The following is a 72,089-nucleotide window of genomic DNA, read 5'->3' as shown; positions in this document are numbered from 1 at the left end:
ACAGAGAGCAGGCTGTGGACCGTTCTGCATCCGTCATTGGTGTCCTTATGCCCTCTCCCAATCGGTGTCACTCCTCGAAGGTGTTTCCCTCCTATCCTTTTTAGCGCCTTGTGAAGTGAGACCTCTGCCCCTAGACATGTTAAGTTCAAGAGTCTGATGTGGTTCTGGCGCCTGTGTGAACTCTGTCCAGATCTACCTGGCAGTGCCTAGCAGTTTCGCATACTGAAGAAACTAAGTGGCATATCAGCAACAACTGGCGATAATTATCGCTAAGCGCACTTAGCGCTAGGATAATTATCGCCGGCTAGCGTGGATTTTTATCGCTGAGATAGCGTGCTATTAGCAACGCGTATCTCAAAAGCGATAAAAATCCTAGCGCTAACTGCCTAACGTGAGATTATCGCTGGAAACCCAGCAATAATCTCACGTAGTGTGGCGTTAGCTTGCTGATAGGGACTCACAAACTTAGCCATGATATCCACCTTCAATAGGATATCATGGCTAAGTCAGTCCTGAAGCAGGCATAAGGAAAGTAGCGATAACAGGGGTTATCGCTACTTTTCCTGCCGCTATGCTTCATAGCGTGGGGCTTGATGATAGGAGAAATGTCGCTTAGCGACATTTCTCCTGTCATGTTAGGTCAGGAACGCCCACTTTGCATCTCATTAGAGATGCAAAGCTGGGCGTTAGGAATCCCTACGCTAATGCAAGGTTTCACACGTTAGCGTGGCCTTGCTAATTAGGTGATAAAATTATCACCGCTTTTTGGCCGAAAACGCCGCAAAAGCGACGATAATTTTTTATCGCCAGCTTGTAAATATGCCCCCAAGTAGGCCGCAGCCCAAAGCCTTCTTTGCCTCTGAGTATGATGTAAAAGTGTCCCCCAGGTAAAGATGCCCAAAAGTATTACAACCTACCCCTTTCCAGTCCCTAACCCTCATTTTCTGAGACATTCGTCTGAAAGGTTGTAGCCACCCAATAGCTAGCTTGCTAGAGAATGGTGGTCGTCATAAAACTTTCTCCAGCTCTATATCCCAAGCCCCTCCCACTTGCCTAGGTAAGGGTATGCCACAGGGATCGCCTCTCCCTTCATTGGTAACACCCATGGGGGGGGTCTATATTTACTGAACCTCGCAACAGCCTTTTCCCCCCAATTATCTCCCGAGGAGCCATTTCGCCGCATACTGGGTTTGATGGGCCATATAATATACCGTTCTGGCCCAGAAGCAACGCCTTCCGCCCATTCCAGCTTGTATCTAGTCTGACCCTGCTTCATTTTCCAGCCCATATCTAGGTCGAAATTAGTTTATCTAGTTCTTTAAAACTGTTCCTGGGAATGCACACTTACAAGAGCTAGACATCCCATGATGGAAAGAGGTAGTAAGGACCGGAATCACCGGTCCCCTCAGACAGTTCCCAGGTTTCAGCTGGTCCATATGAAGGGTCGCTCCTTCTCTTGTCTTGGCCCCAGGCTCTGGAATGCCCTTCTGATTGACCTCAGAAACTGTCAGTCCTTGGTGACCTTCCGTAAGAACTTAAAGACGTTGCTGTTTAGTGACTCTGTTTGATCTCTCTTTTCTTCGTCTGTATTTCTATCCTTTAGCTCTGATTAGCTGCGTCGGCCTCCACATGTCCAGCGCTGGGAGACCCTGTTGGGTAGCTGTGCGCTTTATAAATGTAAATACATACATACTTGCATGCAGACCCAGCATAATTTTGCCCATATTCTATGCAAACAATGGGGCATATCAACAACAACCGGCGATAATTATCGCTCAGCGCTCTTAGCGTGAGGATAATTATCGCCGGCTAGCGTGAATTTTTATCGCTGAGATAGCGTGCTATTAGCAACGCTTATCTCAATAGCGATAAAAATCTACACGCTAACAGGCTAACGTGAGATTATCGCTGGAAACCCAGCGATAATCACACGTTACCTTGTTGATAGGGACAGGCAAACTTAGCCATGATATCCTCCTTCCATAGGATATCATGGCTAAGTCTGAAAATTAGCAGACGTAAAAAAGCAGCGTTAACCGCGGTTAGCGCTGCTTTTTTTGTCTCTAACAGGGTTAGCGACATTCTTGATAATAGGAGAAATGTCGCTTAGCGACATTTCTCCTATTATTTTACTCTGGAACGCCCCCTTTGCATCTCATTAGAGATGCAAGGGGAAGCGTAGAGTAAAAGGGTGCTAACATGCAAATTTGCGTGTTAGCACCCTGTTGTTGATAGGGCGCTAGTTTTATCTCTGCTTTTTTGGCTTTTAAAGCCAAAAAAGCAGAGATAAAGCCCTTGTTGATATGCCCCAATGTCTCCTCGGTACGGGCTCCCTGTATCTCCAAGTATCGGAATGTATTCACCTCCATCTGAGGCCTAGAAGCAGGAAGCCAGCGGCCTGTCCCTCAATCCCGCCAAACGGAAGATGCTCAGGTAGTGCCCAGTCCGATTCTCCCTTACATTTGTCTAGATCTGATGTGAGCAAAGGGGCTGCTCGGCGTAGGTGTTGTATATGAAGCACTTTATGGTCTGCATACAAAGGTACTATGGGGCATATTTACAAGCCTCTTGCGCCACTTTTGCGTCACTTTTCCCATGTTAAAAGTGACGCAAAAGTGGCGCAAGGGGCTTGTAAATCTGCCCTTATAAATTCCACCACAGAGTGTGGATTTCTTGATAGCAATGTGGGGGAGGGGTTGCGTCTTCCACGCAGTATAACAGGAAGATGGTGGTATGGTGGGCAAGGTAGTGGCTGCAATCGCAGAGGGCATGCCGCAGTGTAGTTGTTATGAGACACTGAAAAGCATATTTTGGGGGATGGGTTCCCTTGAACAACATATTCACTTATAAGGTGCTTTAACAATAGGTGTGGATATTGACTAGCTCAGGCCTACCCATTTAATTGAACTCTGAAGGATGAAAGGTTGGGTTGATCTAAACAAGACTCAGATTACACAGGTTGCACCAGTTTAGGTCAGATCTGCACCTATTCTCATTTAATTTTGCACACTCATTTGCACCATTCTCAACATGTGGTCTGCGTGTTACACGCTGATCCCTGCAGCGGGTCCTCGACCCACAAGCTGGATCAAACCCAGAGCTGAATCATAAGCAACGCAACATAGATTTCTAATCTAAAGAGCTGCCCACTTGGGCTACGAGGGCGCTTCTCAGAAGACTGGCCGCCTCGCAACTTCTGGGAATCGAGAACAATTTACTTTGCTGTCCAGAGGTCTAGCAGTAGCAGAGTCTATGCTGATAATACCAGAGTAGATAGTATGAGATGGCACCATGTTGTTTGCCGCAGAATGCTGTTCTCTGATGCCATCTAGTAACACATGTAAGGTACTGCAGGACTATTCGTGTGCAAACTCCATTAACACCATCACTCGATAACGTCAAGCCGCAGTTGCACCCAAAAGCAGCCTAAAAAGTAATATTAATCAAGCATTTCCAAATCCAATAGGTCTGACCTTAACAAGCTGGAACGACCTTTAAATACTTTTTTTTTATTGCAAACATATGCCACAAAAAGAGGAGGAAACAAACACATTCTAATTTTGGCAGCCAAACAATTACAATGAAAATGTTAAATTATAAAATAGCTATCACATATGATTCTAATAAAACAGTATGGGTGTTTCCTGGAAGTCAGGAGTGCTTCGACCAGGTATAGATTAATGTACATCACAGGAGAGTATGCTTTTTATTGGTGCAAAGAAAGTTAATATTGACTCTGAAAACCCGAAGGCATAGTTTAAACGCACAATGATGAGTAAAGCAAATAAAAAAGGATAAAGAATAGGTAGGGGAAAAAGCACTAGGAAAGTAAAGGTTTGGCCTGTCAGCCCTGGTTCGGAAGTAAGTGCACTTATTTTTAGGAGATTTGCACATGTGATTAGGATGAAATGTCTCCTCTCTCAGTGCAAGAAAGCCAATAACAAAGTGAGCTGCCCCATAGTCCCATTCTGTTTGCTTTAGTAAGTGAAAACAAAATATGAATGACAGCTGAACAGTGCAAAGAATTACGATGGCTGATCATAAACCCATCTATTTATGTATGATCTATGTATTTAAATCAATATATATAAATAAGAAGTTATAGTTAGGACCTAGTGTCCACAGGAACTGCTTTTTTGACTTGCCAATATCTTTAGCGCCGTTTGACAAATCTTCACAAAATTTCCAAATTAAGTGTTAAGATGGGTCTAGTTGTCCATGGTAGGTTTCGAGGTGATCCGTATAGCGGAGGCTGGGAAAAAAGGGGAGGTAAAAGAAAGTGTGTTTTCCCATAGGGATTTTGAATAAGACTACAGCCCAAACCGCTGGATGGAATTATACCAAATTTGGCAGAAAGGTAGCTCTTGGTCCAGAAAGTGCCCTTCTTTTATTTGGCGTAAATAGGTTCAGTAGTTTTTGAATATTAACTGAACTGATGTGGCAAAGTGAGCTAAAGAATTATGATGGATTCAACCCATATCTGTGACGGGGGGTGAGTGTCTGAAAAGTTTCAGCGCTCCGTCCATCATCTCCTTGTGTTTGCTCTATTAACTGAAATCCAAATTTGTATATCTAGGGACGCGGATTCTCCGGGGGTCCGATAGTCCCAGTGCTGATATCTGATTGGCTGCCAACACTTCAACCAGGAAGTGTTGGCAGTCACCTTGGGGCCCCCCAAAAACCTTTAAAAAAAAAAAATGAGGGAGGGATCGGAATACCCTGATCCCCTAGCCCTAGGGTTCCACAGGGACCCACCAGGGCAAAAAAAGCATTAAAAAAAAATTGCCACAAAATCATGACAGAGTTGCAAATCCACTGCAAAAATAAAAAAACCAAGCATGGTCTGCCGTGCTTGTTTATAGTATAACCCCGTGAGGGCCAGGTCCCGGGAGCATATGGGAGTATATTTTGTGACCCGGGGACCGCCACTTCCCCAGGGCTTTATTTAGTATATTGGAGGAGGCTGTCCCAGGGGCTTGTAATTTAATATGGAGGGGGGCCGCACAAAACCCTTTAGAGCCCTGGGGACCACCACCTCCCCAGGGCTTACAAACTATAATTAGCAGGGGGCTACGTGGACTCCTCATCCCCGGGGACAACCACCTCCCCAGGTCCAGCAAATAAAATAGATGTGGGAGTGGGGCCGCATGGCCCCCTGCCAGGCCATATACAGCCTCGGAGACCACCACCTCCGTGGGCCAGCCCATGAAAATGAAAGGAGGGGGGCTGTGTGGCTCCCCCTCTTTGAGCCATTAATGTCCCTGGGGGATGCTACCCCCAGGGCCAGCTCCTGCTATCTCCTGAGGTGCCCACCCTCTGAGATAGCAGTTTTATTTCACTTGGAGGCAGCTCACCGCCAAGTGAGAGCAAATACTAACTACGCTGCCAGGAAGCGGAAGCTGTCAAACTGCTTCAGCTTACTGAGATCGTTGTTTTCATCTGTTTCCCTGCCCGCTGTTATGCAGGCAGGGAAACAGGTGAATGATTGCTCCTGCACAAAAGGAGCTGCATATTTAGCAGCTTCCTGCATGCAGGAGTAATGCCTGCTCCTTCATGATGCATGATGTTGGGTGGGACCACTGGGGAATTAAGGCTCCCTGCGGTCTCCATCAAAGCACATTGGGTGCCTTGGGTGGGGCCAGAGCACCTAGGTAGACGTGGCTGGGCCCCGGTTGATGGGGTACCCTGGGCCGAAATCAGCCAGCCATGCGACCCTCCTCCACATCGAGTTTTTGCCAGGCCCCGGGGGATGGGCAAAACAGAGGGTAGAAAAGGGAGCAGAAAAAGCAAAACAGAGCAGGAGAAGGCAAAAAGAAGGGCAGAAAAATTAGCAGAAAGGCAAAAAGAAGGGCAGAAAAATGAACAGAAAGGCAAAACAGAGGGCAGAAAAACTAGCAGAAAAGGCAAAACAGAGGTCAGTAAACTGACAGAAAAAGGCTAAAAAGATGGCAGAAAAATGAGCAGAAAAGGCAAAACAGGGGGTGGAAAAACGAGCAGAAATGCAAGACAGAGGGCAGAAGAGGACAAAATAGAGGGCATAAAAACTAGCAGTGAAGTCAAAATGGAGGGCAGAAAAACAAGCACACCCACTGAGACATTCACACACTCACTCGCACACTCACTCTCAAAGTTACAGATTACAGGTAGGAAATAATATTAAAAAACAGTTAGAAATTCACTTAAAAAACAAAGGTTACAGGGATGTTCTAAATAGGAAATACCATTAAAAAAATGTAGAAATAATAATAAAAAAAGTTTACACGGACGTTATACTAGCAAACAACTTTAAAAAAATCTTAGAAATTCACAGAAAAACAAAGGTTACAGGGACGGTATAGTTAGGCTCAGATTTGACTCATGCAAAACCAATCAAATTCAACAGTTATAGTTACCTGAGTTAACTATATCTTAAGCCCCCGAAATGCACTTCTTAAGACCTCACATATTACATCACTCATGAAATGGTCAGAGACATCACTGATGACACTTCAAATGACATCACTGAACATATATTGTCAACATCAAACGCTGTGCAATTTCATCAAACCCTTTTCCTGCTGAAAATTTCCATTAGTGCTGATATAATTCATCTTATGTAATATGGCCAACAACACTTTGGATTCTGGGACATGTTATTTGTTTCCTTGACCCCTGCCTATTGTAAGTATGGACTTACCTGTAGGGGTGTGTGTGTTGCATAGTCCTAAGGCTCCCAGTGTTGCAATTTTGGTTAACTAGGTCACTTCTATAGTTAAATAAAGAAATGGTTGCAGTGTCAGTAGTCCTTTATGTCAGTGACAAACTGTTTAGAGAACGGGAAGAGTAACACCTACCATCAACCACCCTGGCTCTACTTTGTGCCCAAACCCATCTACCCCAGAGAAAATGTTCCCTCAAGCCCTCAAGCTCTCTGTTACTCTCCTACTGCTACTCAACCTACAAAACCTGTTTGGCTACATCGTGCATAGTAGCTGCACCCCACATTGTCCTCAGCTACTACCTCCCAGTTGCCCACTACTGATGTGGGAGTGTGCAGTCCACTTATCCACCTTCTGTTGTTCGATTCCCCCTTCAGTTCCTTCAGCAGGATGCAGTCATGGGGTGACAAGGCTGTCTTTGCACAGTTGGGTCAGACTGGTCCTATCAGGCAATGCCCATTGGGCTGGTCTGACAGATCAGTGAGTGGGTTGGTTTTTTGGAGGTTTGTGGGCCAGTTTTATTGTTTAGTGATCTATTTTTATTCTAGTGATCTTACTTATACTACCTCAAACATTGCCTGCAGCAAACATAAACACAAAATCACCTATACAAAATAAAAAAATGCCCTATTTGCGAATGTGAGCCGCTTTTGTTTTAGCAATTTGATTTACTGATAGAGGCCACTTTTATTTTGGTGCCCGGACCTATTTTGCATCCCAGTCGGACCCTGTCACGTACTCAGGTAAAATCGGAAAATGTCTGCCTGACTAATGTAGTCAGATGATGTGGGCGAATAAAAAGTAGCACATTGCTAAATGCAAGTCGCAGAAGGTAAGTAACTATTTGCCGAAAGGCCCTCATCCTCTACTCATGTAGTTTGGTAAATTCATCGGTCTGCATAGGTGATCTGGATGCATCTGACTCATGAAGCGGACTGGTTAGTAGATTAGTGCTGTTAAACAAACTACGTAGTGGAAAACAATATTACATGGAGAACACAGATACTACACATAAATATAAAGCAACTATAAACACAAAACCCATGACACACAACACAAAACATATAATACCACACAATTACAAAATATTATACTAAATACCAACACATACTGTAGCCGCAGCACATAAAGTGATACTGCAGAGAACAGATAACAAAATATAAACCATCATTAAAACACATACCGTTACAGACAAATCCAGAGGCGGCTGGTGACATTTGAAAGTGGTGAGGCGTAAAACGATTGGCATACTGCAGCATTGAGATCGAGCGTAGCAAGCGAGCCCGAACCACCATAAGGGGGGGTTCATTGCGATTCTCTACCCGTGAAAATTTTGAAAAAAGAGAAGAAAAATGGTGCATTTTCAAGTAAATTTGAGAAAGCAGGAAGGTTAATAAAGCAACTGTGAAAGTGCCTCTGTGAACTGTCACTTTTCTCTTTACCTATCTCTCCCAAAATTCACCACCTTCACCTGTAAGTGGCTAAGAGCTGCTCTATCGGCGTCACTCTCTTCCAGTGGCACTCTTACTTTCCCATCATCTAAGTATCTCTTCCTACCTTATCTCTTTTGCTATCTCAACATCTCCCCTCCTCTGTCACTGGCTGGGTGCTGCTGACACTGCCCGGTGACTGTCTCTTGCTGCCCCTTCTATTGTCTCGCAACCCCCCATGCTCTCCTCTCCCTATCTTGCTATTTCTTCCTATCTTGTTGCTGTCACATCCATCTTGCTTGCTATCCCTCCCTACATCTCAGTATCCCTTCCTCCCTCGTCTCTTTCTCTGTCTCCGCACCTCCATTCCCCCGTCATAGCAAATGACAAATAGTTACGACAGAGCACATCTCACACAAGAATCGGATGAACTATCTCTAGACTCTTCTATAGCGCCTAATATGTACCGGTGATTGCAGGTGGTGGGCGCTTAGCGCTGCCACTCTTTTAAGGTCCGACGTCCGGTCCGGGGCGTATTTCTCATCATCGGCCTTCACCCCCAGAGCAAGAGAGAAAAGTCAGTTAACCGGGGAATAGAAAGAGAAGGAAACAGTGACATAAGGGAACGAGGGTGCAGAAAGGAACGTGTGAGAGTAACGGAGCTGACCTAATGCCCATTGCTTATATCATTACAAAACGAAAGCAGAATGGTTTCAAAAGACCACGTTTGTGAATACAGGTACGCAGTATGCATTTTGTTTTCCAATGCACGCACCCAACAAGCAGGTGTTTCAGTACCTCCAGGAATAGTGTGCTTTCCCACCCAGGGAAAACATGGTTGTTCAAAGAGCGAGGAGGCTCAAATGTTTGACATCCTTTAGTTAAGCAGGACTTGGTAGAATCAGAGACTTTTTAAAGATTCTGTAGTTCCTGCTCCAATTGGCAGCCTTGATTGCTCTCTCACTTTAATCTTCATCCATGGGGTATATATGTTCTACAGTAAGCGGTATCCATGCATGTAAAAAAAAAACAAGCACTGGCAAAGATAATAGTTCTAGCCTGCACAAGGTATTGGCTCTGTCAATGTTTTTAGCTATGTTGTACAGCAGTGTGGCTGCTGTGCAGCACTGCTGAAAGAAAAAAAGAAAAAAATGCTATGAAGTGGCTAGTGCTTGCTGCATTATTTCACTTTTTCATGGTGGATGGGAGTGAAACACAGACAATGGAGGTAGGGTTGGTGGCTAGCGACACATGGCAATGGAGGGAGGGGGAGTGAATGGCAGGGGTAACACCAGCCTTGGAGGGAGGGCTGGTGGCAGAGGCAACATGGACAATGGGGGGGTGTTAGGGGCAAAGTGGGTCAGATGGGGCAACAAGGACAATGGATAGGGGCAACACGAACAATGGAAGGAGGGTGGGTATGGTGGCAACACAGACAATGGAGGGATGATGGGCGGGAGGGCAACACAACAACGGAGGGACAGCAGGTGGCTGAAACCCACCAGACGGAAGAGTGTCAGTGGGTGCAAGGAAAATAGAGGTGGATATGCACACGAAAGAGGCAACTGAAAAAGACATACCCTCGTAAAGGGATTCAACACAAAGAAACAAGTAGCACCTAAAAAAATCTGCAGTGGAAGGACTCAAATAATGTGTTCATGCCACAGGTGAGGGGCAACCACATAAAGAGGATGGAAGCCTATTGCAGCTAACCAATAAGAAGTAAGCAAATGCGAGTGACAGTAAACAAACCCATTGTAAGCAAAGGTCAGCCTCTAAGTTCAGTTTTAGAACTCAATATGTCTTGCAAGAAACAGAGCATGTGGTGTCTTAGCCGGCACCTATACATGGTGCATAGATATTGTTGATTTCATCAGTTCTTGCCCTTTTGGCATCCTTTTACTCATTCAGCACTATCTCTTCCTGGTCCATGAACCATATACATTACTTGACCTGCTCTGATGACCCATTTTGTCAGTACACATGCACTCAGCATCCTTCTACCTCATGGCAACGCTAGTGCTGTGTAGTTGCCCACATGTTTAGTCCTTATTACAATTATAATTTGTTTTTCTATCCCTCACATACCCTCACCCATCACACCACAAGACACCACACCCTACAATAAGAGAAAAAGATTGTAAGTGGTAAAAATAAGTACAAGCCACGAGATGGTAGCCAAATGCAGGGTAAAAAAAACTAGTATATGGATGCATTTGCACATCATAACCTGTTAGCATACATGAGCAAAAGCAGAGCTACCACGTAAAGTGCCAGGGAGCTATACTGTACAAATGCACATGCTTTCTTATTCTACAGGTAGTCGGATTCTTTACACTATATGTCTAGTAGTAGCCACAACAATTAAATGCTAATTTCTTAAGAACACCCCTAATTCTCAAAATCAGATTTCCCGTTTCTATCATATAAACGATACATTGACGTGCCTGATATTGTTATTTCTCGGTTTTTAATACCAAATCTTAGCAGATTAATTTTGTAGTTTTTTTTTAAAACTAACCCCACCCCAAACAAAATCAGTTTTTCAAAACAATTATCTGGACAGAATGTTCCAGCAGGATCTGAGTGCTCCATCCGAAAGCCAGGTACTGCACATCCCTACAAACAGTCCCATTCAATGGCTTTATAGTGCAGTGGCAAAACACAAAATGATGAGAGGACCCCTCGCAGAATCTGGTGAGGGGCATCTGAAACTCAAGTTTCTCACATATATTATTGGCCTTGGGGTGAATGGGTGCCCTTAAAGGGTTGGTGCCCTCTTGCACCACAAGGAACTTTGTTACGCCACTGTCACAATCGGGGCACGCTGCATTTGAGTGGAAGTGTTGGAAATGGCTGGGTAGTGCCCAATTATAAACTATACCTGTCATTTTAAATTCTAATCAATAGGAATTAACACTGTGAGAGCACAAATATTGCACCGTTGTGAGAAATTAGGTTGTTGTTTGAGGGGGATGAACCCCTATTTAAGCAACAGCTACAATTTTTGGCAGGGTGAACCACAAAAAGTTGATAAATTAACCTGTGCTTAACTCTCTGGTAGCTCGGCACAAAAGCAGTCAGACTTAACTTAGAGGCAATGTATAGAGTATTTATCAGCACCTAAATAGTAATTAAGTGAAAATGCAATACAAGAAAAATCCCACACCAATTAAGAAAAATAGAGTAAATATTAATGAATTATGACACCAAAAACAGCAAAAATCCAATCAGTAGAACTTGAGTTATGAATTTCTATAGTATAAAGGGCACAATAGCCCCTAATACAGTCAGTCAGTCAGTCAAGATTACTTTATTCGGTTCATAATAAAAACCATAAAAGTGCAATACACCAAATACATACATGATAAATAACATTAAAAATAGACAATTACATATATATATGGGAAATGATGTAAATAAGACGTAATCGGATTTCATAAATTAATCAATTTTAACACTATATCCAGATGATTTTTTTCCTTAATCTCATCGAAATAGCCAGGAAGTTAGCTATATTAATTATTTCCCAAGTAGTACCCAACAACTGAAGATATAAAAGAGCAGGTTTGACTTGTCTGAATCCTTTATTTTTAATAAGGGGGATAATAAACGTTTTATGGATAGGGGACAAATGTTTGCAAAAAAAGATAAAATGCGCGGTGTCCTTAATGGAGAATCTGTCACAAGAACAGATCTAATCCCCATCCTTCGTCCACCCTGGGGATTCAGTGAGCAAAAGATGGTATTTATTCAGTCTGAACCTGGTTAATAAAAAGCGATGGTTCATGTTGTTAACTATGGCCAAGTATGGTTCGATACTACTAGAGGTAATAACTAACTGATGAGCCTTTACTGAAGGTTTGAGTAGCTCCTTTTCCTCCCTGGCTAACATTGTCCGCTGCTTATGTGTATCTTTCAGCCATTTAGCGTCCCCCTTTAATAGGTTACTTGGTTGGTCGAAAAAATTCTGGGCCACCTAATGCAATAGTTAAGTTCTTAACATAGTTTAACCAAGTAATGGCTTTACCGTGCTCAAGAGATAAACAATCTTTTATGATCTCACGGTTTAGCTCAAGTTCGGGGTTTAACCAAATTGATAGCCATTTTAATAGTGGGGCTAAGGCTATCCTATCTACTAGATAATCTATCCCACATTCTTGGTGCACTATATAACCGGGAGTTGTCTGAGGGAGGGATAAAATAGATTTAAGAAACTTGTCCTCTACCACCTGTAGGTCCTTAACATTTTTAGTTCCCCACAGATCAGCACCATACACAGCTATGGAAATACATTTTGCTACGTGAATATTCAACATAGCCTGCATAGGCTTCACCCACAGTTTACGGCCAAAATCCAAGACTGCTAAAGTTGACCTAGCAAAAGCATTGCGGTTGGCTGCTAGTTGGGGGGCCCATGTGGACTTATCATCAAAAATGACCCCCAGATATGGGAATCTGGTGACTCGAGATAGGACATGCCCTTCGCAGAGCATAGTCTTAGCTCTCTTGGGTTTGCAGCCTACAATCATGACATGGGATTTAGCAAGATTTACGCTTAGATCAAGTCTTACCATGACATCAGCAAATGTATCTAAAAGACTTTGCAGCCCCACTGCTGTACGTGCTAACAAGGCGGCGTCATCTGCATATAGTAATGCAGGGATAAAGTACTTGCCCGCCCTTGGAATGTCCTTACACGCCTCAGTTAAGGCAGGGCCCAAATCGTTAATATAAAGAGTAAAAAGCAGGGGGGCTAAAATACAGCCCTGTCTGACGCCATTAGTTATTCCGATCTTGCCCGTACAGTTGCCCAAGCGGTCAAATCTGACAGTTGCGGTGAGATCTCTGTGCAAATCCGCTAGGAAATACACGATATTTTCATCTACGCCACACTTGAGGAGTAGTCCCCACAATTTCGACCGGTTCACTCGGTCAAAAGCCGAGGACAAATCCATAAAGGCAAGATACAACGTCCCTTTCTTGGCTATGGTATATTTACCTATTAAAAGGTGAAGATTCAGGCATTGTTCCACGGCCCTGTCGGAACCCGTACTGTAAACATGAGAGGGTATTGGTGTCTTCCAGCCAATCTGTTAATTTACCCAAGACCACCCTCCCCACAACCTTCACTGCTGAGTCAATGAGGGAGATAGGGCGGTAACAACTGGGATCCCCCCTGCTACCTTTCTTAAAAATAGGTATGATCACAGATTCGGACCAGGTGTCCGGGATACCTGCAACACATACCCTATTAAAAACATTCATTAAAACTATAGCCCAAATCTCGGGGTCTGATTTAAAAAGGTCCGCTGGGACACCATCAGGACCTGGAGCCTTATTGCTCGTCATTTTCCCGATGGCCACAGCCACCTCGCTCTTTGTTACCGAAAAAGTATATGGATTCATAGTGGGGAGAGGGGTATTCAACTCCCCATTTTTCCCCTCTTCATAGACTGACTTAAAATGTGAACGCCAGAGCTGTTCCCCGATACCACAATCTAATTGATCATTACAAGGATCGCGAAAGAATGGTTTGTTAACCACAGACCAAAACTTAGCACTATTTCGGAGGACGTCCACGGAAGCTAATTCTATCCACGCGTCCTCCCGGATCTTCTTTTTCCTAGTTTCCAGGGTTTTAGTATATTCTTTCCTTAACTTGGCTACGGTGGTCCGGTTCACTGGTTTGCAGCTCAAGGCTGCCCTCAACTTTCTATTCGCCAATGAGCAGTTTTTATCAAACCATCCCAACTCAGCCTTATCCTTAGCTTTAACAGGACACCGAAGGTCTGCTGAGATCTGTGAACAGATTACAGAATACGCCCCTAGGACTTCCTCATTCCCTGCTTCTAAGTCCAGGCACATGTTCAACTCAGTACCAACCTTCCTTTTCAGGTTAAGGAAAAATCACCAGGAATTACTTTATCCCATTTTATCCTACGGTCTTGGTCTGTAGGGTGAATATTAGATTTGTCCATTCTATCATGGGCTATAACAGGCTTTGGGAAAAGATCTGACATAGTAATGGCCACGGGATTATGGTCACTGAAATGTGTCCAAACAGCTGTGTACCCATGAATCCTATCCCCCAATGTTGAACTGATGAAGATATAGTCGATCACTGAATGTTTACCATTCCCTTTAAATGTAGGTATTTTCTCATCCGCCATAAATGGAAGTACCAGGCCATGATCAGCCAAAGTTGTTTCAAGGAGGTCGCCCTGTACTGAATGTTCAAAATGGGCCACCCCCTGCTCTATCGGGCCTAAAGGGTCTATGGCTGAACATTTTTCTGGACATCCGTGAATGTTAAAATCACCCATGATAAAGATAAAACATTTATGTTTGTTATCCTCTTTATACTTGACCAAAAAACGATTCAATGCGGTCAGGTGTTCAGTCGCGGCGTCTCTGTGATAAGAATTATAAAAATTGACAATTAAAATATTACTTCCCCCATTTGGGGAGATTTGAACTGCCAAACAGTTCCGTGAGCCCGTATCTAATTGGGTCTGCGAACCGGCAATGCTAGCAGAAATCAATGTAACCAACCCTCCCTTTGCCCTCCCCTTATTAGACGATTCCGCAGGCACAAAGAAACTTGTGTACCCATCAATGGTCAGGGTATTCTCTGTATCCCAAGTTTCTTGAAGACCTATGACATCTCCGGAACCTATAAATTCTCTCCAGGCTGGGTCATCTATTTTATTTTTCAAGCCAGCTATGTTCCGGGTAACCAATTTTGTTGGTGGGGACAACGGTCCCTGGACAGACCTGACTAAACTAGGGTCTTTGTTTACTGTTGTCACTACTTCATGAACAGCAATCCGGGTATCTGAGACAATGAGATCTTCCTGTGTCCCTAGTCATTCGTTTTCATCTAGATTGGAAAAGGCGGGAAACCTATTGGAGACTGGGACAGCGTATTCAGGGAGGCCACTACTCTTTGGGTGATCATTAAACATCAACCTGTTATGAGATGGGGGGTAAAAAAAACCCAGAGGAAGAACATTAACATACTCCTGTTGAATTCTCACTGAACCAGCCTGCCTCAATATGTCATCGACCAACCTAGGTGATCTGAAGCTTATAACAATACAATCACCATCTAAACTCTTGTTTGTCTTGCCCACCCACGGAACCCTTCTAATCATCAAGAAGTTACTGTCAAGGTGTTGCCCCAAGACTGTTTTATTCGAGAGATAGTGGAAGGCCTTGTTTTTAAGGGAGGTCCAATGCTCCCGTTTCCCATCCATCAGCTTTGGGACGTTGGCTAAGATAATTGAATAGGGACATGCCTCTGCAGGTAAGTTTAATGACAGGTCCCTCCCAACAGACTGTGCTGGGGAACTTGCCCTCCCCCCTGTGTTCTGTGTGCATGTTTCCTTACCCCGCACTTTTTCCAAGTCTTTTAGCACTGGGGGTAATATACTAGGACCTGTACCAGAAGTAATGATAGGAAGTGCTGGTTGTTGGAGTGGGGTGATCATGGAGTCAAGCAGGTTGCTAACTGAGGCCGTACACATATTCAATGAGTCGACTACCGAAGTACTTGCCCCAGTTTTGTGACCCTTGATGTTAAGATGTAATTCAATTTTATTGATGTGATCCTCTATTCACTTCAAAGTGGCCATTAGGGGTGAAGTCATTAGCTTAAGACGGGCATCTAACATCGTCACAAACTCTGACCTTAAATTTTCACTAGCACTCTCAGGACCCAGATTAGTGCGATCGTTTGTTTCCTCTCCCAGTCCCTCTCTAGATGACTGAGGGACGCTAGCTTTTACCTGAGCCAACCCAGATTCAGAATTACTGATTCTCGAAATTTTGGCCTGTTTCCGGCTGCCCTGTGGATTATCCTTGGCCTTTCTTTTCCCCGAGGCAATTTTACCACCGCCTGACGTCAAATCAGATCTAACTCTCGACTGTCTTGTGCGAATGGCCACAGGAGAAGGGGCTGAGCTCGTTATAGATGGAGGTACAGATATAACTGTTGGGGTATCATCAACAAAAGACCCATTTGGGAACATACAAGAATGAGCAGCATCTGAGAGTACATCACTAGAGGCAAAAACCATTGGGGGTGATACAGAAGCGGTTTGCCTAATCGGTTCTAAGGACAGTCTGCGCTCAACCGAAGCAATTTCTTTTACAATGGCTGATTCTGCCTGTTTTAAATAACTATCCAGAGTCCCCATACCTACGACTCTTTTACTTGTTTTGGTATTCATTTTCGACATGCTGATTTACAAATACATAAACGTAAGATCACAACAGGCCGCCAAACCTCGACACCCACGGTTTCTTCACAGCTGTGCCACACTTGAATCACCCCGAGCACGGCAACAGTCAATTTCTTGGGGCCAAAATTGAAGAGAGTAATCCCAGCCCGGCCTCAATCGGCCTCTGAGGGCCTAAGAGGGCCCGCCCTTTGCCCGGGCTTCGCCCGCGCGCGTCCCGCGCTGCGGTGGGTCCTGGGGGCCTATGTAGTGTTCCGGCGCTCCCAGGCGCCGTCACCAGCAAGCGCGGTCGCCGGGAATACTGGGGGATGTGGTTTGCGTTGTTCACGTTGGCCGTTCCCCTCACAGCTGGGAAGTTCGTGGAATGAGGACCGGAGACTTCCCGCTGCAGTGGCCGTTCACCTCACGGCAGACAAGGTATTGAAAATTATGGCACCAGTGTCCGAAAAAGCGTCCCTAATACATTAATGCACCAACCACGGACATCTAGTCGCATGTGACAGGGGCAAGGTCGAATGACTGGGCCCCGTGTCCACTTACCTTCAGACTTAGAAGCAATTTAAAAGAAAAATGTCTGATAAAGTGAAGTTCAGCGGGGCAAGGCAGTGGTTGGTGTCCAAGATGGAGGCTTCGTCTGGATGAAGTCACAGTAAAGACTTCTACATTTGGACATGGGTGCTTATTTATGAAGAAGTTATGCAGTGCAGCACAATGAGTCACCTCACTGCACTCCGTGATAGGGAAAGGGCAGGAATGTGCTGTATTCAAGGTAATACAGCACACTCCTGTACTTTCTTATGCGATAGCGACCTCTTGGCTGCCTATTGCCAATGCAGACACCCTTGTACCATGATGCAAGGGTGCCTGTGTTGCATAATGGATCGTTTTTGTGCAGGAAGGGGCACCTTCCTACACAAAACCAATCCTGGGAGGCATATTCCTCTTTCTATATGTGATTTACATGTCCTGGTAGTGACAAACTCACAACTTAATTGTACTGTGAACAATTAAGTTGTGAGTTTTTCACTACCAGGACATGTAAAACGCAAAAGTACATGTCCATCTTTTTTAATACAATGCACTCTGCAATATCAGCTGTTTAGGGCCTACCCTAGGGTTGACAAGTGTAGTAAAAAGGCAGATTCAGACTTGGCAAAAGGATTATTTTGCTAAGTATAATTAAATTAGCAGTTTAAAAAACTGCATACAGGCTGCAAATGGCAGGCCTGAGGAATGTTTTAAGGGGCTACTTAAGTGAGTGACACAATAAGTGCTGCAGGTCCACTTGTAGCAATTACTTTACTAGCCCTGGGTATATGGTATACCACCTTACTAGGGACGTTTACATAAATTAAATGTGTCAATTGGCCGTAAACCAATTTTACAGTGTTTTGGAAAGTGAACACAAGCACTTTAGCAGTGGTTAGTAGTGGTAACAAGCACATAGTTCTAAAGTCAACAAAAACAAATTCAGCAAAACAGCAGGGAAGAAAGCAAAACATTTGGAGGTGACCCTGCAGAGAGGGCCAAGTACAAAAGCTGTAATCTATTCTCCCTAAATATTTCACAGCTGCAAGACTTCTGTATTCAGCACATTATATATTAAGCATAACCACTTGCATGTAGGTATGTGCACATTATTCATTTCACTTTTATAGTCAAGGCAGCAGGAAGTCATTTCTCACCATAACTCAGGGTTCCTAGCCCCTGACTGACAGTGGTAAACATGTTTTTTTGTAATATATTTTTATTGGCACTTCAGTATTATACATATCCAAGTTATGCACAGTATCTCTGTCCATTATGCCAATATTCAGGAACATAGCCCTCCACAGTATGACCACTGTCTCTGTGTGGGTCCTCAGAGCAACTGCCTCGCAGTGTACAATACCAAATGAATTGAAGCCCATCCGAAACTCAATATAAAAAAAAAAACATAAACCAAATTGCATTAAGAAAACCTCCTCCCTCCCATGCTCTGCTTGTTACATATTTCACATTTCGGAGGATACCAAACATTACAGTTTAACTCCAACAGTCCATCCCCTAGCTTCTTTCCAACTCTTGTTGGCAGTGCCCAACCTCATAATAATCACAGCGCTTCCTCACCCTATTTTGGGGGCGCAGTACCTGAGATCTTCCCTCGTCAATCTCACCCATCACAGTTGTTGAGGCAGTGGCGCTGTCACCAGTAAGGTCATGGACCATGGCACCTCAGATCATCCGCTAGCCTATTATAACACCTCACTCTTTTTTGTATGCACCTTCTCTGCCCCAGCCCATTCTCTCATGTCCCGCAGCCATTCCGCTGTCTGTGGGGGGGGGTGTTCAGGGTCAGTCATCTAACGTCTATAAGGTGTTTGGCCAGAGTCAGTCCAAGCTGTGCAAATTTCCTACTAAGCTTCCTGTTTTTCTAGCAAGCACTAACCCCAGTATGCATTGTTTCAGTTCTCTAGGGATCACCCAGACCATAGCGTTGTGCAGGTGCCCCAGGACCTCCTCCCAGCAAAGTGCAATCTGAGGACAGCTTCACACTACATGAAAGAAGTCCGCTGGTGTGTAACCGCAGCGCGTGCACCCCACATTCCTAAAGGGAGTATCTTGTGTGCATGTGCTTGGGTGGGAAGTATGTTTTATGTACTATATTGTATTGACTGATTTTAATCGTGTGATGACAGAGACTTATAGCACTCCCCTACGAATCTAATAAAACAAGGTAAACATCCTGTTTCTTGTTTAACTTCAATGTTTATTTACACCCACTTAGGGACATCTATAAGAACCAGCCAGTTCTCACAACAGTTGCCAGGTTCCCCTCAAGTTTCTGGTGATGCACCTAACATTCTCACAAGTGCCTCACCATTAAAAGGCATGTTACAACAGAATACTATTCCGTTCCTGTTGGAAATGGCCCTTTTTGCAGGGTCATCCCTAAACTTTTTGCCTTCCTCCTGAATTTTTTCTAACCTGTTTTTGTTGGCTTTATGACTCTGGGCACTTTACGACTGCTGATCAGTGCTAAAATGCATATGCTCTCCCTATGTAATTATGACATGTGAATTGGTATATCCATGATTGGCTTATTTGGTTTACCTGTTAGTCCCTAGGAGCGTGGCCTGTGTGTGCCCAGTGCTGGTAAACCAAATGCTGCTGGTGGGCCTGCAGCGCTGGTTTGCGCCGCCCACAGGAGCAGCTTGTAAAGTGTGTCTCAGACCTGCCACTGCAGGGTCTGTGTGCAGTCCACAACTGCCATCTTGGCTGTGAAGTGCACCCACTTCCCAGCCCCTGAACCTTCCCTTGGCATCATGTGAGTCACCCCTATGGTAGGGTGCATTTTATGTATAAGGTAGGACATGCCCTGATGTGTGTAGCATGTCCTGGTAGTGAATTACACCCAATTTCGTTTTTCACTACTGTAAGGCTACCTGTTCTCCATAGGCCAGAATGGGCAGTTTGACTATTACATTCTACAGTCCTAACTGACCCAAAGAACATAGTAGAAAAACAAATTTAGTATACCTAAGCTCAGAATATTAAGATACATCTTTTAGTGAAGTTTATTTTTATATTCTGTGTTTGAAAATACCACTTTTAGAAAGTAGGTATTTTCTTACCTAAGCCTTCCAGTGTGCTCTGCTGTTATGTGTATTGACTGTCTGGTTTTGGAGGGACAGGGCAGGCTGAGTCAGACCTGGGTTGAATAGAGAGATCTGCATTGGAGTATGGGGAGGGGTAACTCCTTGACCTGAATAGGGCTGTTCCTGACAAGGTGAATGCTGGCTCCACCTCCCACTCTGAGTCTGATGGCAGACCCCCTCTTTCTGAAAGACAGAATGTAGCCTGGTAAACAAAGTGCTCCATGGCTGGGCAGAACTGGTTCTGGCTGGGTTCAGTGACTTGTAGCTTCTGAGAACAAAGACTTTTGGGGTATAAATATCTGTGCTGAAAACCCTACAATTTGTATTGCTCCTGGACAACAAGAAGAACCTATGTCCGTGTAACTGAAGGAATCTGCAGGAGGTGACTATACTTGTGCTTGTGTGCTGTTTCTTGGATTGGTCTGCAGTGGTTACTACTGGACTTGGAAGAAGAGGAAAAGGACTTTGAAGGAACTCTTATTTTATCTTGCTACAGCAATCACCCAAGGGCTAGAAGAGAGCTAGCCTCCTGCTGGAGTCTCAGGCACATCAGACACCACCACCAGCCTCCTGTTTCCTCCCAGCGAGGATTTCTATCTGCAGGTGAGGCTCCTGTGAGTTCCAGGGCCTCTAGTTCTACTACAGAGAAGAGAGTGCTGAAAATCGTCGCTAACGCCCGTTTGCGAGCTGCCGCAGCTGAAGAGCGTAAGGGAAATTATTGCGCTGCTGCCGCTAAGGGCTCGCTACCGGAAATCATCGCATCGCACGTTTGCGGGCTGCCAAAGGTTCGCTAACCCGAGGATCATCGCATTGCACGTTTGCGGGCTGCCAAAGGCTCGCTAACCCGAGGACCATCGCACGTTTGCGGGCTGCCAACTGTTCGCTAACACAAATATTATCGCATCGCATGTTTGCGGGCCTCCAAGTGCTCGCTAACTAAAGATCATCGCATCAAGTTCATCGCTTCATGACATCGCAGCGCAGACGCCGGGCGTCCGCCATTTTCAGTGCATTGCACCCGGATCGTCGCTCCCTTGCGGAGCGCCATTTCTTTCCATCGCAACAAGATCGCACACGCAACAAGCTCGGCGCATCATTCTCCCTCGCAGCAAGGATTTCAATGCATTGCTGACTTAGCGTGGACAAGTTTGTCGCTTTGTCCCACACGCTTCTGCAGATCAGCGCATCATCCTCCCTTGCAGCAAGGATTCAACGCATCGCTGGTCTGACGTGAGGAAAATCATCGCTACAACTCCTTTGCGACATTTTGGTTGTTTTGCTACAGAATCCAGGTACTTTGTAAGTAAAAGGGTCTCAGAGACCACTGCTTTGAACTGAACACCTCTTTGCACACTTTGAACTATTTTTGCAGCATTTCAAGAATAATCCTATTTTACAGTATTGTGGCTTTTTACCGTTATTGGTCTTGTGATATGTCTATATATAAAGATACTTATTTTTCTATAATAACTTGTGTGGTGTCCCTTTGTAGTGTTCTTCACTGTGTTACTGTGTATGGTCATAAATGCTTCACACACTGCCTCTGAGATAAGCCTAGCTGCTCGTGCTACGTTACCACAGGGTTGAGCAGGGGTTATCAAAGGGTGTAGCCCGCTTACTCTGACTTATGAAGAAGGGTCCCTACTTGGGCAGTGGCCAGCCATTGCCAACTAGAGACCCCCATTTCTAACAGTTCCTTTGCTGTTATTGGAAACTCACTAACCGTTTGCCTTGTCCCTTCAGTTTTAAGGGGAGGCCTGGGTATATCTGCCCACAGGGTGTGGTATATGTGAGTATTACATCCCTGACCACCCACTAGCGTCAACACTGTGAAATAATGTAGCCAGAGTTGTTGATGAATCCAGAAGGAAGTTTATTCTTCAGTAAAAAACAGGAGTATTCAGTTACAGGAATAGCAGATCAGAGTCCCGTCTTCTCAGCCCACACACTGCAACTGACATTTCACACAACCACACACGCACGCACGCACGCACACACACACACACACAGGAACATTCTATGACATCACTCACACTATGGTTGAGCAGCAGGGCACAAAAGAAGGAATAAATACCAAGAGCAAGATACCGCACACCCGTAGCATTTCATGAGATTCCTTGTGTACTGCGCGCAGTGTGCGTTTGAGATTTTGCCGGTATGCCAAGATGATAAATAATTTCAAGAAATTGAGAGAAAAAAGGCATAAATAAAACTTTTCCCTCCTTAAATATGACCACATAATCCTTCCCAATCCAGCAAAATGGCTCCCAAAACGTCGCTCTATATTATTTTATTGAGGAGACAGAAGTAGTGGCAAGAAATCTGACTTCAGTAGGTGATTTCAACTTCAGTGCTCAGAAATCGCACAGGTACCAGAAGCTCTTTTCGCAGTCACGTCCGGAATTTAAACCTGCATCCAGAAAACATTCCAACTCCCACACGGCTCCTCAAGGCTCTCGGTAAGTAGCTAATGCCCGAGCAAGATGTGTTTTGAATCAAATAGGAGACTACAAGAACACACCATTCAATTTATTTTAAACTTGAACTTAAGACAGTGCACGCTCGCTCTCACGTGACTGGAATGCACAAGAAGTCCACAGCAACAATGGCACGACGGCTTTTTAAAGGTGCAAAAAGTCAACTCACATCAATGGTAAGAAGACAGGTACATTAAAACAAATAATGCTGCAGCTTACCGTTGCCAAATCCAGAGTGGCATAAATCATGAAGTCCCTGCAGGTCACTCTCCAAGTAGAGAATTACATCCTTGCCAGCATTAAAACCCTTAAACACTAGGCAGTGCTGCTCAAGTAATTCTGGCTCACAGAGTACATGGGCAATATCCTGAGACATAAGGAAAACAGTCTGTAGCAAAATGATTGCCCAGAAAGACACCTCAGGAAGTGCTGCAGGTGCTGACTCACCAGTAGTGAGCACCTCAGCTTTAGCATTGGTCTCATAGACATCCAGTCCACATAGCAATGGCACACAAATGAAACTAGCTTGATGCAGATCAAAACGCCCTCAGCAGCAGAGATAAATGAGGGTTGCTAGATGGGCTGTCTATCTGCTGATGAAGTCCAGGTTCATTTATTATCGTTACTGCCAGCACCAGTTCCAGTTCAGTCATGTTACTGCAGCAGCACCTGTTACAGTGCCCTGGGCTGAGGCTGTGTGATGGAAACAGACACTGGTAGGGCTACCAGGCACATTGACTCTTCCCAGGCTTGAAGATTATATCGAAGGGACTCTTAATTATACTCCAGTTTCAATCTTGTCTCTCCTCTGTTGTGGAAATCATCTCTCCTCTCCATCTTTAGTAGTGGCCTTTTCTCCACAGTAGGCCTGTTTTCCACTCATCACCAGTGAAATGATGTAGGCAGAGTTAATGACGCATTCAGAAGGAAGTTTATTCTTCCGTTTAAAACAGGAGTATTCAGTTTCAAGAATAGTAGATGATCAGGTAGCAGAAGTAGCAGCCCCACTCAGAGCAGCATGCCAGGTGCTCAACCCACACACTCCAACTGACATGTCAGTCAACCACACACACTCAGGAACCTTCTAGGACATCACTCACACTATGGCTGAGCAGCAGGGCACAGAATACAAAGGAAGGAATAAATAACAAGAAGAGCAGGACACTAAGCAGTGCAACAAGTGTCTGAGTATCCTCAGGAGCACAAGTAAACTCCAGCCATATTTCTAGCGCCGTGGCTGCAATATTGGCATATTGGAGGAACTGACCCATACCTGGCCAAACATCTCCATTGCCTGCTGTCGAGTGATAAACCAGGGTGATGGATATATTTTAATTAGGGTGGTACAGCTCTCCTCCCACCAGCAATCTATAGCCATTGTACAAACAATTTTCGCAAAAGGACGGATTTTCTACACCTCCAGCTGTGGCACATAGGGTGCTCTGTGGAGCACTACCCGAGCCACCCGCTCCCAAAGCCTGCACACCAATCTCAGTATGTATGGCATTGTCCCCGGTGTTCTATTGCCACACAACAGTAGGGTCCCCAAGTCGGCACCCCCAATAGTACTAGGCAGTAGGGATTGCTCCCAGTCAGGCTCGTCATCGAACCAGTGTACTGCATGCTGTAGGTGCAATGCCAGCTAATACATTTTGAGGTCTGGTGCTTCCATCCCTCCTTTATCCCGCTCCAGTCTCTGTATGGCAAGCCAACCCTGCATCATTTCCACGCCCTTTGTATGTCCACCAGGAGCCTGTCTAGCTCCCAAAAGGCACTTTGGGAAATCTTAGAAATGGTTCCGTGCAATACATATAGGCAACAAGCAGCACAACCATTTTAGTTAAGGCAATCTTCCCCATCAAGGAGAACTTGAGAGTATTCCAAAATGTACTAGACGGTCTAAGATTTGCAAACACGCACCCCATGTTTAAGGTGTGGCACTGATGCACCGCGTGAGGTACATGCATGCAGAGGCAACACACACTGTCTGTGTTTCAGAGCAGTCCCAACTCAGGAAACCGGGCAGGCTCTATTCCTTTCAGCTAACTCATCGGGAAAAATGCAGTCATCGCCTATAAGAAAGTTTTACAGGTTTTTCAAAGTGCTCCCATAAGGAAGAGACTTGTTTTTTTGCTTCCCTCTACTGTGGTCACACCATCTGATCTTGTGGCAGCTCTCTCTCTAAGGTTGCCAGCTTTTCTTCCTGCAACATCAGGTCTTTCTCTAGTGTTTGCAGGGTACCTGTAGTGGTTTCCATGAACACTTCCCTGAGCACTAGCTGCATGGTATCTCATTCCGTTGCTCTGTGCTGGGTACCCTCCCAATTAAGGGTAAATTATTTGGTCAAGGCATTTGCGATCATTCCCCTATAGATCAGTTCAGCGAGGAACTCTGCCCCCATCTGGCACAATAGGACCCATGGCACTCTACTGACCAAAGAGTAAATCAAAAGCAGGGGTGAGTAGTCCGAGATGTATCAGACCAAGTATGCCATGCCCGTCACTCTTTGTGTTGCCTCTATCTGTGTGAGGAAATAATCATGCATACTATGTGTATCCACCACATGAGTATAGCACGAGTAGGTGCGTGTTTGTGGGTGCTGGCCTCTCCAGGAGTCCACCAACCGCAGGCCTGCATCTTTTGTCTCAGGGATTCAGCCTTATTAGGTTTAGTGCCTGTCGTGTATGGAACCGGTCCATATCCCCATCTAACACGCAGTTACAATCCCTGGCTACAATCATCTCCATGGGCAGAAACCCCCGTGCCACCACCTACACCTCCCCAAAAAGGCCTTATCGTCTATGTTGAGAACGTATACACTAAACAGGCAGAGGTTGTAGGCGTCTAGTGTGTAATGCAGGATGACATACCGCCCGTTCGGGTCTTCAAAAAACACACAATTTTTGGAAAGGGACACTGGGGGCCACCCATATAAGGGTCCCTAATGCAAAGCCAGAATAATAAGTTGCATATACCTGCTCTCTCCACCTCTGGCGTAGTGTGGCTGTGCATTGCCGCATAGGTGAGTTTCCTGCAGAAAAGTAATCGATATCCAATAGTGTTTGAGGTATGTGAAACTTTTATAGAATTTCTCTGGCCTGTTTAGTCCCCTGAAATTTCATGTAAGGAACTTTTACTCACTTCCTGGACCTGGCATGATCATGTGTCCTATTCCAAAAGGCCCTCCCACTAGGCCATTTCAGTGCTGGTGGCAAGGCTTGAGGTTCACGAGCATCAAGATCACTTTCCCCCAAAAGAACATCACCAGCAAAAACAGCCATTTACAGTTCCTCAACCACTCCCCATCCCTCCTCCCCCAGGCAGAATGTGCAGAACTCCTTCAAGCTCAACTAACAGCCAGAAGGGTACAGGTCACCACCCCACTTCCCTCCCTCCACCCCTCCCATTTACCAACTAGATTGCTACTAGGTGTAGTACAGGCCAAGAAACCATGTCACCCTGATCCGCGAGTCCTACTCAGGCACTCAGCAGACCACAAGAGGATGGGTCACCGGTCACCTCACACCACAGAGCAGACCAATACATAACCCTTCATGCATTCTCTGCAAATTATATCAAGTGTTACACCCCCATGCTCCCCGTCAACCCTCGGGGAGCAGCTCCTGAAGTTTCACGGAGCAACAAATTACCCACACAATCATGCATACAGACTGTTAACTTCACAGTTTGTGATAGTATCGCTGTCTTCCTAGGACATCTGCAGGTCATCTCGTCCTTCCGGGTGCTGGTATCATATTGCGGGTAATCCGAGCACGAAGCGTCTTTCCGTAGTCCACCAGCCATGGTGCTAGTACCCAAACAGAAGAAAAGCCCCTTGCACCATGCCTGGTGTCCTCCTATACCTGTAGAGCCTATCCAGCATCCTTACTGTCGCTTAGTTGTCAGGCAACCATCTAATCTGCAAAACATCACTCTAATCCATTGATCCAAGCACCTCTGACCTTAGGGTGCCATCTGGGCACACGAGAATTTGATCCCAAGCAGGAGCCTCCCACCACTCCACATTCTCCAGCGGTGTCCTCCTGTTACAGGCAGAGTGCTGCACCATGCCCACCCAAGACACTTTTCTCCCAGGAGTGCCAGCACTACTCTTCCATCCCAGGGTGTCTAGCCACTCCGTTAACTTGTGTGGGGACTCATAAAAGTGAACATGGACATCATACTAAAGACACAGTTTGACAAGGAATAACAGGCTGTATTTGATGTCACGGTCTCTCAGTTACCGTTTTCACAGATAGGAAGATGTTGCAGGGAATTTGGTCCCTGCGAGTGTTGTCATGGTAAATGAAAATGTGCTTATCCTCATTACCGTAGGTAAGCGGTGTCTGCATACATGCTGAAGGATGGCATTGCAGTAGTTAAAAAGACGAGCTAGCATGGCCAATGGGAGCAATTACAGGAGCGGCAACGGTGCCAGTGCTCTATGAGCCCTCTCCACCAAAAAGAAATTAAACAGTTATGGTGACCTGAGGGTTTTTATAATCCAGTTCTCCAACAAGAGCGCCACTAAGGGGCCCTTTGTGCGATCCAGAATGCACACCAGGCATGGATTGTTTCACCGCAACCGGTCCTCACCACCATCCTCCAGGCAGTTGCGGCCGGCATGACTCGTGGGTGGGAGGCCGGGAGGTCATGTGGGGGCGGGGGTCGCGTGGGGTGGGAGTCGCACGGAGGGTTAATTTAATTTATAAAAATAGTAATTAAAACGTACCTTCGCCTTCAGTCCTCCGTCGCGTCTCCTCTCTCTGCTCACAGGAAGCAGAAGCAGGCAGCCTCCCTCGCCTCCCCTAAGCCAATCACAAGGCTGCAATGGAAGTGTTATGATTGGCTGGGACGCTGACCGCACAGGCGTCTATGGAGAGGCTGTTTTCTCCATGCAGGCAGCATGTAGCCTTCATGGAGAAAATGGGAGAGTGTGCCTGACTGGTTTGGTCAGCCCTGGGGCCGACCAAACAGTCAGCACCTACAACATTAGCTAGCCACTCGTCCCCGACCCGCCCACCTGCCCGCCCCCAACCAAACCCTTCTTCTGCTTTCTTGCAGTGCGAGAAGCAGAAACATAAAATGGTCTTTATATCATTTTATGTTTCTGCTTCTGGCACTGCGCGAAAGCAGTGGGGTGACGCTCCTTCCCCCACGTGGAGGAGCCGCCCCTGCCTCCAGGCACTCCTCAACGTGCATAGCACTACATTTTAATACGTCCACCTCAGCTCTCAGCAACTTGACTGCCTTTTTCAGACCATCCACATCATCCTCAACAACCGTAGTCTGGTCCCGCAACTTCCCATAGATCCAGGTGTAGATGGTTAATCCCAATAGGCATTGAATCCATTGATCTCAAGTAGTAATAATAATAATTATAATAATAACAAAAATAATAATATAATCCTCACCAGTGTCTGCGAGCCCCTTATCGACACCAAGAGTTCCGCAATGGTGGACCCCTGCATTGGCACACCTGAGGGCATTGTCACAGTGTATTGGGTGATTCTAGTGGCTTGCACCGGTTTTGACCCTTTGCCCTTCCCCATTGTCAACGTCTATCGAGCTTTCTTCTCACCAGCTGGTACCCCCAGCCCGCTGCTGCACCAGTGTGGCTTATTCACCCTCACAGCCTCTGCAGCAGTTCTCGGAGTTGGTCCCCTGCCAGGGCACACTTGAGGATGTGCCCTTAGCACGTGGCCCTGGCGGCCCTTCCAGTTCACAGACTGTCTGATCGTCCCCACCAGCTCTAGCCACAGCCAGTCTTTCCAAGACAGGTGCTCCTCCAGCTCGTGCCTCGGATGCAGGGCAGAACTCAGGTGCCCTTCTCACCTGCACCTGCCGGCACACATCCTCTTGTTACTTGGGGTAATCCATCCGGCTGCGAGCCTTCATAGGACGGGAGAGCCCCCTCCACTGACATCATCTTTTCCCTTCCCCATCCACACTGGTCCGGCTCGGGAGCTTCTGGCATAGCTGAGGTGGAAGGATTACTTGTTGTAACGTAGTGAGCGCTAGGCCCACATGCTTGCGAACAAAGTACACAACACCGTAGTAGGGTACTGTTAACTGGCCCTGGGCACGTGCGCCCGGCCCCTTTTATTAGCAGGGTAACCTGACCGGAGATGCCTGTGATGGTTGGGTGTGCAATGTTGGGTGCAAACAGAGGTGGAACACTATAACGTGTCCAGCAGGACACTACATCCCTCCCAAACTTCAATGAAAAAGAAACAAACAAAAGTCCAACCTATTAAGAAAACAAAGCAACAATACACAGCACCAATGAGTCTGTTGAGGCCATCTGCTGGGTGGTGCTGGAGCTCTGGACCGTCAGGAGGCTTTGGTCCGCCTCGGCGATGAAGTTACGACCAACCTGGTCTTGCGGTGTTGGAGTCTATTTACAAAGTTCAAATTGCGGTGCATCTGGAGCGACGATGGAGTCCACTTTGGAGAACTTCTTGCAGGCGCTCAGGCTCCGGTGGACAGCCAGCCTGCAAATACAGATGATGATCATGGTGGCTGAGGGCTTTCCCTGGAGGCGATGATGCTTTCCAGTTCCCGATAGCCGAGCAGCTTTAGACTTGCCTCTCCTGCCTGGAATCCCCTCTCACATGAGTTTCCTGGGGAGCCTTACTGCTGGGCTGCTATGGGACCGTGTGGACAGTGCGGGCCTTGTGTGGGCAGGGCCGGACTGGGAACAGAAACCGGCCCTGGCAAACTGTTCAGCCGTTCTTCCCCCCTGGGGTGAGGGGGAGTGCAGCCGAGCAGTTTGCGAGGGCCGGATTAAGCCGATTTTGTTACAGGGGGGCGATATTTCTGACCCCCTGTAACAAAAATGGCCCCCCAGGGCCCAAAACTGGCCCCACCCTAGCGGCCTACCGGGGAAATGCCCAGTGCCCGCTGTGGCCAGTCCAGCCCTGTGTGTGGGTCACGCAAAGGCGTCGCTGAGGACCACAGCCAAATCGCTCATGCAACCGCAGAGGGTAGTGTCTCAGTCTGTATGCTCTCGCTGTCAGGACTCCGGTTCTGCACCTTCTTCAGATGGTCTTTGGGTGACCAGTCTCCAGCTGCGACCTCCATGCTTCCCGGTGCCTGTCGTGGAGCTGCTGCCGATGCATCTCCCAGATTCGGATTCCCCTCTCACAGGTATTCTATTGAGGGCCTTGCCCCTGGATTGCCACGTGACCGCGTACGCTGTGCAGGCCTTTCGTAGGCAGCGCTGAGGGGTCTCTGCAGAACTCCCAACAGGGCCACGGCCAAGCATTGTGTAACTCCAAGGGTGGATAGTCCAATGGTCAGGTATGCTCTTCTTTGGCAGGCTTCAGGTTTACAGGGGCACACAGAAGGTTCCTAGGTGGCTAGCCTCGTTGAACTCTGGATGTCTCGAGTGTTTGGATCTCCACTCTGGTGCTGCAATGCTCCACAGATGTTCTTGGTGATGTTGCACCTGTATGACAGATACAATAATTTTCTTTTGGTTAAGCAACAGGCAGCAATCTCTTGCTCTCGGTGACCTCATGGAGTGAGGAGGACTAGAGGGACTTCGTGCCCACTTAGGGTTGTCTTCTGGCATGTGCACTTGCTAGATGTGGTGCCACCGATGTCAAGCAGCCGGTGACAGGTGAGTACACGGTCGCACTGTAAAGTGAGGGGCCTGGATGCAGATCGCGCTTGCTAGCGGCTTACGGTTGGTCCTCCCACGATGTCTCCTGTGACATCCCTGCACCCCGGTGGCTGGCTTGTGCTGATGAACACCTTCTCCAGAGCTGGCACGAGTCCTCTGTCCTGTCGCTCTTCTCCTTTTCAATCTTGCATGTCTGTGGTCGTTGTTTGCCCTGTGGCCTCATGCCACTCTCCTTTCCTCCTTCGCAGAGTGCCGTCCAGCCATTCTCTTCTCATCCTCCCGACCAGGTTTCTCACACGGATGTGCCGTCTTGCCTCATGTCTCATGTTTGCACCACATGGACATCTGGCTGGTCGTGTTCAGCTCTTGGGACGGTCCTTACTTTGCTGCTGACCTGTTGCAAGTCTTTCCTGGTGGTAGGATGTGCTTCTTCTCCTTGAGGACCTCTTACAGGCCCCTTCCCCTCCTCAGGGGATCTCACAATGCTCCTCTGCTCTTCACTCGAGGGCGTCGCATCATGGCGCTTGATCCTTCCTCCGTTCAGGCATGCTTGGTGGGGTTGGTCACTTTGAGGGACGTGCTCCTTGCTTGCGGTGTGCTGTGGCGTCGGGCCACGTGTCGCCTGTCGTTGGAGCACCTGTTGTGGTGGCGGCTTGCCACGTGGAGTGCACCACTCTCCTCTTGCCTGTCTTGGGTCACTGGCGACTCCGTCTTAAGGCAGTGTGAGGGAGGACACTCTTTGCTGTCTTTTTTCCACTGCAGAGCTTCACTGGTGCAGTAGAGATGAGGAGGCTCTTCCTGCTGCCTTCAGCATCGTTTCCTCTCTTTGGAGAGGTCTCTCTCTCCTGGGTGCCTGCCCATGCTGTCAAACTTCTGGGGGCATGCGTTGGCGCACCTCGGATTCCGTGCTCTCGGTCCTTCTTCTGTGCCCTCTTTTCTGGCACTTGGTGTGCCCGTTATGTGGCTTGAAGGGGTGTCCATACACCACTGGGGGCATGCAGCACATTTTCTCCTTCGCTTTGCTAGTTGGCTGGGACAGCTTTGGGCTACCTAATGCTCTCTGCTGGTGTTTAGTTTCTCTGCTGTACTCACTGCCATGACAGACGGCCACCAGGGCCCATGCCAAGTTTTGTACTTGGCATGGGACCCTCTGGTTTCCAGCTGTTCTAGGCGGAGGCGTGAGCCTGGAACCTCTCCTGGATCTGCAAGCAGTGACTCAGTGCTGCAGGGCTTCTCCTTTCATCTTCATTTTGCTGTGTGGGATGAGGATACGGCCCCCAGGTACTCTTGGACCGCCAGAGTGGCATGTTGTGTGTGGGCTTGCTCCAGTTGTTCCTGTTGTGTCTTCCTCAGACTCAGTGTAGCTGCTGGGCTCCTGTAGCTGGCATTTTTGTCAGGCAGGTCAGCATGCAGCTGGCAATGCTGCCTTTGCTCCTTTTACATATGTCCTGGCAGCACATGTCCTCTAGGTGGCGCTGCAGTCACCTTTCTTCAGGCTTTGGCAGGTTCCATGTCGTGCAACTCTCACTTACTGGGAGGGAATGCTACCTACTGTTGCCAGGGATACAAGACCAAAGTGAGAGGGGCTCTGCTGGGTCTCATTCCTAAGGACGGCATGGTGCTTGCAGAACCTATGTACTTGTTAGGGCTGCTTCCTTTACGTGTTACTTGGTGGCTGCAGTGTAATGAGTTGCCACTAGATGCTGCTGCAGGCAATTTCTAGGAGGCCCAGCAGAGTTCCTCGTGCTGCGGGCGTGCTCGGTTGTCTCGGGCCACAACAGCTTTCCCTCACGCTGTAGGGTCTTGTGGCTCAGGCAGGCATGGTGCAGGAAGGTGCTGGAGGGCCAAGAAGACACAGTGCTGGTACGGTAGGCCGCAATTGTCCTGAGCACTTTATTTTATATATTTTTTCTTTCCTGTCCTGTGTTGTTGCAATTGGCCGGTGCTGTGGATCGGCAGCTAGGTGGCGCTGTGCACTTCTCCAACATGGCTGTCTGTCCCTGCGGGCCACGCATTGAGGATCACACAGTTCCATGGGGCGGGAGGCTACTGCCACTGCTGTGGGCATCGAGATGAGGTGACTGAGGGCAATGCGGGCTTATTACTCATGCCCAGCTGTGTGGTAGCTTTATCTTTACCAAAATAGGTTATGTCGGGGCGCTTCGCTCAACTTACATCCCGTGATGCGGTGCGAGCGAGCTACCACTAGGTGAAGCTGCAGCAACCGCTTTGCACAGGTCACTGGCTCTCAAGGCTGAAAACTCAGGTGCGGGGCATGCAAAATGCAGGTACAACTTCGGTCCTGATTTCAGAGCAGACAGCAGGGTACCGCAGGAGGATGCCTTTTGGTGATTTCAGGGAGCCTTCACATGCACCCTGCTGTGCACTGCTGGAGGCAGCTTAGCTGCGATGAGGCTACAGTCAGAGGCATTCAGTGCAAGGGATGGCATCATGCAATGAATCACATCGCAGACTGATGGGGGTTAAAAGGTCGCTTTTATTTCAGCAGCAACAAAACAGTATGATAATGTAATCAATGACGTTCAAGTAACCCCGCCCCCGCCACCCCTCCTTGATCCCCCATGAAAAATCCCCATATTGATCCCCCAATGAAATTTCCCCTATATCGATCCCCTATGAATGTCCCCCCCAAATAGATCCCCAATTCTTCCCCCACCTAGAACCTCGAGCCCAACCCCTTATCTCTGTTTCCCTTCTGTCCTAAGCTCTTCTGCGTGCCCCAACCCTTCCTGCCTGCCTCAATCCCGTCTCAATCTGCCTCCAGGGAAAAAACCCTGCAAAGGCGTTTTTCCTGTCCCCCCACCATCCCCCTTGGTGTTGTGCTTGGAGATGAATAATAACCAAAATTGTGCAAATAGTCATCATAATTAAAATCCGTAAATCATCTTGTGAAAGAAACAACATTTTTTTTTTTAATGTTATAAACTTCCCCATAAATTTCAAAGCTGAAACAAGAAAAAAAAAAAGAAGGAAAACCGTTTATGCAATCCTTCAACCCCACGGTTACAGCCCAAAATGTAAGACAATTTATCCTTGATATTTACAATACACAACCCATTTGCGATGAAAGACAAATGGATCCCATCCGGTCTGAAAAATTGAAAATCGTCTTTTCCAATGTCATCGTTCAACAGCCAGCTAATATCATTGATGATGCAAAACTGGTGTAGCTCTCGGTTAAACTTCCGCCGGACCCTGCCGATGGCAGAAAAGTTTTCAGTGCCCCTCCAAACCCGCCTTGGCACAAGTGAGGTAAATATGATTTTCGTGTTGGGCCAAGAAAGCATTATTTTGGCCAAGTCAGCTTTGACATCCAGAAGGAGGCCCAGGCCTGACAACTGTACTAAGTCATTTTCCCCTAAATGAAGTAATAACAGCTTAGGTAGAGGCTTAGAGGAAGCCAATTCATTTAAACTGGGCAACAGCTGACCCCACCGCATACCACTCTTACCAAACCATAAAATGTCTGTGTCCTCAAAACTAAAACCCACATTTGAACCATAGTGGCTTCTGTCAGCCTGTTTGACCGCCCAGCTCACGAAAGAGTGTCCGACAATCCACACGTTCTCCATGGATGCCGGTGAAGATATGTGGGGACCTAGAAAGAGATAAATGTTAGCAAGAACGAAATTGATTCTTAAAATTCATTCAAATCTCTAACATATTTGAAGCAACAATTTGATGACCAACGTCCTAATCGATTCAGCTGCTGTAAGGAGAAAACCCTTCTGGCAGCTTCTGAAGCGGCTCCTATGCAAAAGGAATGGGTACCAAAATCTAAGGGGTTCAGTCCCAATACAAGCAAAGATTTTCTCAGTATCGCTAAAAGCTGGGAAGCGGTTAGTGCAGATCTATCCTGGTGCTGAAAAATAAAGTTATTATTAGGGTAACATGTAAATTCTTGAAATTGTAACCAAGCAAACCATGGGCAGAGCGGACCGCTAAGTTTCCGCAACACTACAGTAGCCCCTTTACATCTCTGGTCTGTCTTGGATGACTCTAAATGGATCCGCAGTGAATCGGACAAGGTTGAAACATTGGAATATTTTAAACCTTGAATAAACGACTTTCCTAGAAGTTCAGATATGCTAAAAGCCCCAAAGACTAACCATAACATACAAAGTTTTAAAAGTGCAACTTCAAACTTGGAATAACAAAGTGTGGGAAATGTTGGTATAATCCCTTCCAATAAGTCAAATGATATAGGTTTGAGCCGTACTGTTCTGCGTTTCTTTACCTTAGACCAACCTGGTAAAATTCTTCTTCCTAACTCACCTAAAGAGGGGTCATAACCCCAAAAACATTTTCCATTGAAAGAGATGCCTGAAAGCTTCCCCGCAATAGTGGTTGCAGCTATATTTTTGTCAATGTAGTTCAGAACAAAACGCAGTATGTCATCCTTACATAGCAAAGAGCCTGTGTGATCATTGTTACGACAAGCCGCACCTGACTGTAGAAATTCCGCCCATGCCCTTCTGTAAGCTAAGCGTGTGCTGATAGCAAGAGAATGTTCCACCAACATCTTTATCTTCAGTCCGCTAGCAACCATAGCTCCTCAGGAATTGGAGTCTTTTCTGGATCTGCTGTGGGTGCCAAACCACGGAATCTCTGTCACAGAGAACGAGATAACGCATCTGCAATATTATTGTCCAGACCAGGAATATGGTTCACTTTAAAAGTTATATTCAACATTAAGCAACTCAGCATAAACCTCTGCAACAACTGAAGCAAGCGTTTTTCTTTTGCCCTCTTACCACTGATCAGATCAACTACAGTTCTGTTATCAACCTGAAAAAGCACAGACCTATTAGCCAAGAACTTGCCCCAAACTGACAGTGCTACTATCAAGGGAAAGAATTCAAAGAAAGCAATACTGCATTTTTCAATGACCCACTTCCGAGGCCACGGTTCAGGGCACCATTTTCCATCCCAGAAAAGTCTAAAACCGTTAACTCCTGATGCATCGGAAAAATTTGTATGGACCACACAAAATGTTCGTCAGCAGACCTGATAGGAACACCATTGAAGCTTTTCAGGAACATCAACCAGACCTCAAAATCTGATCTCATGTAAAGAGACACTCTGACCCTGTGATGCGGTAATGACACACCAGCCATAGCAAAACCCAACCTCCGGCAAAAAGATCTCCCGGCCTTTACTACTCTGCAAGCAAAGTTCAGGTGCCCTAATAAACGTTGCATCTCAAATAGAGTGAATTTTTGTGACGCCTTAGCATGATCCAGCAATTGTACAATTTCCTGCACTTTTACAATTGGTAACCTGGCTTCCATTTTAACTGTATCTATACCTAGAAATATGAGACATGTCTCTGGCCCCTCTGTCTTCTCAGTTGCCAACGGCACACCTAATTCTTGCATCACTGTTTGGAAAAATTGGAGTGCCTTCAGGGCCGGACTGGGAACCACAACCGGCCCTGGCAAAGTGCTCGGCCAGCCCCCCCCCCCGCCCGGTGGGTTGGGGGTGCTGCCGAGCAGTTTCAAGGGCTGGTTTTCGGCCGATTTTGTTACAGGGCTGATTTTGCAGCTATGCTGCAAAAACGGTCCTGTAACAAAAAAAGGCCCCCAGGGGCCCAAAGCTGGCCCCCACCCGTGCAGCGTACCGGAGGATTGCCCGGTGCCAGCTACGGCCAGTCCGGCCCTGAGTGCCTTGGTGCACTGCTGTGAGCCCTCTGGACCAACAAATAGAAAATCGTCCAAATAATGAGGCACTTGCATGTAATCTGACCTGAATGAGAAAAGCCATTGTAAGAAAGAGCTGAAATCTTCGAACAGTCGACAGGAGACTGCACACCCCATAAGCAACACTTTGTCAACAAAGAAATGCCCTTGAAAATGTATGCCCAGTAATTTGAAGTCTTGGGGATGGACTGGGAGCAACCTAAAAGCTGAATTCATATCGCATTTGGCCAACTGCACTCCTGAGCCGGTCTTTTTAATCAGATCAAGAGCTACGTTCACTGAGGCGAATTGCACTACAGGATCTTCCTTGGCTATGAAATCATTCACAGACAAACTTTGAGGCCAGGACAAATGTTGAATCATACAGAATTCTCCTTGCATCTTTTTGGGAATCACTCCTAAAGGGGAAATAATAAGACTGGGAAGGGGCCAAGAAAGGAAGGGGCCGGCTAGCCTACCTTCGGCAATTTCAGAGTGTAATTTGTTAGCAATTACTTGTGGGAATTTCTTTGCAGATTTTTAATTTTGCGCAAACCTGCGTTGCCTGGGACCTTGATAACCGAGTTTGAAACCCTCCTTAAACCCCCACTCCAATCTTAAAGCTTTCTCCCTGAGAGGGTAAAATCTAAGCCAATTACAAAGGTTGGGAATATTAATTGGTGTAACCGCTTTAAAAAGGGGTGCCTCTTCCTCTGCCCTGGCCGGTAGTGAATCTGGAAGTCTGTTCACTAAAACATTGCAAAATGGCGTGTTTACGGCCACATTTTGAACATTCGTGCCTGTATTTACATGGATACTTCTGACAGAAACCCCTGTTAAAATCGATAGCTTTGATCACCAATGGGTGGAGGAGGTGCTTCAAAGGTATTGACTCACTTTCATGGATTCCCACTTCGGGCACTGGGTTGCAAGGTGCTCATGCTTTGCAGGCTCTATGTACCTTGCTGCAAAGGGTGACTGATATGGCTTGCAGCCATGCTGGTCCATGCTCTGCTCATCTGCAGGCACTGAGGCCATTGCACCGTTGGTGTAGGTTCTTTGCCAGCGTGCGCACTAGAGAGGCGTTGGGGTCCTTGTCCCTTGCAGCGAGGGTCGACAGCATGAGGGCTGCTTGAACGCGGTGTGTGCTGTGACACTTGTCTCCCTTTCACAGCGCTCAGTAGATGATGCGCTGGAAGCAGAGGTTGCCCTAGATGTGGACTATCCTGTTCCCCTCGAAGATGAGCGAAATAGCTGTCAGCACACGTGTGGGAATCGACCCCCTCGTTGGCATTGTAATGTAGTGGGCGCTAGGCCCACATGCTTGCGAACAAAGCACACGTACACCGTAGTAGGGTACTTTTACCTGGCCCTGGGCACGAGAGCCCGGCCCCTTTTATTAGCAGGGCCACCTGACCGGTGACTCCTGTGATGGGTGGGTGTGCAGTGTGGGGTGAAAACAGAGGTGGAACACTAGAACGTGTCCAGCAGGGCACTACACTTGTGAGGCAGCAGTAACGTTTAGAACACGGGCTCTATTTTTGCAACGTTTTAATACTTAAAGAAGCTTCCAAACCCCCCAAAAAATGTGCACAGAGTCGCACGGCGTTAGGCTTCACAGCTCTGGTTGTATACCCATAAGATAAAGCCCACAGCCGGCTGCAGAGTTCAAAGATGTTGTGAGGTCTCAGTGGGTTAACCCCTTTGCCTGTCCCCATAACAATACCTACTTTGTAACCATTGAATAAAACAAGTTCTTTGTGTGAACATATTACCCCGACACAATTTGCATACCACGCAGTGGTGCAGAATTCTGCATTATTCATGGTCTTCCCGATCAGTTAAAGTGCTGCGTGCATTTCCGGTGCAAACATACTTTGCAACAATTTGTGAAATCAAGGTAGAAATTTAGGGCAGGCATTGCAGTTGAAAAGTGGAAAAGCTTTGAGGTGGAGCAGGGACTTTTTTAAGTACTGGGATGGAGAAATGTGAAATAAGAGGCGAGGTTCTTCTTTAACAAAAGTGTAAGCCATTTGAACAAACAGATTGGATATTGTGTTTTAAGTGATACTGCATAAGAAAGATCAACGAGTTGTGACCTAACTCTTAGGTTGATCTTGCCATGTCCTGCACCTAGCCAAGGATAGACTCAACAGTGTTTTTTATAGCAAGGAATACATATCTGATAAAGCTAAAGATGCTCTTGCCTATTGGATGTTAGGTGAGGGCTCCTGAAAAAAAAAAATGTGTTGTCAGTGTCTGTCAGTCACTTGTTTCTGATCTAGGGGTCTTCGAGTGAAAGTAGCTAGATAGGGATATCACAAGCATGGTTGGCGCTACTGTTGCCATAGTCCAACATTCTTTTTTTTAACATACGCGTCTTACACAGCACCATTATGTCACTTATGCTATGACTATATCTGGCAGTGGATGTGGACATTTTCTTTTTATGCGATTTTTCTTTGTTTGATCAAAATGCTGATAATGTTGGGGTCTAGTCTTGTTCTCTTGTTCTTATACCTGTCTCTGCCCTCCACTTTCCTTATGAGCCCATTTTGCCTTTATCTTCACATCTTAATAATTATTTACCTCGGCACTGCCTTTCTTCTCATTGATTTCCTAATTCTTTCAAGTCTGGTCTTCTGCCCTCCTCTTGCCCTCTTCTTCACATACACCCTTCACACTTCCCTTCCAGTCATTTTTATGAAAGACTGGGATGGATTTTATGCAAATTTCATGTTTTTTCACTTGACCACAACTCTACTGAGCCCCCGTCTTCAGGCTCATATTTAGGCCTGGGTGTAATTCAAATTAGGGGTCCTTTAGCACATTAACATGGGTGTTGGGAAATCTGGCATTCTTAAATGTGCTTAAAATGAATTAAAAAAACATATAATTCCCTTCATGTGACTCAGTGTTCTGATTTCCAATCTGTCCTGGAAGTACGAAAGAGAGCTCATTTGAAGCTTGAATCCCAGTCAGGGCTTCAGGGGGCCGGATACATTCTCTCGAATATCCCCCTCTGTCACTCATTGTGCATTGTTTACAAGAATGAGCAGTGCTCAGGCAGGCCAACGGTGAGAACAACCGGGGACCTAGGGGCAGATTTATGTTTCCTGGCGCATCCCTGCAAATCAGCAAGGATGCGCCAGAAATGATGCGTCACGCAAGTTTACCCTTGTGCCACACATGATGCGCCGCATTTACAATGCGGCTCACCATGGCGCAGGAATAAACAGATGCGTGACGCATCCGATGGCGTAAGGTTGGCGCAGTGCTTCAGTTGTGTCGCAAGCGCGACGCAACTCTAGCACTGTTCCAACCTACCCTATCCCTAACATGGTGCGTCAAGCCTTACGCCTGCTTCAAGCAGGCGCAGGGTTTTGGCGCATCAGCGTTGGGAAAGTGACTCAGTCAAATCTTAAAGATTTGACTGAGTCACTTTTCAGGGGCGTTCCTGCGACGGAACGCCCCCCCCTCTGTCGACACGCCCACGTGAAACCTGACGCAGGTTTTACGTGGCGCAGGGCTTTACATCGTGACGCATCTATAGATGCGTCACGATGTAAATATGGCACAACGTGGCGCAGGGTTTACACCACCGCTGCGTCACAAAAGTGACGCAACGGCGGCGTAAAAGTGGCGCATCTCCGATATAGATCTGCCCCCTAGTTTCTATATGGCATGTCGCAAATTGCCCAGGCTGTGGATCTGCAGGTTTGGGTTGGCCACCCCTGCATGCCTGGGATCTGATCGGGCCCCGGGTCAGAACCCCACTAGGTCTGAGAGTAGAAGCCCTCAGCCGAGAGTTCTGTACCATGGCTCGACACATCACTTGGAGCTTGGGGTGATGATCTGGGAGACCTGCCCTGCTTGCCCGGGATTAGAAGCTCTGATCGAGCCTGGGTCAAAGTCCTGGCTAGCCCAGGATGGAATCCCTCAGCCCTGGGCTCCCTTCTCTGTCCCGCTGTGTCACAATGTGCCCAAGACAGGGTTCCACAGGCCCAGGGAGGTATCTCCTACTTGTATGAGTTCAAATTATCTGACCAGACCGAGGGCCCTGGGTTGGAAGACCCCAAACCTGAGCTCCGACCCCTTGCCCACCATGCCTCAGAGTGCTGCTGACAGGGAAGTACAGGTCTGGGGAAGCCTCCCATGCTTGTCTGGGTTTAGAAGCTTTTCAGAGCCCCAGAGAACCCATAGGTAGAAGCCCCAATCCCTGGGCTCACTTCACCAGCCCCCCACATCGCAAAGTGCTTGGGACGGGGTCCTGCAGACCCAGCAAGGTCACCTGAACTTGTCTGGGTTCAGAAGCTCTGACCCGGCTCCAATGGGTCTCAGAGTGTCACCTAGGGGGGCCATCAGGCTTGGGGAGACCTCCTCTTCTTGTCTGGGATAATCATGAGCTCTGAACAGGCCATAGGACAGATGGGAAGGAAGACCCCGGCCCTGGCTCTGTTCTCTGGCCCTCGTGTCTCAAATTGTTGTAGATGGGGGCTCGCAGGTCCTGGAAGGTCTCCCATACTTGTCCAACGGCAGAATCTCTGACTGGGCCCCAGGTCGGAGTCCAGGTGGAACCTGGGGTGGGAGACCAAGAACCTGGGTTCCCTTCTCCGGTCTGCTGGGTTGCTGGGTTGCAGTGCCTAAGGTGGGATCCCACGGGCCCCCAGAGGCCACCACTGCATGTCCAAGATAAGAAACTGTGACCGGGCCCTTCATCAGGTCCCTGGGGTTGGAAGCCACTGGCCCTTGGGTTGCTCCTCGGCATGCCGCGTCACAAAGTGCACAAGACGGGGTCACAGAAGATCGGGTAGGTCACCCCTGCTTGTCTGGATTTAGAAGCTATGACTAGGCCCGGGTTGGAGCGTTGTGAGCCCCCATCCCCCAATAGTCCCTTGCCTGACTCCCAGCTTGGGCTACGAGAACCCCTGTCTCAGAGTCCCTGTGCTCTCAAAGGGTGAGCAGACTTCGAAAAATAAGACACAGCACGACCAGTTGTCCTTTGTTCAAGTCCGGGCATCTAATTTATACCATACGTTCCTATAGGGGGCCCAAATGCCTGGGCTACCCTGGAAGTCCCTATGATTACTCAATTGACTCTTCGATCCCAGTGAGGGCTACAGGAGATTGATGTGTTTTCCCTGACGGCCCCACTGTCATTCATTGTGCATGGATTATAAGTAGGGTTCCCGGTTTTATGGTCTTTATTTTTTTCAACATTTCCATCTGTATTTGTCCATATTTATTTTGTGCCCATCTTATTGGTATTTATCCATATTTGTGTTTTTTGTGAATATATGGAGTCATAAAATGGTATATTTCCACATTTATTTAACTGATAAACATGAATTTATAGTTTGCGGCCTGCCACGTTTTAGCAAATTAAGCGGCCAAATATAGCAAAACACTCCACCTCCAGGTAAATATGAGCATTATAATACAATTATAGGTTACCATACACCTGCATTTAGGGAAATCTCAATCTATTTTTAACTTCCCATGCTGCCTATCTGCTCAGCCTTTGTCCTAGAAATCAAGAAAAACAGATTGGAGAGTCACCCACAAGAAGCACATTTTTCTGCATTTTTCTGCTTGCGTAGGCCAGTCAGCTTGTAAAGTTGTCTGACCAGAGTGCATGGGGTCAGGTGGTGATTGTCCCAAATGCTGCCTAGTGGTTCCCGCCCTGTGTGCCTGTCCATTACCCTTTTCCACCCAGTGCATTTCCACAGAAGCTCCTAATGACCATTTTGTGGGGTGGCCCTGGATACCCAAGCTGGCACACAGCACCCCTTTGTCTTGCTCAGGCTGCATCTTGTTTCACCTCTCCCTTTCATTGTCACAGAGCAGACTGGGCCTGTGAGTGCCTGTGTGGACTGCCCGGTCCCCTCTGCCCCTTGAAGGCAAGCAGGGGCTCACAAAGTAGGCTCCTGAGGAGAGTGAAAGTCGGTCCAGAATGGGCATGTTGCTTCTCCTCACGTCCAGAAGGTGCAGCTACCTGGTTGATTCTGCTACTAGCATATGTTTGTCTCAAAGATTAAGCCATGCATATAACACAGGGCTGATACAGTGAAACCACAAATGGCTTATTAAATCAGTTATGGTTCCTTTGATTGCTCCATCGGTTACTTGGATAATTGTGGAACTTCTAGAGGGACTACATTTGGTAAAGCGCTGACCTCCCAGGATCAGCAGACCAAGACTAATTTGGGCTTGCCTGGCTGATTTGATGAATCTACATAACATCGGACTGATCTCACATTTCCATGACTGCGATGATGCTTATGGATGTCTGCCCAATCAACTTTCAATGGTATTTTCTGTGCCTAGAATGGTGACCACGGGTAAGGGGAATCAGGGTTCAATTCCAGAGAGAGAGCCTGAGAAATAGCTACCACACCCAAAGAAGGCAGCAGGCACGTTAATTACCCACTCTTGGCTTGAGGAGGTAGCAACAAAAATAGCAATACAGAACTCTTTTGAGGACCTGTAATTGCCATGCCCTCTCGAAGCCAGAGTGAACTGCTCCGATGAGTGGGAGGAGATGCTGCCCTCGGCCGATCAAGCTTTCATGTGTGTACCAGAAGCAGGTGAGTTGCTTTGACGGTGTGGGTGAACCTGGCTTTTCTCCTGTCTATGCCTCCAACCAAGGCAGGGAGGACCTCTAGCCTACTGGCATGGCTCGGGTTGCTGCCACCTTGGTGGACTGGTCCCATGTGGCCAGGTTGGGGTTTAATGACTCATGTGGCCCTTGAGAGCCTTTCGGTTGCCTTCCTGATGGAATTGAAACGTAGTTTTACTATTTCACATGTGTTTTACCCTACAATATGTTAGCATTCATATGGCTAATACGTTATATTTTCATAGTGAGTGTAAGACAGAATCAGTCGATACAGATGTCACGTCAGTTAGGTTGACATCTGTACCGCCATTTTAGTTAGAAATACGCCATGTTCTGATGCAATCAAAACTCTTACATGCATTCTCAAAACTGTATTTTGCTCATTTACAAGAAATGGCTCTGGCAAGTTTTGTTTTTTTAATGTTTCATGCTAGCTCGTTAGTACATGCCTTTCCTCTTCTCTCAAGGCTTTCTCCCACCTGTCTAAAGGGGAGGATAGGCCAGACGACCTTGATAAGTAGATAGCTTGTACCAGGTTGCGAAATCGAGACTTATGTTCTATACCCCCATTGTATTGCGACACCCACCAGTGATTTTCCATGGTAGGCGGGACTTTGTGGACTGTGCAACATCCCCAATGTAACTTTATGCTTATAAAAGTAAACCCCTGGTCAGCCATCATAGGAGGCTGGTCTGATTGGACTCCACTGCAGTGTACTTTGTGAATAAACTAGTTTGCTTGTATTCTCCACTGCGTCATCGACTCTTCATTCTTGGAAGGCTAGAGGAGGCCGAGAGTGACCCAGGTGACCCTCATCGGGTCACTTCCTTCATGGTTGTAAAGCTGCAACTTGAGTTGAATTGAGAGAAAGGCAATACCAGCTGTGGAGCATGTGGCTTAATTTGGCTTAACGCAGGAAACATCACCCGGCCTGGACACAGAAGGGATTAGCATATTGATAGCTCTTTTTCAATTCTGTGGGTGAAGGCGCATGCCAATTCTTAGTTGGTGGATCGTTTGTCTGGTTATAATTCCTATAACGAGTGAGACTCCTCCATACTAACTAGTTTGTTGATCCCCAGTGGTTGGGGTTAGACTTCTTAGAGGGACAAGTGGTGTTAAGTCACACTAGTTAGATCAATAACTGGTTTGTGATATCCTGAAATGTCCGGGGCTGTACGCGTGCTACGCTGGATGTACTAGTGTATGTCTACACTTTGCAGACATGTGCGGGTAACCCTATAAACCCCATTCAAGATAGGGACTGGGGATTGTAATTATTTCCCATGAACAAGGAATTCCCAGTAAATGTGGGTCATAAACTTGTGTTGATGAAGTTCCTGTCCTTTGTAAATAGTGCCCATTGCTACTGCCAATTGGAGAGTTTGGTGAGGTCCTTGGAGCGGCCCTTCTAGTATTGTTGATTGCTTTGAAGGAGCGTCGAGAAGATAATCAAATTTGACTATCTGGAGGAAGTAAAAGTCATAACAAGGTTTCTGTAGGTGAACCTGCGGGAGGATCACTAATGGTGATGTGGTCAGAGACAGTGACAGCCTAAACTCTTGGGCATTTCCAAGATGGAACACAAGGCACAAGGCCCAGCCCTTTCCTTGTGTGTTCTGGCTTGCCGAGAAAAATGTGGTTGCTGGGTGAGGACCGGGTAAAGAAAGGTCTTCTCCATCTGGGAGGAACCAACTGACAAGTTAGGGACCGGGATGGATGATGCCCTGGACCCTCTGGGAGGAGCTCAATATGAGAGATGGCCCTCCCAAGAGGAGACCAATGCTCATCTAGCACTCACCCAGATGTAATCGAAATGCAGTGCCTCCCAGGGCTGGCACCCGCTTAAGGAACTGCCAGCTGAGCCCTCTCAAGCCTGATACCAGCCTGCCTAGGTTTCGAGTAGCTGCGGCATTGATTATCATGGGTGGCAGAGCAGCCTGGATGAGAAGGAGCCAGGACCATGAGGGAACCCTGGCTCCTCTCCATAGTGATGCCATGCCCTCTCGAACCCAGTGTGAACTGCGCCGAGGAGTGGGAGGCGATGCTGCCGTCAGCTGATCAAGCTTTCATGTGTGTACCAGAAGCAGGTGAGTTGCTTTGACGGTGTGGGTGAACCTGGCTCTTCTCCTGTCTATGTCTCCAACCAAGGCAAGGAGGACCTCTAGCCTACTGGCATTGTGGTACTGTAAAATTCAGAACCGTGTAGGTGGCATGGTCCCACCATGCCAATTTTGGTATTAGCGAACCGCAAATGAGTAACGCGGTATGTATGAGTGTTTTTGGCATGTTTCACTAATGAATTCACCGTGCATACGATACCACATATTGAACCCTATGGGTTCCATTTTAGAACAGTAGCCATTTTATGGTTGCCCTCACATAGGCTGCGCACTAAGGCCCTGCCTAGGCCTAAAAGGACACGTACACCTCTGTGACTTCTCTCTGACCTGTGCAAACTGACTCCGCTGCCCGAGGTCAATCCTGTCCGGCCGGTTCCTTTTCTCGCGGCTTAATGTGATTAGCATCAGGGCTCGACCCATCATAAAGTCCTTGTTCGCACACGATCTCTGACTAAGCTATTTCACACCTGACTCTGTTTCCTACTTTATGGCTTGTTTTACGAGCAGGAGGTGCCCGTTTTATTGGGGCCCGCTGTTATCTGATGAGAGTTCTGAGCCTTGCTGGGTACAATGACTGTATGTTTAACGAACTGAAATGTGGGATTGTCATTATGACTCTGCTGTTCCTTTGAAACTAAAATATGTGAATGACCACTTGTAAAACAGGGGCGGTGTTGCCCCCAAAGCGTAATTTTGTGTATATAAGTAAATACTGGTTTTTGGTTCGGGAGCAGTCTCCTGAGAACATACATCGTGTTGTACTTCTCAGATACCTGTGATTGGTCTGCAGCTAATAAATACAATCTTTGATTTCATCTAGAAGACTCTGTGTTTCTGTGGGTCTGAAACAGGAAGAATCCGAAGTCTTAGGGTGTGTTCCCCTGCACCGCTGGGTTTTAAATAGGGGTGGGCGGAATTTGCGTAATCGTGTTACGCAAATCTCCGCGAAACGGTAAAAAATCAACATGCAGAAATTCCGCAAACACGCGGAATTGCTTGTTCGCGATGCTTTTTTCCTGTTCACAGTTGCTGTTTGCGTGCTCGGGGAGAAATATCTTGCGAACACGCATTTTGAGAACGCGAACAAGGAAAAAATTTCGCGAAGTCGCGGAAAGCAGAATTTTGGGCAATTTAGCGTTCTCCGCAGAACGCGAAATTACCGAAATTCCGCAAATTCCGCGAGCGGAACGGAATTTGCCACCCAGGCCTAGTTTTAAAAACCCGGTACTTCAGTTGGCGCCCAACTCGGGGTGATTTCAGTGGTACCGGTCCAGCCAGAGGTTCGTGAGGAGCTTCGTGTGGAAATTCCGGAGGAAGGCCGCCACTTCATCGACCCCTGCATGTCGACGTGGTCCGAAAGTCTTTTTTGCGAGGTTCTCCGCGTCCCGACGGCTACGAAGGACTGCTGCCCTGATTAATCGCCCTGTTTTGGACCATTGACGATTGAGAGAGTCTTCTGGTGAAGTCATCGATACCTCAGTTAAGTATAAGTGGAGCGTCTCCCAGTTTGTTTGGTATCCTTCGGGATTTTGGTATCCTTCGGGATCGCTTTGATTTGGGTCTTGCAAGTGCCAAAGCCAGAGGACTCGTGTATTCACGAGACTATCGTATTCGATAATCCTTTGAAGTTTGAAACTAGACTAGTGAGCGTAGATGCCTGGTTCTAGTATATTTGGAAATTTGTTTTGTTTTGGTTGTAAAAGGGATTCCCGATTGGAGGATTCGTGTCCGGTTCCTCCAATTGGAACTCCTACTTATGAGCTTTATGTGAAACATGGCGTGGGCCCCATAACGTATAATGAAGTATGGGTCCGATACACCAGGAAGGATGGTGTTTCAAAATGGCCCCAAAATTGTAGTTTCGACACAGAGATCCTAGATAATTTAGAAGTTAAATTGTTCAAGAAGAAAGCCCGGCCGGCGATGTTTGATTCTTTCCGCCTATGGCGAAAGGAAGCCAAACAAAAGGAAATTAAATTAGCAAAAAAGAATAAAAGAGAGAGAGGTATGTCGATAATGCAAGCAGCTGTGCAGTTTAAAGATAATGAAGAGGACCAAATGAATGAGCAGTTGCATAGGCAACGCAAACTAGTCATTGATAAATGTTACCCGGTTTTGCCACCTCTTCAACAAGATGAGTCAAAAGAAAAAGAGAAAGATTCCCTAATGTCACATTTGCTAAATTCACCACCCCCGTATGCGCAAAATGCTACAGCGCCTCCGCAACCCTTAAATGTACAGCCTCCAGCTAATGCACCGCAAGCTTTCCCGCAGTCGCCAGCTCCTCCTCAGCCGGCTCCTGTCCCGGTAGCGCAGCCTTATCAGGGGACGCCGATTTTGCTACCTACCTCTTTTGCACTCCCTGCGACTTTCCCTACCACATCAGCTGCCTCTCTTGGTGCCCTACCTGTTCCTACTCCTGTATCTGTATCTACACCCGTTTTTCTCCCCTCTGTTTTTCCCCCGGTTCTTGCCTCAACTTCTCCTTCTGCACGACAACGAATAGCTAGTGCAGTCACTAGTCTTATCTCACCTCTCTTTGGGTCATCTAGTACGACCCCTGGTCCACAACGTAAACAGTTACGTAGTCAAATACCTGGTTCTAGGGAGAAAGAAGAACTGGACCGCATGGCACGTAGATGGATTGTTTATCCCTCTAGATATGATGTAGAGTCTGTTGTGAATGTTTTTCAACAGTGGGAAGCACCACAACAGAGATACGTTTTTGAGAAGATGTGTGAGATTCTATGTGAGGAATTGGAAGATAATGGTTTAGACTTAAGCCCGCAGGAGTTGTGTCGAGTAAGGTTTGAATTTGGAAAAGGTACGATTGTGGGTTCTGATGTTGAGAAAGCAGTTGCGACACTGCTGTCTTTCAGGAATGGGGATTGTCAGCAGTCGTTGTTTGAACAGGAATTCCCTGAAGGGAAACAGGTAAAAGCGCGACGATACCCGATGCGTGAGGTTCCTCCAGTTTGGAGACCTGGTGATGCGAATGCTAATCCACCTGTTCTGGCACATTTTCAGCGTGTTTGGGTACATGTTCCCTGGAAACGATCTGAAGTTTTAGCCCTTAAGCAGACTCTGCCTGACCCCCGTAAGAATCCTGCAGGATATTATAAGGAGTTATCACAGACCGCAGAATCGTGTGTCACGAACCTAGCTGACATAGATATGTTGTTCGGAAATGTTGTTCCACAGCCTTTGTGGGGTTTGATTCGTAATGCAGATCATGCTGCAGACCTAGGTGACACATGGGCTAATATCATTAATGCGGACAATAGACAGGTTGGTGGTGCCAAGCCTGAGCCCGTGGTAGCAGAACTCCCTGGTAGAATAATTAATTATATGAAAACTCTAATGCCCGCAATACGTGTAAATTGGGATAAATTATCCGCATGCAAACAAAAGAAAGATGAAACAGTGTCCGATTTCTTCACAAGGTTTGAAGAAACATTTATCGACCACAGTGGTCAGGACATGAGTACAGAGGGTGGCCAACGGTTATTTGTTGATAAATTTGTGCATAATTTGCCTCCAGAGTTGTGTAAAAAATTGAAAGATTCGGAGAGTTCTTGGGACGTTTCTTCTTCAGCGCAAATACTGGCTACTGCACAGTATTACGAAAATAGGGATAAAGATGAGAAGGATAGAACAGAGAAGAAAACGAAAGAATTAAAAACGAAGGTTCTCTTACAGCAGGCTTATCCGCCACGTGAAGGTCAGAATAATTATAGACAAACCCAGGGTATCTATCAGCAACCCCAACAGTTTCAGAATAATCAACAAATGTATGGGTATTATCAACCACGTGTTCCTATCGGTCCCAATCAGTGTTCATATTGCAAGGAGGAAGGTCACTTTAAAAATAATTGTCTTAGATTGTTGCAGCGCACGAATAATGCTTATGGCGCAAGAGGTAGAAGTGGCCAGCAAGCCCCAAGAGGTAGAGGGCGTGGAAATGTTCCCCAGAACGCTCGTCCTCTTCCGCCTCAAAATACGATAAATAGTTTTGATCAGCAAGCCAACACAACTGGCAAGACAGCTCAGTACTATAATAATGACTATTATGCAGAGGATGATAATACGGAAGGTAATGATTACTAGGACAGCCATAGACAGAGAGAGGGAGTTGTTTCAGTGCCAGTGGATCAGAGTGGACCGGATGTTAAGGTGACTACAGCGGGTGTAACAGAGCCCTTTCTGCTGGACACTGGTGCTGCAAAGAGTTCTATTATGCGCTCAAAACTCCCTGGCGCGCCTTTGTCTGGCGAAAAGAATGTTTCAGTAGGTTTTTCTGGTGCGCCGGTTAGGAATCCGATCTCAAGTCCTATGGCCCTTTCTGTTGGACCTTGTGAGCTGAAAGCACCCCTTATCCTAACGACAGGATGTGGTGAAAACCTGTTGGGATTGGATTTGTTAAAGAGATTACATGCAACATTGTATTGTCCCCCCTCGGGAGTACAACTTACGCTGGGTGAGGAAGTGATTTCTCCCATGTATTTGTCAAAGAGTAAACTACCAGCTGAATTGTCGTCTCTTCCTGATGCCCTTTGGGCCACTGGTCCTAATGAGGTGGGCCTTTTGGAAATACCGCCGTATGTTGTTACTTTGAAAGCCAATGTTAGATTGCCACGCATTCCCCAGTACAAGATCTCTAAGGAAGGTGAAAAAGCGTTGTTAGCAATTATCTATGATTTAATTGAAAAGGATGTAATTGAAGAGACAAGAGGCAACGTTTGCAATAGTCCGGTTTTGCCTGTTTTAAAACGTACTGACCCTTCTCAGCCACCTGTTTACAGGTTTGTGATCGATCTTAGAGAGGTCAATAAGGTAGTTGTGCCACAGTTTTCAGTCGTCCCCGATATAACTGCCTTGTTAACTATGAACCCAGCTTCCGCTGCTTGGTTCTCAGTGATTGATTTAAAGAATGCTTTCTTTAGTATCCCGATTGCAGAGGAGAGCAGGGATATTTTTGGCTTTTGTTTAGGAGGTCGAAGCTTCCGTTTTAAACACGCTCCACAGGGCTACTGTGAAAGTCCATCGATATACAGTCAGGCTTTAAAAGCGCAGCTTGATGCCCTTGTTTTACCTAGTGGTGGTACCCTTATCCAGTATGTTGACGATTTACTAATCGCCGCAGATACTGAGGAGATTTGTAAAGGAGCTACAACGTCATTGTTGCGTCATTTGTCTGCCTTTCATCACAAAGTGTCTCTCTCTAAGCTGCAATATTGTCGACAAGAAGTGACCTATTTAGGTCATCTCTTCTCGAAGGAGGGAAGGAAGTTGACCCCAGAAAGAATCCAAGCCATTGCACAATTAAGTGTGCCAAGGACAAAGAGAGAAGTGCGTGCCTTTCTGGGCATTACTTCCTACTGTAGGCACTGGATCCCGAGTTTTTCTTTGCTGGCAAAACCATTGCTGGCATTAACATATAAAGATATACCGAATCCTGTCCCATGGTCTGAAGAGTGTCAGAAAAGTTTTTGGGAATTACGCGAGGCATTGTGTTCAGCTCCTGTGTTGGGTACCCCCGACTATAGTAAGCCTTTTACCTTGTATGTTTATGAAAAGGACGGTTGTGCATTGTCAGTACTAACACAGCCTTTTGGAGACAGACCGCGCCCATGCGCGTATTTTTCGTCGACTTTGGACCCTGTAGTGAGGGCATTGCCAAGTTGTTTAAGAGCCACAGCGGCAGCAGCTGCGTCTATTCAACAGTCTGCTGGATTAGTGATGAATAACACATTGATTGTAATGGTTCCTCATGCAGTGGACACATTGTTAAACAGGACCAAGACACAGCATTTAACTAATGCTCGATTGTCAAGTTACGAGTTGACGCTGCTAGCGAGTCATGTGCACATAAAGAGGTGCAATACGTTGAATCCAGCCACATTATTGCCAATTCCGGCAGACACAGACGAGGTTGAACAGCATGATTGTCTGTTCAGAACAGAAGAAGAAACAAAAGGGAGAGTGGATCTTAAGGACACTCCCCTGGTTGAATGTGATGGTACTTTATGGGTGGATGGTTCATGCTTCAACCTTCCGAATGGTGATACGACTGCCGGGTATGCTGTCACGACTTTGCACACGATTGTTGAAGCTGCACGTGTACCACATAATTCAGCCCAAGCAGCAGAATTAATTGCGCTTACAAGAGCATGCGTGTTGTCGAAAGGAATGAAAGTGAACATATATACTGACAGTCAGTATGCTTTTGGTGTGGCCCATAGTTTTGGGCGTTTGTGGAAAGAACGTGGTTTCTTGACCTCGCATGGAGCTAAGATTCAGAATGGTCAGTTGGTGAATGATCTCCTTGAGTCACTGACCTTGCCGATACAAGTCGCGATTGTGAAATGCAGCGCACACAAGAAGGTTACCGATGATGTTGGGCGTGGTAATGCATTTGCCGACGAAACCGCGAAAGAAACAGCAAAAGATGTGACAACTCGAATGTATGTTGCAGGCCCTGCAAGATGGGTTGGTGATGTTGAATGTGTGAAGACACGATAGAGAGTGTGAAGTCCCTTCAAGCTGAAGCTACAGAGAAAGAATTGAGTATGTGGAAAGAGAGTAAGGGTAAATTGGATGAAAACGGTTGTTGGATTGATTTGTCAGAACACCGGCGATGGTTGTCACCTGATGCATATGTGCTTCCAGTGGTTACGATAGCACATGGAATGGCACATATCAGTGTGAAAGGGATTTGTAAGTTGTTGGCACCAGTATGGCAGAATGCTGGAATTCCCAAGTGTGCGGAGAATGTGGTCAAAAATTGCATGGTATGTCTGAAATACAATCCTGGTAGGGGAACCCCAACTCCACCTGGCCATTTTGCGCCCCCATCATATCCCTTTTTGGTTCTGCAACTAGACTTCATCCACATGGAAAGATGCAACAATTTGAAATATGTACTGGTTGTTGTTTGCGCTTTTTCAAAATGGATAGAAGCATATCCCCTAAAAGACAATACAGCCTTATCCACAGCTAAAGCCCTAGTCAAAGAATTTTTCCCTAGGTTCGGAATGCCAAGGATGGTATGGAGTGATAACGGGAGTGAATTTGTGGGTCGAGTGATGAAGGATGTGTGTGAGGGACTAGGCATTAAGCAGAAGTTCCACGCTGCAAATCACCCCCAATCAGCTGGATTAGTAGAGTGCTATAATGGCATCTTGAAGCTTAAGTTGGCCAAAATTCAGGCGAGCTCCGGTCTTAAATGGCCTGACGCTCTGCCCTTAGCACTCCTATCAACAAGAATGACTGTGCATTCACGAGTGGGACTTAGTCCGTATGAAATAGTGTTTGGCCGTCCGGCCAATGTATGGGGAGTGCCAAGGCCGACGAAGTTCAGTGAAATCGAACATCCAGTACTGCTTGATTATCTGTATGAATTGATGGCTAAATTGCGTGTCTTACACCAACAGGTTCACGATACTCTGCCCCAGGCCTCTGAAGCTCCAGGACACCCTATTAATCCTGGAACGTGGGTGCTAATTAAGAATTTTCAACGAAAAAGGAATGATGAGCCCCGTTGGATCGGCCCCCACCTAGTCCTGCTATCGACAAGATCAGCGGTTCGAGTGAAAGGGAAAAATAATTGGATACACGGCATACATTGCAAGAGGATCCCTTTGCCCCTACCGTATGATCGGTGGGTCCAGGAGGAGATCGCTGACTCTGAGGCTGAGACCGTGCCTCGTTTTGTGCCTTTTAGCGATGCACGTGTAAAGGGAACAATCACAGAACAAGAAAGTGACGATTGGACACCACAGAGCCTGAACTCTTGTTTCAAGACCAGACAGTACCTGGCAGAAGTCGCTATAATTTGAGGCCGAGAACTATGGACAAATAAAAATTATTTTCCTTTTTCCAAAGGTGCAGCTCTCTCATCTGAGAAACTTTTTGACTTTTTGTTTTTCGAACCACCATCCGGGTTCAGCTGCAGGGTCGCGGTGCCAAGACTTTGGGGTACAAGCCGAAGACGTTAGGTCTACGGTTCTGGTTGGTCTAGGGCGTTCCCTGAACTGACAGGTGTACTCCTTAGCAGAAGATTCTCATCCGCCGCGAGCAGCACGATTAGAGGATGGAGTTTTTCAGGATGGAGAGACCCACCGAGGAAATAAGTTTCAAGAGCAGAATATGTAAAATAATGAATAGCAAACGTTTTGTAATATTGTGTCTGTTTATACTATCTAGCATAGTGATGTTTTCTGTAGGTTGTGTATTATTGTCTTTCCAAGTGTCATTTGCACACACTGTACAGCCCACACCTCGTCCTACTGTTTTTCCACACTCTTTCCACCCTCTGCCGGAACACGAACAAGCTAGACGTGCTGAATTTGTAAACAATTCGTTCATTCAACTCCTACACCAGCACCAACTAGTTATGAATACAACGAACTGCTGGGTGTGTGGTTTGATGCCGCACACCATTAATAAGGGTATCCCATATCTAGTACTACCATTTAGCTATAATGGTTCATCATGGGCATTACAGACCATGTTTCTTTTTGCGCTTGAAACCTACTCCCTGCGACCATCGCGCTCCACTAGACCTAACTCGAACAATAAAGCCTTGATGAGAGGAGTTGCAGATATGAGTCGAGATATCGAGGCATATACATCTATTCCAAAGGATGAGTTGCGAGCTTATGTAGGTTGGAACGCGACGGGGTATAGTATTAGTCTGGGCGAGAAACAGCGCAAAAGTTCATCTCCGATTTGGGTCGTACCCCACATAGGTCGGTTCTGTCTACAAGGCAATGGTCAGAATCCAAGAGCTCAACTAGGGAAGAGTAACTGTACTGAAACATACACTTACCCATCACAGTTCTCCCCTGCGTTTTTGGCTGCCAAGGGTACATACTTTGTCTGCAATGATCGAGCATATACATGGTTGCCCCCTGATTTCTCGGGCACGTGTTATGTTGCGAATTTGCTTCCGCCAACATTTACTGTCGCCTCTGATTATCACAAGACCAGAGTTGTGAGAGGCGTTGTTAGTAAGGAAGATACTGCCGGTCAGGAAGCGGGAGACTTCTTCCTGGGTTTCCTGCCGTTTTGGGGACCAATGGTCAATAGTCGGAACCTGAGACAACTGACCCGTGCAGTTGAATCCACTGTTAATGTAACGGCCGGTGCCCTTGGTAACTTGACAGCAAAGCATCAGGCGGACCGCCTCATGACGTTGCAGAACCGTATGGTTCTAGATGTCATACTTGCAGACCGTGGTGGGTTATGCAAGGTTATCCAATCGAGCTGTTGTATTTTCATACCAGATAACACTCCAACAGTCTACCAGGCCATTTCCAAACTGCATAAGATTTCCGAATCCATTCACGTAGATAAAGGAGATTGGTCAATGATGGGGTGGTTCTGGGGACTGATATCAGCTTGGGGATGGAAGATTCTAATAGTCATTGGGATGATCTTAGCCATTCTTTTCCTGTTTTGTTTATGTATACAGTGTGTTCCTGTAATGTGTAGCCTCTGTGTTACATCATGTGTAAGGGAACCTATATCAAGGGACAAGCTAAGCAATAGGATGATGCTACAGCAACATCTACATGACTTTGTAAACATAGACTTGGACTCAGATTAGTATAGTTCTTGCCTATGTAAGGGCAAAAGGAGGGTCTGTGGTACTGTAAAATTTGGAACCGTGTAGGTATTTTGGTATTAGCGAACCGCAAATGAGTAGCGCGGTATGTATGAGTGTTTTTGGCATGTTTCACTAATGAATTCACCGTGCATACGATACCACATATTGAACCCTATGGGTTCCATTTTAGAACAGTAGCCATTTTGTGGTTGCCCTCACATAGGCTGCGCACTAAGGCCCTGCCTAGGCCTAAAAGGACACGTACACCTTCTGTGACTTCTCTCTGACCTGTGCAAACTGACTCCGCTGCCCGAGGTCAATCCTGTCCGGCCGGTTCCTTTTCTTGCGGCTTAATGTGATTAGCATCAGGGCTCGACCCATCATAAAGTCCTTGTTCGCACACGATCTCTGACTAAGCTATTTCACACCTGACTCTGTTTCCTACTTTATGGCTTGTTTTACGAGCAGGAGGTGCCCGTTTTATTGGGGCCCGCTGTTAACTGATGAGAGTTCTGAGCCTTGCTGGGTACAATGACTGTATGTTTAACGAACTGAAATGTGGGATTGTCATTATGACTCTGCTGTTCCTTTGAAACTAAAATATGTGAATGACCACTTGTAAAACAGGGGCGGTGTTGCCCCCAAAGCGTAATTTTGTGTATATAAGTAAAGACTGTTTTTTGGTTCGGGAGCAGTCTCCTGAGAACATACATCGTGTTGTACTTCTCGGATACCTGTGATTGGTCTGCAGCCAATAAATACAATCTTTGATTTCATCTAGAAGACTCTGTGTTTCTGTGGGTCTGAAACAGGAAGAATCCGAAGTCTTAGGGTATGTTCCCCTGCACCGCTGGGTTTTAAAAACCCGGTACTTCAGCATGGCTCAGGCTGCTGCCATCTTGGTGGACTGGTCCCATGTGGCCAAGTTGGGGTTTAAAGACTCGTGTGGCCCTTGAGAGCCTTTCGGTTGCCTTCCTGATAAAATTGAAACTTAGTTTTACTATTTCATGTGTGTTTTACCCTACATTATGTTAGCATTCATATGGCTAATACATTATATTTGTGTAGTGAGTGTAAGACGTAAGCAGTCAATACAGATGTCACGTCAGTTAAGTTAACATCTGTACCGCTATTTTAGTTAGAAAGATGCCATGTTCTGATGCAATCGAAACTGTTACTTGCATACTCTAAACTGTGTTTTGCTCATTTACGAGAAATGGTCTTTGGCAAGTTTCGTTTCTTTAATGTTTCATGTTAGCTCATTAATACATGCCTTTCCTCTTCTCTCAAGGCTTTCTCCCACCAATCTAGAGGGGAGGATAGGCCAGGCGACCTTGAAGAGTAGATAGCTTGTACCAGTCTGCGAAATCGAGACTTATGTTCTGTACCCTCATTGTATTACCCACCAGTGATTCCCATGGAAGGCGGGTCTTTGTGGACTCCGCAACATATATAATGTAACTTTATGCTTGTTAAAGTCAGTCCCTCCAGCCATCTTAGGAGGCTAGTCTGATTGGACTCCACTGCAGTGTACTTTGTGAATAAACTAGTTTGCTCGTATTCTCTTTTGCGTCATCGACTCTTCATTCTTGGAAGGCTAGAGGAGATCGAGAGCGATCCTGTTGACCCTTATCGGGTCACTTCCGTCGTTCCTGCTGTGGTGGTGGGGTGGGGACCCTGGGCTGTACACATGGAAACAACTTTTTCAAACGTAGAGGCTGACTTCCAGAGGGGAAGTGGATGGCTGGTACTGGCTTCCTTACGTCTCTCCTGCACATGGGTACACATTGCGCAAGTTGCCTGCGACTCTTCGTGATGGATCAATTGGCTCACAGGTCGATGAAGAACGCAGCTAGCTGAGAGAGTTAGTATGACTTGCAGAACACATTGATCATCAACACTTTGAACGTACCTTGCACCCCTGGGTTCCTCCTGAAACTGTGCCTCTTTGAGGGCCGCTTGAACGTCAATCACCCTGGGACTCTACCAGGGTATGGTTGAGGCTGTTGTAAGGGGCCCTGCTCCCTTTGTCCTCCCAAGATCAAACCCCTGATTGGCCATGGTGGCATCTCCCTAGTCCCACTGCAGAGGTAAACCACTGATGGTTCAAGTCTTCCTTGCATTGATGGGGTAAGTGCACAGTCTGCCCCAGGCCTGAAAATCCCAGGGTGACTGGCTGTGTGCTGCATGTGACTGTCTGTGCTTCCACGGTTGCTCGCATGAACCACCCTGGGTGCCCACTTCTGCACCTGGGAAGGTCCCCTGCTGCCCGCAGGTGCTGGTTTCCATGCTTGCCCCCATGGGCTTTGGTCTCTGATCTAGGAAAATGTGTGCTTCTGTGATCCTCCCAGTGTGAAAGTGGGTCCTCCCAATCTGGCACCTATTGAATCGGTCTGGCTCCCCATGCTTGGCATTCGACTACAACGTGATGACCCACTGAATTTAATCATATTACTAAGTGGAGTAAAGGAAAGTAACCAGGATTCCCTCAGTACTAGCTAGTGAAGCACCCAGTGCTGAATCCCCAGCCAGCATTGGGTGCAGGAGATGTGGGGTACAGGATGCCAGCTTTCTGGTGTTGCTCTGGGGGGGCCAAGTCCTTTTCATCAAGGCTCATCCCGTAAATGGTATTAGGCTGATAATGGACCCCAGGGCTCTGAATCAGGTCTTCTTGGAGTTGGGTCACATGGGACTGCAGCCCAAAGCTTATAAACTCCATCTAAGGCTAAATATTGGTGTAAGACCGATAGCCAACAAGTACTGAAAGGGAAAGTTGAAAAACACTTTTGTAGAGAATTCAAGAGAGCATAAAAACTGTTGAGAGGTAAACGAGTGGGGTCTGTACAGTCCGCCCAGAGGATTCAACATGGTGGGAAGATTGGTTTCTCAGGAGGGCAAATCCCCTCAGTGGGACTGTTGTCTGGGAGCAACTGGACCACACAGGGTGCACTTCCTCTGTGGTGTTGTGCCACAACTGGCTCTGGGTCAGCTGGGAAGGCTTTGGGGCTCTCTGTTCTGGGGAGAGTCTTACGGATTCCCTGGCAGCAGTTTCACCATGTCCATGGGGGATAGGGAGACTGACTGCCTTAGGCCCTCCCTGACAAATGCTCTTGGTGTATGCTTAGGTGGGGAAAGAGGACAGGACCTCTATGCTCCTAGCATGATTACTGACTGTGGCAGACTGTGCACCGTACGCCCTAACTGTGTTGAGCCACTGGGTGAAGAGGCCCACACTGGGTACCAGGGGTCTACAGCGATGTCAGTTACCTACCTGACTTATGCTGAAATATGGACCAAGGAGTCTAGCAAGTTCACAAGTTGTCAGGCCTATCACAACCATGTGGCTCAATAGAGGTGCAAGCCTGTTAACACCAGCTTAGGTGGGATCCTGTCACACCCTTGCAGAGGGTGCATCACCAGCCCGTTTTGCCTGGTCAGTTGGGGAGCATGAACAGGTGTGATAGGACCCGAAAGATGGTGACCTATGCTTGGGCAGGGTAAAATCAAAGGAAACTCTGGTGGAGGTCTGGAGTAGTTATGACGTGCAAATCGGTAGTTCAACCTAGGTTGGGTAATAGACTAACAGAATCATCTAGTAGCTGGTTCCCTTCAAAATATCCCTTTGGATCACTGCCACTCGGAAGCCCTAGTTTTATTTGCTAAAGCAAATGATTAGAGGTTTTTGAGAACAAAATTATCTCAACCTATTCTCAACCTTTAAATGGATAAGAAGCCCCGCTTGCTGGTGTGGAGCCGGGCATCGAATGAGAGTGCTTTGTGGATCACTTTTAGTAAGCAGAAATGAACCAAACGCCGGGTTAAAGCACATGATGCTGATGCTTATCAGGCCACAGAAAAGGTGCTAGTTGATATACACAGCAGGATGGTGGCCACAGAAGTTGGAATCTGCTGAGCAGTGTGTGATAACTCACCTGCCAAATCAACTAGCCCTGAATCTGAATGGCGCTGGAGTGTTGGGCCATACCCTGCCATCGTTGGTGCTGAGAGCCATGGGACTAAGCTGCAACTAGTAGGAGGGCCACTGCAGTGCACATGGAAGCCTAGGGCGAGGGCCTGGATGGAGTCACTGCAGGTGCAGCTCTTGGTGGTAGTAGCAAATATTCAAATGAGAACTCTGAAGGCCGATGTGGAGAAGGGTTACTTGGAAGTCCTTAAAAACCTGGCTTTTCTTTCGAAACTAGGAACAGAATATTCTCAACCTTGTCCGGTTGTGCAGTGACAAGATGCCTCTGGGCAAAAGTTTGCACTTAATAAATTCTTCATTCATTCATTAATTCATTCATGTGAACAGCAGTTGAAGGTGGGTAAGTTAGTCCTAAGAGATGGGCGTGCTCTATTCAGAAGGGACGAGCAATGGCCTCTGTCCACGTCAGCCAATTGAAAGAGAGTTGAGTTAAGATCTAGGGATCCAGAGTGCCATAAACCGCCACTTTGCAGTGTCCATTGCGGTACGCAAGCGATCCTGGAGAAACTCGAGGGAGCCCTGCGAAAAAGTATTCTTTTCTTTATGAAGGGCAGGGAGCCCTGGAATGTGTTTACCAAGAGAGAGGGTCTGAGCCTTGGAAAATGTTACAGTTCTGGCGTGAGTCCATTGAGCTCTCGCAGGTCCTTGTAAATCTTGGGGAGATGGTGTCAATCTCGCGCCGGGCCATATCCATGTCTGCAGCAGGTCTTTAAAGTGAACAGCCTCTAACATGTTGGAACAATGTAGGTATTGGAATCGGCATGTTAGATCCATAACTTTGGGAAAGGCATTAGCTCTAAGAGCTGGTTGGTCAGGTTGGGGTGTTAAGCAGCACTGGGTGTGCATCACAATTGGATGAGATGTTGGCCTTCGGAGAGGTGGCAACTCTGGATGCGAGTCGGGACATTTCTGTGCCTCACCCCAGCAATGGTGCTTGCCTCTCTCTGTGCCCCTCCCTGGGGCACAGAGCCAGCATTCTGCCTCAACATGCATCTAGCAGCTGTCTCGGAAATGAAGCGGACCAGGGGAATCCGGCTCTTTAATTGAAACAAATTATCGCGTAGGCCGGAGGTGGGTGTGTTCATGATGTGATTTCTGGCCAGTGCTCTGAATGTCAAAGTGAAAAAATTCAATGAAGCATTGGTAAATGTCAGGAATAACTATGACTCACTTAAGATGTCCAACTGTCTCGTCATCTAATTAGTTGGCACACATGAATGGATGAACAAGAATCCCACTGTCACTACCTACTATCTAGAAAAACCACAACCAAGGGAATAGGCTTGGCAGAAATTAGTGGGAAAGCAGTCCTTCTTGAGCTACAGTCTAGCCAGACACTGTGAAGAGACATGAGAGGTGGGAGGATAAGTAGAAGACCCTCAGACCACCGGTGAAATACCAGTACTCTTTTTGTTTATTCACTTACTTGGTGAGGCGAGGGGTAAGCCTCATGAACCTCTTGCCTCTAGCTACAAGTTCCCATCGCCCGCCGTATGTGTCATGCCCTGGAGGGAGTTTAACTGCTGGGGCAGTACACCTGTCAAACAATAATGCAGGTGTCCTAAGACGAGCTCAGGGAAGACAGAAACCTCCCTTGCAGCATAAGGGCAAAAGATTGCTTGATCTCGATTTTCAGTTTGAAATCAGATCATGACAATGGGACCTCATGATCCTTCTGTTTTTTTGGGTTTCAAGCAGGAGGTTCTCAGAAAAGTTACCACAGGGATAACTGGGATGTGGTGACTAAGCATTCAATGTGATGTCACTTTTGATCCTTCGATGTCAGCTTTTCCTATCATTGTGAAGCAGAATTCACCAAGCGTTGGATTGTTCACCCACTAGTAGGGAATATGAACTGGTTTTTAGACCATCGTAGGACAAGTTAGTTTTATCCTACAAATGATATGTTGTTGCAGTAATGATTCTGCTTAGCATGAGAGAAATATCAGGTTCAGACATTTGGGGGCAGATTTGTCATTTAGTTGTGTCACCCTTGTGCCACGCAAGGGTGCACAAGGGCAACGCAACTACTAAGCCAGATTTATCAACCCACGCAAGGCCAACTTGTGTAGCTTGATAAATCTAGAGTAATGCAGCGCAAGTTGCTGCGTTACGTTACTCTTCCCGAGGAAGGCTTTCCATGGGTGGAGCGTGATTGTTTCCACACATTCACCCATGGATTTTGGCACATTCCCTGATTTACCATTACTGGTAGACCTGGGAATGTGTCAAAATGATGTGCCTCCCCAGGTGAGGCATAACAAGGAGAAATACCTTTATTTCTTCTCGCTTTTTCTCTTTCTACTGAGAAAGAGGGAGATGTCTCAGAGGATTGTTTCTTTGCAGTTAGGTGTCCCTTTCTGCACAAAAACAAGCCTGTCTGCATCGCAGGCATCCTTGCACTACTGTGGAAGGGTGCTTGCATTGGGGCTAGGCAGCACACAGTGCACCAGCGCAAGGAAAGGGCAGGAATGTGTCATATCATGCTAAATACATTGCATTCCTGCCCTCTGGGCCGGTGAATGGAGCCGCTCGCTTAGAGACTGGTGCGGATGGAAGAGGGCCAACCTCCATTGCCCTTATTGCTCTCCATGTTCATGGAGCACTAGGTGCTAAAATCATTTGTAGATGACCTGATTCTGGGTCAGAGTTTTGTAAGTAGCAGAAAAGCTAGCTTGCTGTGATCTATTGGAAGTCATCCGCTGAGCCAGGCTTTTGTCTCAGTCCATTAGTGCAGGTGCCCCTCTGGGGTCTCTCTGCCACCAGGCTGGTGGGAAAGATGGGGTGTGGGCCTGTGGGAGGCTGCCTCTACCACGTGCAGTGCAGCACCGGAGCCTCCCCTTTCCACCCTGCTCCACTTGATGCAGGGATGGGGTCAACCTCTCGCAGGTCAGCAGGGTGACCAGATGGCCTGAGTGGGCACTAGCAGAGATGACTGGAGACGAGTGGCTGGTTGGTGGCTCAAGGAAGGAGTCTCTTGAGTGTTGGTCTCGTTTTCTGTTGATGACCAGACACTCTGGTGTCTGGTCATGAGCAGAGCCACCTGGCCAGTCGGCTGGGGTACCAGGTGACCAGCCAGTTGTTGACTGACCTGATGGCTGGTTGGGCCGGCTGTCCAGATGACCAGCAGGCATACCAGAGGAGCGAACTGGGAATTGTGTCTCCCTCAGGTTCTGTAAGCCTTCACTTCATGGGGGCTTAATAGTCAAGGAAAAATGGCTTTCTAGCATGCCCAAGGGAAAAAAGGGGTTAGCTGTGGGCTTAACCTTCCTTAGTTCCCAGGCTCAGGCGCCAGGAAAGTGGCAGGCACCAACCCGGGGCATCCTTGGCTGTTGGACTGGGAGGGTCAGTCCCTACCCATGGAATATTGGCTGCAGACTGGGGAGGATGCTTGTGCCCTTCTGTGGTGAAAAGCAGAGACAGGACCCAACGTGAAGGCACAGACTGATACCACGGACGGGTGGCTTCAGATCAGGGAGGACTCTGGGGCTCCTGTGGACTGAACAGATCCCAGAGGACAGGGTCTCCAGGGCTGAGTGAGGCCCAGGGAGAAGAAGCCCCATGGCCCCTATCCATTTTTTCTATTGAATTTGGACCTGGGGATGGTGTCCCCAGGATATTTGAACGCTCGGAGACGTGAGCCATATGGGCCCCCATCCCCTTTTATGATAAATTTGGACACAGGGAATTAAGGCGTGGACAAGGGGCTACATGCCCCTTCTCCTTAACAAATATGTTTTGGCCCTGGGGAATGGGGTCCCTTCAGCCATGCACAGCATGAGATTGGATGTCTGCGGGGGGATTACCCACAGGTCCTTGCAACAGGTCAGGACCTGCTGCCAACCTCTCGCTGCGCATGGCCAGGGGCAATAGAAATTCAGCAGTTATACTTATCTCATGAAACTTTAAACCGTGTCCTAAGGTAACTGTAACACGCACTCCCGCCATGTATAGTTTTCTCATCAATAATTCTATTACAAATGTTGCAGTGATATTATCAATGATGTCATAGAAGATGTTGTGACTTATGTAATACGTGCGATAATTAGCAGAGCATGTCGAAGGCACGAGTTACAGTAACCTTAGGGTATGAGCTACAGTTATTTGAGATAACGGTAAATGGTGAATTTCTGAGGTTTTTGTAGATTAAAAGGCTACACTGTTACTGAAGATTTCACCTAACTATAACTTTACTTTAAACTATGACTTTTTTCAGTGAATTTCTGAGTTTTTTAAAATTATATTTCCTAATATAATGTACCTGTAAGCGTTGATCTTTTCAGTGAATTTCTAGGGTTATTTAATGTACAGTAATATCTAATTGCCATAAGTTAATACAACCTCACACTGCGCATGCCACCCTGCATGCAGCCAAACCCATTTTGCACATGGCCTTCGGCCATGGGCAGCACAGAGTTGGCTGTAGGGCCTGGCTGTAGCCGGCCCCTGCGGGCAAGCCCCTGCATGCAGCCAACACCACACAATGCACAGCTGCCATGCCTGGCCTGCAGTCAACCATGCCAAAGGCAGTCAGCCCAGTAGCAAGGTGCACAGCCCCCTCCCCCATTCCCCTGGGGTCGCCACATTTGTTTAGAGGAGAGAGGTATGTGGCCCCTATCCCTGTGCTGTATTTGACCCTGGGGACCCAATCCCCTGGGGCCCATTACTGTATTTATGGGGTAGCGGGGCATGCAGCCCCCCTCCCCAAGCCGATTTCGGCCCGGGGACCCCATCTCCTGGGGCCCAATAACACTGTAAATGGGGAGGAGGCACGCAGCCACCCCAGGCTGATGTCTGGACCCAGGGTCCCATCTCCGGGGACTCACCCATATTATAAAGGGAAGGGTGACACACAGTGCCCTCCCTGGATCAATATTGGCCCCTGGGGCGCCATGCCCTGGAGCCTGCCAATTAATAATAGGTGAGGGTAGCTTCCTGCAGGCGGGAGCAATATTTTTATCTGTTTCCCTGCCCGCTTCAGTGCAGTGACAGGGAAAGGGCAGGAATGCGCCTTATTTAAGGCAATACGGTGCATTCCTATCCTTTCCCTTAAGCTGGCGCCCTTTTGACAGCCTAGCGTCAATACAGGCACCCTGCGCCATGGTGCAACGGTGCCTGTGTTGCATACTGGATTGATTTTGTGCAGGAAAGGGCACCTTCCTGCACAAAAACAATCCTTGAAAGCAAATTCCTCTTTCTATGTGCACTGCAGAATGCAGCACACATAGAAAGAGGAAGAAACGAGGAGGAATAGAGATATTTCTCCTTGTCACGCCTCCCTTGGGAAAGTGTAAGATTTTGGCGCATCCCCAGGTTTACAAGTTCTTGTAAATATGGGGATGCATCAACATCCATGGAGTTCCTTAGGAATGCCCAGGCTATGCCCATGGAACGCCTTCCCAGGGCAGAGTAAAGCAATGCCACGATTTACACTGTGTTGCGTTACTCCAGATTTTTGAAGCCACTCAGAGCCATTATTATTATATTATTATTATTATTATAATAAAGATTTGTAGAGCACACCGCTACCCAAAAGGGTCTCCCGGTGCTAAAGCGGACAGTGAGCAGAGGTGCAGAAGAGAGATGAAGATGTTACAGCAGCTTGCCGGATACCAAAAGCTCAAACAGGACCGCTGAAGAGCAAAGGCTTCAGACTCTTATGGAAAGTAAGTAGTGAGTGGCAATTCCTGAGACCTACAGGAAGGGAGTTCCAAAGTTTCGGGCCTAAGTAGGAAATATAGCGACCCTTCATGCGGGCCAGATGAAACCTTGGTGTGGAGAACAGTGAGAGGTTGGCTGATCCCTGTGAACGGGTAGGCACGTAGGGTGACACCAATCCTTGGTTGTATAAAGGGGCGAGTCCATGTTTGGCTTAGAACATGTAGCATAAGGACCTACATTTAATGCACTTGTCGACCTTAAGCCAGTGTAGTTTGTGGATCAGAGGAGAGACAGAAGCATATCTAGACAGCCGAAAAAGAAGGTGGGCGGCTGCTTTCTGAATGACTTGCAAGTGGTGGATCAAGGATTTGTTGGCGCCCAGATACAATAGATTCCCATAGTCAAATCTGGACGTTACCAGGGCCTGCAGCACCGTCCTCTGGTTATTCAAAGGAATCATCAAGAGTATTTTCTTGAGCCATTTAAGAGTGAAAAAACAAGAAGCTGTGAGCTTGGAGACCTGCGGCTTAAGGGAAAGGTTCTTATCAATAATTAAGCCGAGATTCTTAACCTTATTAACGGGTGTGGGAAAGGGCCCCCGTGAAGCAAGCTAGTGATTAACTTCCCAGAGTTCAGGATTATTTCCCAGAATCATGACTTCTCTTTTATTGCCCTTAAGCTTTAGAGAATTTCTGTTCATCCAGAGGGTGACATTAGTCAAACCTTGCCTGAGTGTGAGCATCAGATAGTGAAAAAAGTATCTGGGAATCATCAGCATAAGAGAACAGGGTGAGACCAGACTTCTCAATCACATCCATCAAAGGGCGAACATAAATGTTAAAAAGCAGGGGGCTCAAAATGGATCCCTGCGGAATGCCAGAGGTCAGTGTTAGGGTCTTGGATGTATTAATAGCTGATGAGACCTGAAAGGTTCGACCTTTCAAAAAGGAAGACATCCACCTCAGGGCCAGGTCAACAATGCCTAACGCCTCCAGTCTATCCAGCAGGATGGAATATAAGACCTTATCATAAAGCCACACTTAAATCCAGTAGGATAAAGGCGGCCGTCCCACCAGAGTTGAGTTCTTGCCTTGGGAGTTCCATGACCCCTAGTAGGGCAGATTCTGTACTATTGCCTGCCCTAAAACCAGACTGAGACGGGTGGAGCAGATTACAAGTAGTGACAAAGGATGAAAGTTGGTTATTGACATGCCTTTCCAGAATCTTAGAAAATAGAAAAGAGAAGGGAAATAGGCTGAACGTTTGACCAACAGAAAGGGTCAAGGTCATCTTTCTCATGCAGAGGGAGTACCAAGGCATGCTTCCAGTTCTGGGATACATAACCTGTGCTCAAGGAAGAGTTGAGTAGATCAAGAATTTCAGTGAGGGTGGCATCGTCAATAAGTCTAAGTTTTGACGGAGTAAGGGGCTCTAGCGGGGAGCAAGACTTGATGGTACCCAACAAAGTGTGCAATAATGCTAGATCCAAAGAGGACCACACCCTAATTTTCAGGGGTTCTTCTAACTTTTCGGGTGACTTACAGTCAAAGACATTCAAGTCTAGTTGACCATGCGCTTGGGTAGCAGAGATTGACGGATTCACTAGATTAGAATAATCTGCTTCTAATTGCCGGTGTATTAACTCTACTTTACTGATGAAAAAGGTGGCTAGCTCATCACAATGTTGTTGAGAAAGGGAGGGGGCGGTGTAAAAGTGCTAGCTGCTGAGAGTTCATTCACCACTTTAATTAAATTTTTTCAAAGCAACCACATACTCTGCCTTAGCCTCGAGTACATAGTACTTCCTCCAACCCCTTTCAAGGATTTTACAGCGTTATTTTGTTTTCAAAACGGAGGGCTTCAGTGAACCAGGGGGCAGGAGGGTGCATTCTGCATTGCGTTTTCGATGTTAAGGCAGAATTGAGTCAGTAGCCTCCCTGAGCCATTTATGCACAGCGATTTGGTCAGAGTCAGGTGTGTCATTAAGGGTAGGAATTTTATTTAATTCAGTCATATCCAGTTTAGACCAACGCCTGTTTGTAGGTTGCAGTGCAGGACGAGTAAGGGGCAAAATGGGGACTGTGATACTGAAAGGTACTGCATAATGAGCCGTCCAACAAAGTTGGAGCGGGGATCTACGGAAAGAGTAGAAAGATTAGAAAAGATGGGGTCTAAAAGGTGTCCCGCAATATGGGTGGAGACAGAATTAAGAAGGGAAAGATTGAAAGAGCCCAAATCGTTTATGAGAGTTGAGACTAGCTTATTTTTGGGATCCTCAAGATGCAGGTTAATATCACCAAGCAAAGTAAAAGTTGCTGCCTCTAAAATGTGTGGAGCCAAATAGTGAGGTAGAGCTGAGCACCAATTGCTGGCAGATCCAGGGGGACGGTAAATAAGGGCCCCTGAGAGGGTAAACTTTGGAGAGAAGAGAAAGGAGAAGAGTAACGCTTCACAATTGGGAATTTGAAAGTCCTTAATATTGCATTTGTATTCCTTTTTTATAATAATAGCAATGCCTCCTCCTGTTCTGTGTGGTCTGTTTATCCCCAAAAGGGCAAAATTTGCAGGAGGAGCAGAAATTATATTGGGTGAGGAGCCATCGTGGAGCCATGTTTCTGTTAGGAAAACCACATCAGGGTCAGCGTCACAAAGAAAGTTGAATAAATGTATCTGATACTTCGGGAGAGAGTGGCTGGTTAAGCTGAAGCACCTAAGGTTTTTAGGCAGAGGGAGGTCAGCCCGGCCGTTAGCAATAGGCTGGAGTGCAACCTCCTTAGCAGAAGAAGCTAGAGCAGAGTTAGGCCAGGGATTAGGAATCCATTCAAACTAGAAACAAGCATAGTGGCCTTGTTTGACTTCAAAAGTTTGACGTTTGCGTCATGAATGTACCACGTTGTGTAGTGCAAACGTGACGCAACCCTCTCATAAATGTGCTCCTTAGTGTGTGTTCTCGCTTAGCAGGAGCTTTAAAATTGCTTCCGCTAAGCGAGAGCAACTACAGATTTGCTTGCCCTTGCCAGTGCAGACAGGGAAACCGCTATGTCCTGGGAATGGGCAACTCAGTACATAGCAGAAGCCGGCCCGGGGGAATATGGTTCCCAGGGCTATTAATGCAGCCCTCTCTATGTAATCTACGGTCAGGCCACGGGGATGTGGTCCCCAGGGCCAAACGTGGCCTGGTGAGGTGGGCAGCATGACCCCTCCCCCTTTTTTGCTAAGGCTGGGCTACGGGGATGAGGTCCCCGGGGCTAAAACTCTCACTTGGGGGGATGCGCGAGTACCAAGATGGCTGCCACCACTACCTGGTTGAAGTGGTGGCAGCCAATCAGATCTCCTTTTGAGATCTGTCTGATTCACAGATCCTCCGCGTTTCTAGATATACATATATATTTTTCTTTAATAACTCCAAAACTACGAAACAGATGTGCACCAAATTACAAAGAGAGACCTTTCTGGACCAAGGTCTAGCTTTCTGCCTAATTTGGTGTAATTCCGTTCAACGGTGCGGGCTGTGGTCATGTTTAACAACCCTATGAGAAATTGCATAGGGAATACGCATTTTGAGACCCCCCCTTTTTCACTGCCCTCGCTTCACAAATCACCCTGACACTTTCCAGCCAGCAGCTGAAGTGTTTTGTGTACTCGTTTAAAAAATGTCCTGCAGATTCGGCCAACGGCGCCAAAGTTATCGGCAAAGCAAAAAGTCTTCATCTTTAGAAACTAGGTCCTAACTATAACTACCTATATATATTCATATTGAATTATTGAATATTGAAAGAACCATCATGAGGCAAAACAATTCATCAAAAATAATTTACAGGCTTAGAGTACAAGCTGCATCAGAAACTGGGCAACGCTTACAATACAGAATACTGACATAGTTATGCAGTGGGTGGTAAGGTGAGAAGGGCAAGAAGACACAAATGTTAATCGGAAGCAACATGATATAAATTAGCTGCCAATTTGCTAACAGAGATATATTGCTCACAAATGCATAGAAAACATGGCAGATAGCAACAAGGTATATTGAGAGTGCAAACAATCAGTAATGTGAGCAGAGTATGACAGCAGCATCTTATCATGAAATCACAACATGTTACAATTCAGTGAAGGGACAGAAAGGGTCGATCTTATAATAACAATGGTGGCATTAAGGTGCCTCCTACAGAGGGTAACAGAATGCTGAAATAAATGTACACCAAGGAATTAGAGTTCTGCACAGTGCAGTGACGCTGCAGTACCAGTTCATCATAATGACAGACGCGGCGTTAAGTTGCCAAATGTCATTACAGAATTCATTTTTATGCAGGGAAGGTGAAGTTGAGATAAGGCAGATCAGCACAAAATATTTTTTATAAAAGGGTATTTGTAGTGATAAAACAATAGGACGAATGACACAGGCTATCAGCTATGACAATGTATTGCATGCAACCTTGATATGGAAAGGCAATTACACATTTTTCACAGTGGCATATTCAAGAAAATGGACGTTAACACCTTCAAAGCCCTAGTGACAATAAGAAGAACTTGAAGGATAGCGGGACACAGGAAGGGAGCAGGTAGAAGCTGTAAAGGGGAATGCTAGAGAAATAAATTATGGGCAGATAGGAGGATCAGTAAAAACTTGTGCAAAAGAATAAATTGAAAAGACAGCAATATGAACTCAATTTTAAAAAGGGGGCGGGAATGGAAAAACCTGAAAAGGTGGCGACATGAAACAGGAGCATATACAGAGGAAAGGTTTCACAAAGAGATATTTTTTAATAGTAGATTTAACGATTTGAAGAAAAGGGGCATTCCCGAGATGAGGAGGGAGAGCATTCCCCTACAATGGTCTGTGTAGTGTGCTCCCTTTCTTTAAAAAGAGGGGTGGAGAGAAATCTTCTGCCTTTGAAACAAAGCTGTCATGACCCTCGAAATAATGTTAGTGCTGGGGAGGGATAGCTGGGAGTGTGGAGATGTAGAGCTTTGCAAGAAAGGAAGGAGGTTCTTCCATTGGAGGTTTTTTGAGGCAGGCAGCCGTGTGAGTGATTTATTTCTGTCTCTTTTAGATATAAATGTGGTAGCGGCATGTAGGACTGTTCTTGGTGAGACAAGGTGGAGCTTAAGCAGGCCACTGAGAAGAACTGAGCAATAATCTAGTCAAGAAAATACCATGACCTTAAGTGACAGTTTCAGATCCTGAGCTAACTGTGAGGTTGCCCAGAGAAATCCACATTATTCCCCTCCATGTGGAATCGCCATAACTGATGGTCCCAGCAAATAACAGTTTTAGGTTTTTTGGGCAATAGGATGTGGTAATGTGTGTTTATATGTCAAATTCTGCATGTTTTCCCTGTTTTTTCACACGTATATTTTGGCTGCTTTTTGGCTGAAACAGCACAATTTAAAATTCTGATATAACCGGTAACTGCTGATTGCGGGTCTATTTGAATTAATGGGCTACTCACACGCAGGGCCTAAGCGTAACACATATTTGAATTTTGAAGATAAAATCTAGCAGACTTAGACATTGCTTGGGTGTGGCCTTTGAGGTATAGGTGTTCATCTAGAAGGAAACCCAAGTATGCAGCAGTGGTGGAAGGTTTGTGGTGCTATCTGCATTATTGGGGTTTTCACGTGTAGTACCTGGACATTTCACGTCAAGGTTACCTGTGTCATAGAACTTCTTGGCAGAAGTAGAATGTGGGTGGAACTGGACTATATCCTAATTTTGCATACGGTCCCTTGTGTATTCAGACCTGATTCCTGATTTGTATGCTTTGGGTGTCCATTTGGAGTGGGGTCCGTCTGTGCGAATGCTTTCTGTGTTTTGCTCATGGGAATATTCTACAGCAAGCCAGAAGCTGCAGAGCATCTGTGATGTTATCCAGAGATGCTGAACCTGAAGCTGACTATAAGCCTTGTCTTGAAGCTGTACACCAATTCTCCTGATAAGCTTTCTATGGAACCTACCCAGGACTTGTTTCTTGTTACATCTTCAGAGTGGTTCCTGGATCCCCTATTTGACCCAATTTAAGTTGAGTCAAACCCTTAAATTAATGTGGCACTATGAGGTGAGAGTTGAACCCAGTAAACAATAGGCTTCCAGGTAAACCACCAAAATGCCAAATTAAGCGCATTAATAGAATGTTTCATCAGCTGGACAGATGAGCGAGTGGGCAGAACCCAATGAAATGGGACTGAATGATTGTAACATGTGTATTTGGTGATAACCCGATGACCTTAGTATCTAAAACATAGAAGTTTCAGGAATCCACCCTAGCCTCAGTTAACTACTGTCCTGATGGAAAGCGAATTTTAAAGCAAAGGACAAAATATTCACAAAACAGAATGATTTATTCTATAGAAAATCTATTTGCCACACGGCTGCCAGAATTTGTTTCTATGGTCTGCCACCCTCCTTACAAACTGAAAGATAATTTAGGGTCTCTTGCTCTATTGAAGTAGGAGGCATACCTGGTTATGATGGTAGAAAAAGAAACGTGCCCTAGGCAAAACACTTATATTGGATTACACACAATCGAACATGTGTATGTATGTAAACCAAATTACTGATAGCATTTTACAAATGAAACTAAATCTATTTGGTTTAAGATGGCTCCAAATTGCTGAAGTTTAGAAAAACTCAAGCAAGAGTAAGATACCCATTTATCCATATGCAGATTTTGTGCTGCTAGAAAAATACCCTTTCTGAGGGATTTTACTGAAAATAACTATTCAGAAGAATTCAGTTTCAGCTATGCATGCATAGTACAGCTGACAAACAATAGAGTGTCTTACACCCACGGTGAATTGTGAGGAAAGTGTCTTCTTTGGCTGTTTGTGTTACAACAATTTACAATAGGTGCAGGTGATCTCATTATCTGACCAACAAATGGGCTTTTGTCCATGAAGAGGTAATAAATGTGACGTGACTTCCATCTGGGATAACCCGAAGGCCACTGTAAATAGAAACTGGGTAGATGTACTACTCCTCCTAATCCTTTTACTTTATTTTTGGGTAGGGTTGGAAATTCTTACTAAGAATAAACAGAACATTACATAAATATAGATCGCCTCAAAAAAATGTTGATTGCACAATTACTTCTAACAGCCTAACATATCATTATATAACGCTACATCACTGAATTGATTCAACATCAAGGGGCAGATTTACAAGCCCCTTTTAACAATTTTGTATTGCTGTTGCGTCACTTTTGTGATACTATGGCGGCGTAAACAATGCAACCAATTTACAACGTGACGCATCTATGGAGATGCGTCTCGTTGCAAAGCCCTGCGTCACATTATACCTGCGTCAGGTATAATGTATGCAGGGTGGACGTTCCCATGCAAGAAAGCCTCGTAGAAGTGATGCAGTGAAATTTACAAGATTTCACTGTACCACTTCTAGGATGCCACTGTGTCAAAACCGTACATCTACTTGAAGCAGATGTAAGTAGTGACGCAGGGTATTAAGTATAGGCCTCACCCAAGCATTGCTGGAGTTGCGTCGTGCTTGCGACATGACTCCAGCAATGCATGACTTTTGGGACAACAGATGCGTCAGAAATTCTGACCCATCTGTCAATCCTTGTGCCATGGTGCACAGGGAAACTGACGCATCTCTACAGATGGGTCAGTTTCTTGTAAATCTGCCCCAAACTGACTAAGCGCAACAATACATTTGCAGATACCACAGGTTTAAAATGATCAGATAAAAATGAAGAAAAAAACTTTGAAACTATCAAAACAATTCAGACGGACAAGTAATCCTAACAACATAAAAATATTGTTATATAGCTCTCTATTACTCAATGAATCACCTTCAAAACACAGTAAAGTGACTACGTGTGAAAGTGCATTTGCAGATCCAGAAGTCACTCTATTTACAAAAAAGTTACATGTTAAAAATAAGCAGTACTTAGGATGAAATACAAACATTTTATTGCACAACTGATCCTAACAACGTGAAAGGAATATCATCATATAACGATAACTCAGTTAACTTTTTGGATATCACGAAGATCCTGCTTTCTGGTGGCAGCTGTAATCAGAAACACAAAAGGAGCACCAGGCGGTAAACAGTCAGGTCGCCCCCCACTCAATAATATATAAGCACAAAAAGACCCGACTTGCTCTGAACAATTAACTGTATTTATAAGACATCTGGGGAGTTTTTTTGAAAGCCTTAAAACTTCCTGATAGGCTCACTGCCACTAACCTGTTAGTCTGACTGTTCAATTTCAAAAATAGAAGGAGCGTCAATACACCACATTCCATACACATATCAAAA

At 46.5% G+C, this 72,089-nt stretch overlaps 3 pseudogenes; all 3 read left to right on the top strand.

The window, feature by feature from the left end:
* The first annotated feature begins 41,804 nt into the window (after positions 1-41,804).
* On the top strand, positions 41,805-43,957 carry LOC146855776 (18S ribosomal RNA; annotated as a pseudogene).
* A 12,012-nt stretch (positions 43,958-55,969) lies between these two features.
* On the top strand, positions 55,970-56,123 carry LOC146855775 (5.8S ribosomal RNA; annotated as a pseudogene).
* A 451-nt stretch (positions 56,124-56,574) lies between these two features.
* On the top strand, positions 56,575-60,869 carry LOC146855774 (28S ribosomal RNA; annotated as a pseudogene).
* The last annotated feature ends 11,220 nt before the right edge of the window (positions 60,870-72,089 follow it).

This window comes from Triturus cristatus, chromosome 4_1, assembly GCF_964204655.1.
Source record: "Triturus cristatus chromosome 4_1, aTriCri1.1, whole genome shotgun sequence".
NCBI lineage: Eukaryota > Metazoa > Chordata > Amphibia > Caudata > Salamandridae > Triturus > Triturus cristatus.
Note: the sequence above shows the minus strand (reverse complement) of the source record. Positions and strands in the feature narration are given on the sequence as shown.